Below are 68123 nucleotides of genomic sequence, written 5' to 3' on the forward strand. Positions count from 1 at the left end.
GGCAATCATGGTCATACTAGAATTCAATGTTTTTCAGATGCTGACTGGGCAGGATCCAAGGAAGATCGAAGGTCTACTTCAGGCTATTGTGTATTTGTTGGAGGGAATCTAGTTTCATGGAAAAGCAAGAAGCAGAATGTTGTCTCACGTTCGAGTGCAGAATCGGAATATAGAGCTATGGCCAAGTCTATGTGTGAAATAATGTGGATATATCAGCTTCTGACTGAAGTAGGTCTTAAAACTTCAGTACCAACCAAGTCGTGGTGTGATAACCAAGCTGCTCTTCATGAACGAACTAAGCATATCGAGATTGATTGTCATTTCGTTCGTGAAAAGATTCAACAAGGTTTGATTTCCACAGGTTATGTGAAAACAGGAGAACAACTGGGAGATATCTTCACGAAGGCTCTTAATGGGGTTAGGGTTGATTATCTTTGTAACAAGCTGGGCATGATTAATATCTATGCTCCAGCTTGAGGGGGAGTGTTACAGACTGTATAATTAAAATAGGAAGATGTTACAGACTGTATAATTAAAATAGGAAGTAAATACTAGGGAGATATGATGTTACAGACTGTATAATTAAAATAGGAAGTAAATACTAGGGAGATATGATTTACCTTGATTGTAGGACTGATTTGTAGGAATTTGATTAGTCCTCTTTCCTAACATAGAATTTGTAACTTGTATATATACATACGAGATTGATGAATAATACAACAAATTCTTCTTCTTCCTCTGTTTACTCTTATTTTACAACAGTATAGGACCATTATAAGCCCACTTTTATCTAAAGCTTTGCTCTAGTCAATGGTGATATGATAGTCTAACCAGACCACATAAAAATAAGTATTTCTCCCAGTAAGATCTAATCATAATTCAGAGGTATCAAATTCCAGACTTGACTCCAGTAATAACAACCTGTTAAAAAATCTTGATCCAATGCTTATATCAGCCTGAGCAACAACACTATGACTATAACAATTTCATCATAGAAGATTAATGGATGTCATAATGCTTAACAAATAAAAATTGCCACCCCTTCCATATCTATATATGAAAATTTTCTTACCTAGATGATAGGTCTTTGTTGCTGGCAGGACTGACGATGCATGCTCCACAAGAGCAAGGCCAGCTCTTAGTATGGGAACAATCTGAGTAAAAAAAGAATCATGTCTCACTCGGTAGTCCAATATAAGAACTCCATACAATCAAAAAAATAGAAAAAGCAAATGAAATAATCATAAAGTTCACTTTCATAAGCAAATCAAAGAAAGCTATAAAACCAAATCAAAATTATTCAATACATATAACAGAATACATACATGTAATGAATTTTACATATTCTGGAAAATCTAAACCATACTCTAGAAAATTAATAGAACACACATATGAACACAGAATCAATAGAACACATATTTTAACAATAGAAAAGAAAGGCTAGTAGACACCAACAACAAGAAAAAGAGAATACTATTGAACACTAACCGTCACAGGCTCCCTTGGATCAATAAATTCAACAGAAGCAACACCCATTGGCGACTGAATCTCTCCAGTGACAGTAGGCTGCCAGAAACCATACCAGATAATCGCAAGTGGAACTGTTAGTACATAAATGTGGAAGAGTGATGGGAATGAAAACATGTGTACAAGCTAAGCACATAAGTTTCTACTGCAATATGTATCAAATTTGATATACATTTTCAATGATCAAATCTTCATATAGAGTACATGTAACACTGTTAGAGTGAAAGCCAACACAGAACCATGTCTGCAATAGGCATTTACCACCAAAATTTGTCCATGTGCAGCTATACTTCAAATGGGGAATCAATTCAAGTAGCTCCAATTTTGCCACTATGTGCAATGTATCAAGAGGCACCTTGAGTAAATATTTCCATTTCTCTGAATTGTACTTTGGAGAAGGCACATAATAAGTGTAATGTGTACAGATTACAGAATTTGCAAAAGGGAAGATGTTGTTACTTTCTAGCATCCAGCGGCTCTATAGAGAACCTCTGTGTGTGTATGTGTGTGGCAGTCTTAAGGTTAAATTTCGGACTTTCTTCTGGAGATCTTTCTTCCTGTTCTGTCCCTGTTTTTCGGTTTTTCCTCTCCATATAAGCACTACAACCATAAATATTTTTCTACACACTAGAGTGACTAGACAATACTGTTTGGTTAAGCTTAGATAATATGGGTGTGAAATTAATGCATACATTTTGCATTATAACATGCATCTACACTATTGTGAACTACTATTTGATGCAAAAATTAACACAATACAGGAATTAACAGTACTCAATATGCAATAGTATGCACCAAATGCAAAAAAGACCTCACCAACCAATCTCTTGATGCTTCATATATAAGTAACCTCCCCAGCTCTCCCATAGCATTCTCTACAACAACAGAATCCACATTGAAACTAAGAACAACTCATGCTCATATGTTGAATCAAAATCTAAAAGAAGAACAGAGGGATCATAAAAAATAGGTAAGTTCTTAGCATCAGTGTCACTTGTATAGACAGGTCTTACAGTATTTATATTCTCTATTTTCTTTTTGGGTCCGTTTTACAGTTATAAGAAGTGAAGTATGTATGATAAACAATAGATCCCAGCGTGTTCTCCGCAACAGCATAAGCCATCAAATAAGCAGTCCACAATTAAATGTTCTTGAACAGCCAAGTTCATAAAAGACAAAAAATAAGAGGTAAGATTTCGACTTTCATCCTTGAAATTATTAGTTCTTCACTGGAAATATTAGGTCCTACACACTAAAACGCTAGATATAAAATTAAGTAATTAATTAGTTATACTATAAATATACAATTAAGAAGAAATTTATAGCCCGAACTCAAAAGTTACATACTGAAGATGGGGCAAGGAGTCTGTTCATTTCTGAGGACTGAAATCCAGTGCTTTATCAACGGGTGCGGCGGAACAAAGACCTGTACATCCGATTAAAAGATGTAAAGGAAATAGAAAGAGAAAGAAGATTGATTTTACGTATCAGAAACAAATGATGTTTATGATCAAACCAGCATTCTATCGTCAGAAACCGGTCTCTTTTCCGTCGCCGTCTGAGATTTCACGACAAGAAGGGCACCTCTCCTTCTGTTAGAGCAAGAAACCTGTGGCGATGGCAACAGAAAGTTTTGCAAAAGCCCATAGAGAGATGGAGAAAATTGGGGTCACTACATTTATAATTTATAAAGTAAAATAAAAAGGTATCGACAAGCACAGATATTTAGAACTTAATTAATAAGGAAAAAAAATGAGTTGCAGAGAAAGTTCTACTTCTACCTTTGGTGAATGGAAAGTGGAAGGAGAGTGAAGGAGAATGTTATTATTGTATACACATGCATTTTGGCGGGAATGCACCGCCGGAAAACATGGCGAATTAAGAGGAGTTCGTATCGGTGAGTTAATTCGGCACGCCATTCGACTGAGGAAAGATAGACTCTACATCGACATAGAGGAGGGAGAGAGAGAGAGAGAGTAATGGATTGTGCCGATCTCGTCTCAGGACTTTCTTTTTGGCTTGGATTTTGAGTTTCGGAGAGTATTCGCAATCGGTGTCGGATCAAGATCAAGCCGTTGGAAAGTTACCAAGAACCCTCTGATTGTTCATAAAATTACGAAAACGACCCTGAAGATATCTCGTTTGGTGTTAGACTCTAGGTCGACACGGCCCTGGATGGACCATTTTGTGGACCGGACCGGCAACAGAAATTACAAAATTGGACTACCGTGGTCGCGAGATTAGCCATAATACGCCTCCTTCGTGTCATCGGATGCAAACGGTGTACTTTTGTGTCCAGTGGTGTTTTGGAAGCCGAGTTCAGTTCAGGCTCACTGCTACAAGGTGAGATTGGGCTCATTCCGTCATTCGGGCTCGGTTGGATTGGGCTTGGCTCACTGCATCCAGTGTACGTACCAGAAGCTTAAATGTCAAAATAGAAAATACAAAAGGTACCGTCAATCAACATTCTTATCTATTTCTTCTTTTTTTTGTATTTAGATCTTATCTATTTCCAGATGCATATATATTATCTTTACAATATATTCAATATAGTTATCAAAAAAATCTATTCTAAAATCTATATAGAATATATACTACATAGAACTTACTATCATTCTATATATTACTATATTCTATATAGAATATATAATTTTTACCATTTCGAAATATATTTTTCTTCCCGCTTACTGGTTTAACCATTTGTTTCTAGTCGTATCTGATTTTGTCAAAACATCAAACTTTATTAATTTTTTTAGTAAAAATCCTTGCTATATACAGAACTAGCAGGGACCCATGCAAATGCACAAGGTTTATTAAGTGAAAGCTAAATAATAGAAAGTGTTATTTACTAAAATATTCCTTATAGTTTTATGGGTTTATTAAAATTTACACTATAGTTAAAATTTTACTAAAACACCACTTATAATTTGTAATGGATTTAATCAATCTTTTATTAGATGACAGCGGAAAATGATAGTATTGACCCTAATGTTCATTTAAATAAATTTAATCAAAAGAAAATAAAAATGAAAATACCATGTTTACCCTTTATAAGACACGGACAACCATTCTATTACCTATATTTGGTTTATTTTGTTTTATGTACACAAAAAAGTGTTATGTGTATTTTTAGAATAAAAAATCATGGGCCTAATGGCAAAACAAACACTCCTTAATGAAAGGTTGATGAGTTATAACAAAAACAGTATAATCTTGAATAATAGTTTAATCTCTAATAAATATTAATCAATAAGTTATAACAAAAATACAATAAGTACAATAAATTAAATTTAAAATTTTAAATAATAGTAGTTTAATCTCCAATAATTAGTGAAAGTTTTCTGTTAAATAACAAAATAAAATAAATTTATACATAATTATTGAAAATACATTTATCACAAAAACCAAAAAATAATTACTAAAATACAATAAATATTAATTTTAGTATATATAATTATATAATAAATATAAATTAAAAGTTTAAAATTTTTATTAATAAATATTTTTTTTGAATTTTATTTTCTTCAATTATTACTTGATATAAGTGAAATTAGTTATTTACAATGTTATGTAAAAATATTAAATTATTATTAATTTTATATTATGTTATAATTATTTTCTACTTTTCAGATTTTTTTTAAATTTATTACATAATTTCTCTATTTTATCTATTTAAAATCTAGTTATGTTAAATATTTTGTTATTTAAAATACCCATTTATTTAAATACTTAAATAATATGTAAAATATTAATTATTATTGAATTTATTTATCCATAAAATCATAATTTATACTATTATTACATAATTTCATTATTAATTTTGTAATATATTAAATTATTATTAATTTCGATATTATGTTATACTTATTTTCTACTTAAAAAAAATAAATTTATTAAATAATTTTGTTATTTTAAATATTTAAAATCTAGTTGTTTAAATATTAAAATAATCTATAAAACCTTTAAAATTTTTTGTTATTTGAATTTTATTTATTTAAAGCTATTACTTATTATTAAATATTTGAAAAACATTTAAATTGATGATCCAAAAAACATAATTTAAATTGTTAGTACATAATTTCACGATATATTTTGTAAGAATATAAAATTATTTTTTTGTGTTTTTAATAAATATTATAAAGTTATTATATAATTTTGTTAGAATATTTAAATAATTCTTAAATTTTTTAATCCAAACTTTATTTAGATAGATATAGATAAAAAGTAGGGGAGAGGATAAATAGGAATGTGAGGTAATTTAGGAGAGAAACTCTCTACTAAATTAGAGATAATTTTGGAGATAAATAGGAATTAGAAGTAATTTAGAAGATAAATAGGAATTAGAAATAATTCTAGAGAAAGTGGCGGAGGTAGTTTAGGAGAAGAGATTATTTAGGTTATTGGGAAAGTGCATCTCATTGATTGTTTCTAGAGAAAGTGGCAGAGGTAGTTTAGGATAAATTTTAGGAGAAGAAATTATTTAGGTTATTGGGAAAGTGCATCCCATTGATTGTTTCAAAAATGGCATGGTATAAAAAAATAAAAAATTCAAATAAAGGAGAAAATTTCTTGACCGCTTTGTTTTAATATATATGTGTGTGTGATAAATTAATAATCAAAATTTGTTGTTAATTAACTAAAAGTATTTAATGTTATTGTTAATATTTAAAATTTTAATAATTGTATTATTCATTTAATGTTGATTTATAGAAAATAATTATTGTTAATTTAATATGAACAAATATTTTTTAATAAATTTAATTTTATTAATAATTTGTAGTAATTTTAGTAACTAATATGATTTTCATTATTGTTAAATGAAATTTTGATTGGCTTTAAATAAGTAAAATAATTACAAAAGCTAATATTTTTATTAATTTCACTAATAATTAACAATTATATAGAAATGGCAATGGCGCGAGGCACCCCATCCCTGTCCCATTCTCAGTGTTAGGTAGGTTAGGGCAAAGCACCCACTCCTCGTCAAGGATGGAGAATCCTCATATTTTCTCCACCCCAACCCCAGTGTCGATAGGTTCAAGGCAAGGCACCTATTCTCTGTTAACCCAATATTTAATTTTATGACAAAAATGATCAAAAGGATATTTTGAGTATCACACACATGGTAATTTCTAAAAGTACACTAAATTGTCTTTAATTTTCAAAAATGTAATTTTATGAAAATTTATTACATTTGTGTAATTATAAATCTCATTCAAATTTATTTTTAAATTGGTATTAAATAATTTATTTTCCTTTTAAATGATTTACTTACAAAATTACACTAATTTATCTTATATTTTATAATATAAACTAATCAATAATTTCCTTTTCCAATATTATACTAATTTATCTTAATAATTTGTGTAAGTATTGGTTCAAATTACAGTTTTCCCTTTCCCATACTCATCTATCTTTAATAATTTACAATGAAAGTTACATAATTTTTTCAATAGTTTTCTAAAATATATCAAATGTATTAATTTTTTCTAAAATTTCCAAAATATTCCAATAATTTTCAATTTTTATTTAATAAATTTTAAATAAAATTTCAAAAATTTTATATCTTTTAATTTCCAAAATGTTATTTTTCGAAAATGTAGTTTTAAGAAAAAAATTGAAAATTTTATTACACTTATGTAATTATGGAGATCTATTGAAAATTATTTTAAATTGTTATTAAACATTTATTTTTATTCGGTAGTTTACTAAAAAATTACACTAAATTATCTTTTATTTTACAATATAAATTACTTAATAATTTCATTTTCCAACATTATAATATTTTATGCATTCGGTTATTAACTATAATAATAACAATAACTAAAATTTTATATTTTTTTATAATTGTTAAATATAATTATCAATTTTATAGAAATTAGTTAAAGAGTTTTCAATTTCTATAAAATGTTGTTAATTAATAACTATATTTATTATTTTTTGGTGATTTACTAACCATACTAATAAGAAGATTTAATTTTGATAATTTACTAACTGTGTTTATTAACTTTTGGTAAAAACACTATTTAATACTTATTGGATATGGGTGAAATTAAATGTTAACTGTATTTAACTATTTATTAATTAGTATGAATATTTTAAATGAGAGGGAGATGATAGATTGGGGAGAGAATTTAGGAATTGAGTGGGGAGTGGGGTAACATGATACATTACTTATGGATTAGAAGATATATCTTAGGAGAGAGATTCTAGGAATTAATCTGAACTCCACGAATTATTTTATTGGATTTATGCCTACATTATGAATAATTTTACAATTTAATATGCTTTTAAGCCATTTGTTATAGATTTAAGTGTGCATTTAGGAAACTAGCATGGATACTTACACAATATAAAATATTTAATAGAAATATGATAAAAGCTTACTTGTCATTTATTGTGCTGGAAGAGTAGCAAAAAAACTAAGGAACTCATGTGTGTTTGTGTATACTATCGAGGACCCATGCGATGCACGAGCTTTGTTAAAAGAATTTGAGGCAAAAGGAGCTAAGAGCACAACTTTGGTGGCCCCAACTCGAGTATGACCAGACTCAACTAAAGCTTTTTGTACTGATTGGGCTTCATTTTTGGAACTTCAAGTTTGGCTTGGACCAAAATACTCAAGCTTAACCTAAACTCAAGTTGGGCATGGGTTGAGACCTTGGGTAGCCTAAGCCCAATTTAACCTAATCTGAGTCCTACCAACATTTTTATGATATATATATCTACTTATTTATCAATTAACCTATTCTAAATTGGGCTACAAATCTCGACATGCCCAAGCCCAAGTCCAGGTTGAGATGTTGAGTTAAGCTTAGGTTGGGCCTAGGTTGGTAAACTTGGGCTCAACCTTGAGTTGGGTTGACACTGAGCTCGAGGTTTAAGACTTAAGGTTGGGCTTGGGTTAACCCTCAACCCAACCCAACCCACCCAAGTTGCACCCCAAGAAGAAGCATTGTGACATTCCTAATTAAATTTAAAACTAATAGTATTGTTAAGTTTTTAATTTTATCAACAAATTTGCTATATCATTCTATGTTTTTAAATAAAATATAAATGGACATCATATTATAAAATTTAATTATGAAACTAAAATTTTCTTACTTTTGGTTGAAATTTTTATTACATTTGTGTAGTTTTGAAAAATTATTGAAAATTATTTTTAAATTATTATTGAATAAATTATTTCCCTTTTAAATATTTTTTTACAAAATTACACTAATTTCTCTTTTTTTTCAACATAAGATAGTTAATAATTTACTTTTTCCAAAACTATACTAATTTATCTTTTGAAGAAATTTTCCAAAAGTACAATAAATTTTTTACTGAAAATGTAAAAAGAATAAATTGATATTTATTAAATTATTTTTCTAATGAAAAATTACTGAAAGTTTTTAATTATTATCTTATAATATCATTAAATTTTAACACATTGATAAAAAATACTTAAAATATCAATAACTAATTATTGCTCAAAAATTACTGAAAATGTAAAAAAAAATAAATTTATGTTTATTGAAATAAAATTTCCAATAAAAATTACTGGTATATTTTAATTATTATCGAATAGCATCATTACATATTATTGATATTTATTATTATTTTAATTAATTATTGATATCAATAATTAATTTTCAAAAATTTATGAAATTAAACTTCCAAAATCAGTAATTTCAGCAACTAAATTTTCACTAATTAAATTTCCCAATTTACCAAAACTAAGGAAAATATAAAAATATTTCACAAATTAATATAACTGATTAATAAATTAGAAAATTTTACTAATTTAATAATTACCAAAATTATTTTGCAGTAATAACCAAAAAAATTTAAGAACAATTAAATGTAGTGATGACTAATTACCAAATTTAAATATTTTAATAACTGCAAAAACTATTTTGAAAAAATTACCAAACAATTAGGGATATTTAAATGTAGTGATTATTAATAAGTAATAATATTTTAAAATAAATAATATATTTTTTCTGAATTAGCAATTAATAATTTCTAATAATTATAGTAATCTGTACCATAATTTTTGATAAATTACAATAATTATTTAGTATTTATATTGTAATAATTAGTAGTTAAGTACTGATAATTACTGATAATTTATATTTGCTGAAATAAATATTTCAATGACAAATTACTGATAATTTTTAATTATTAACTGATAATGCCATTAAATATTAATAAACTGATTTTTATTAATATTTTAATTAGTTTTTTGATTTCTGAAATTAAATTTCCAAAATCAATAACTTTTAGTAATTAAATTTTGTAATTTACTAAAATTACAAAAATATAAAAAAACATAATTAATTTAAGTAATTAAAAAATTAGCAAAATGAACTAATTTAATAATTAGCAAAATTATTTTTCAATAACAATAAAAATATTTAGGGATAATTAAATGTAGTGATTACTAATTAGTAAATTTAACTCATTAGTAATTAATTATTGGAAAAAATCCAGATTAGTCCCCTGTATTCTGGGTTTAGTGTCACTTTGGTCCCTGAACTTTAAAATGTGACAATTTAATACTTGAACTTTCAAAACGTGCCAATCTAGTACCTGCCATTAACCAGCCCGTTAACCAGTCGTTAAGTGCCATTTGAAAAGACATAAATATTAAAATGTGACAATTTAATACTTGAACTTTCAAAACGTGCCAATCTAGTACCTGCCATTAACCAGCCCGTTAACCAGTCGTTAAGTGCCATTTGAAAAGACATAAATATCCTTTGAGTGTCATCTAGCTCTCTTTATCAACCATCCAAATGTTGACAAAAAATGAACAGTCCCAAAGCCTTTTTTGTTCAAGAAAGTTGGGGTCACTAGAATGCCCATTGAGACGTAACCCCAACTTTTTTTAATAGAAGAGGCAAGGATTTGAGACTATTTATTTTTTATCAACATGTGGATAGTTGATAAAGAAAATTAGATAACACTTAAAGGACATTTGTATCTTTTCAAATGCCACTTAACAACTGGTTAACAAATTAGTTAATGACAGATTGATTGATACAATTTAAAATTTTGAGTACTAAATTATCGCGTTTTAAAATTCAGGAACTAAAATGATACTAAGCCCAAAATACAGGATATTTATAAAAAAAAAAATCCCTTAATTATTTGCATTTTGGGAATTGGGTGTTAGATGGGTTAAGTAGAATCTAGGTTGGAGCCGACCCGCCTGTCCTATCCATCTCAGTAATCAAAGTTATATATATGACTGAGTACAATCGTCTATTGCCAAATCATGGGATCCCAGTTGTTAATCACGCTCTAATCGCATGGTGGGACTTAGGTTATTGTCTAGTTAGAAGTTAGAACTCAAAGGATACAGAGGTACGAACTGGAAACCATTACAGTAGCCATTAACAATTAGATCTCTATAGTGGGACTGTGGGAGTGCATGAGAAAACTAACCCGAGTAAAACAATGATGAATACTATAAAATAGAACAGAAAAACCGACAACCAGTGATTAACAATTAGATCTCTATAGTGGGACTGTGGGAGAGAATGAGAAAACTAACCCGAGTAAAACAATGATGAATACTATAAAATAGAACAGAAAAACCGACAACCAGTGATGATTTTCTCGATTCCAGATCTAAAGCCAATATTCGATCTGCATCTACAACCAATAAAGACCATAATAAAAAGAACTTTGCTTATCAACTGAACATCGACAGAGAGAAAAAACAACAATATGAAAGAGGCCTTATTAATCTGAACATGCGGTAGTTTTTCTTTGTCCCTTAATGCTGCGTTTGGTAGAGGTGTAAAATCAAACCGGGGTAAACTTTGCCCTTCGGTTTGATTTTGCAAGTATTTGATAAACATGTAATTTTACATCGAAACATTTTACCATTTAATTACATCGATAATCAATGTAGTAAATACATTGAAATTTTTGATGTATTTATTATATCACTCGCGCTCTCTCTCTCTTTTCCTTTTCTCTTCTTCTTCTTCTTCTTCTTCTTCTTCTTCTCCTTCTCTCTTGCTCACTCGCTCGCTTGCTCTCTCTTCTCCTTCTCTCTTCCTCCGACGAGAACAGAGAGGTGGCGATCTCTAGCAGCTTCTCCATCGCTTGTTTTTGGGTTTGATACGCCGGTTGCAACACCTGGCAAGGACTACAACCTGGTCACCAGATGAGAACGATAATGAGAACAGAGAGGCTCATTGCAGCCCAGTTTGATACGCTGGTTGGAGATGCCAACAAGTAGCAGTTATTTGCGGGTATGGAGATGCCGACAAGGGTTGTGCTGTCGTCGTTAAGAAAGTCGGTGCCTGTGTAATCATTACTGAGATGGACTCCATTTCGCTCTTTAGGATCTCATGGAAGGCATCCCATTGCTGACCCTCGAGGACGTCGTAGCCGAGGCCGAACCATAACTCTGGTTCCTATGCACATGGTTGGAGGAGCAAGGAGCTCAGTAAAAGTAGTCTCATTATTAGCTTATAGCTTGAAAACCAGAATCACCATCCCCTAAAACTAAAATGAAGCATAGAAAAAGAAGAAGCAGAGAGAGAGAGAGAGAGAGAGAGAGAGAGAGAGGTGAAAAGGAGAAAGAAAGGAAAGTTGAATAAGGAAAACCCCTTTTCAGTTTTCACCATTGACATGAGATCTGGGCAGCTAGTCTTCTTGCATCATGACGCACTAACTATTGCTGAGCCATCAGAGATTTATAAATTTCAATAAGCACTTTTCTCGTCATACTCCTTCAATAGAGGCCTCTCAAACCCAAAGCCTGCCCCAACCGCACCACCACCATTGAACCCAACGCTAAACACCCTGGAATTGGCGAACCCAAGCATCATCTTAACATACATATCTCAAAGTCGGATGAGAAGTTTATTGGGGGAGAGGTGGTGGAAGAAGTGGAGTTTGGGGGTGACCCTAATGCGCCAAAAATGCCTCCTTCTGTTGGAACCTGCCCCAACAAGCTCCACCTGGGTTTTCTGCCGGCGTCCAGCCCCAACCAAATGCTCGTACTTCCTTCTCTTCCAATACCCTCTCAAGCCCTTTGTGTAAACTCACAGACACCTTTTTTCGTTTTCTACCATTATTGCTTGCTTCGTTTATTATGAGCATCGAAGAGAGAGTTTCAGAGTAAACTGAGCAGAAATTTTACACCGTAACACCCAAATGATATGAGAGAAAAATTCCAAAATACCTCGATTCCATTTTCCATCGATCACTAAACTAGGGCTATGTTTTTCATCGGTGTAAAACTGAATTTACACCTAAAACAAATACATCCTAAACGATACTAAAAGGGATGGGCATAAAATTGAACTGAATAAATCAAAATAAAAAAATAAAAACCGAATTACAAGAAAACCAAAGTAATCGAAATCAAAAATTTCAGTTTGATTTTAGGTTATTTTGGTTAAAAATGAATTTAATTAATATATATATATATATATTAAATATTATATATTATAATACATCATATATAATATATTAATATATAAATATATAGCATATTATATATTGTATATTGTATATTATATATTACATATTATATAATAAATTTCAGTTATTTCGGTTTTTTGATTAACCGAATTTCTAACTCTAAAAATCGAAACTAAAATTTTCGATTTTAACTGAACCATACTCACCCCTCTAAAACAAAAAAAATATTAAAACAGGAAGAGACAAAAATGATAGTGAACTGAAAACGGAAAGACAGAGAAGAAAAGAAGTTTTGTGTTTGGGAGAGGAAAAGAGGAGAATGGCGAGAAAGGAATTTTTTTTGGGAGAGGGAAGGAGAAGGAAACTATTTTGGGAAGTTTCCTTTTTCCTCTACGTAAGTTATTTTGCAAGTTTCTGCTGCTGTTATGGTGGTGAAATAGTTTAAGTTGGCAAATAGAGGCATTCCTTGAAAAGAAAAGTCTCTTGCCAAGTGGCCTTTTGGGAGGCTTGGGTTAGGTAGGGAGAGCTTGAATTCTGTGGAGGGTCACAGTAAGCGTGCACTTGCAAATGAAAATTGAGCACGTCACCTTATTAAGTTAACGGGAATTAACGGAATTGCTCTGTTAAGACTGGTCCAACCAGTCACTAAATGACAAAAAAGTGAAAAATGACAATCTCCTCTATTCGAATTCCTCTCTCACCGTCTTTCAGCATCAAACCACAACAACCAAGTTGGGAGACCGATGATCGGTGACCGGCAGTAAAATCATCATCTTCTCTTCCTGTCACAGATGGAATGGAAGTGCAGGATATGTAGGTAGAAAAAGAAAAATCGGAAAACAACGAAGAAGAAGGCCAAAATCAATCGGAGCATTCTCTCTTGCATTGTCCCTGACATATTAGCTGATTTTGCATCATGAGATCAATGTTTTATGCTCTAGTATTCTGACTTTCAGGTAATCTTTTGCTAGCAACTTCTGTGTGTCGGAATTAGACCGACTGTAATCCAAACTTCTTCATGTAGTTGTGCTACAGCCAATTGCTTCTTGGATTATTCAATCCATAATTTCAAGTGTTTAAATGCTCTTGGAAAATCTACATGCACTTAGCGAGGATTGGGGAATTCTTTAAAGCTACTAGAAATGAGGTTTAACTGTGTAGTTTTGATTGCCTTTTTTTTGCAATTCAGGGAATAGAATAAAGCAATAAATGAAGGTAATGACGAACAACACATTTTTTTTAACTATCCCTGGATTGATTTTCTCTCCTAATACCTCGAGTAGCAATTCGACTTTATTCATGTTTTCCTTTTCTCCCTCTCAAATGTCAGAGCTCAGCCTACTTTAATCATTTTAATTTTGAAGGTTAGGCTTACTTTACTCCAACATCACCTGGTAGGGGTCGATTCCTTGCCACCGGATCAGATAGAGGGTATTGGGGGCTGGAACACGGCCTTAAGATTTCAAAGGATTGTTGTCGGTAAAAAAGAGAAAAAGAATAAGAAAATGGGAGGAAGAAGAAGGTGGAGGAGAAAGAGAAGAAGAATTTATCATCAGTCTCAGATAGAGGGTTGATGTCTCACACTGAACGTCAATTGTTATGGTGGCCGGTGGTCTAGTTACAGTATATTGAGACTTGAGAGACAGTGGGAGGGGAGTTCGAATGAAAGAGAGAAGTATTATTGGGTTTTATTGCTTTTTGTCTTTTAATGGCTGGTTCAACCAATTAGACCATTATTAACCGAGTAGCCCCGTTAAACTCTTGTTAATTTACTAAGACGACGTGTTCATTTTTCATTGGTAGGTGTACGCTTCTTGTGAGAGCCGAAGGGTCCATAGGATTCGTGCTCAAGTAGATAAAGAGAATGAGAGAGAGAGAGAGATGGAAAGGGGTAAGGGAGAAAGGAAAGAAGAGAGAAGTGGGATCGAATAGGATAAAGCACTGTTTTGAAAACTGGACCGGATTGGACGGTTAGACCGGAAAAACCGGGAACCGGTCACCTTCATTTTCCTCTAAAACTGCTTTTTCCTTCAAAACCGTTGATTTTGGTTAACAAACCGCTGAACCGGCCGATTAACTGTTCGAATGGTTTTGACCGTTTTCTTTTTTTTTTTTTTGTCAGAACGGGCTGGCCGTTTAAGTCAAACGGTTGGATCATTCGAACTGATAACCGGACCCTGACTGATCCGATCACCAATTCGTTTTTAAAAACCATGGGATAAAAAGAGGGTGCTGACATAGACCCTATATATATGACTTCTGATACTACCGCCTTTAACTTAAAAGATTATTGATTAATTTTTGTATTAAATCCAATATATATATATATATATATATGACTTCCGATACTACCACCTTTTTAAAATGTTGACTTTTGCACGTCCTAACATCAATTTCCGTTTTGGTTTTAATTTCATAGCAGGTACTTTTTGAGTTGCATTATTTTCTAAACATTCTGAATTAATTATGAAAGATCATAGTAATGAAATATACCCATGAATCCTAATAGTATATGTCTAGCTTGTTACAACTTACAACCACCAATTTATTCATGGTGACTGATTCAGACAAAATGGGAAGTTGGAAATTGGCGTATGAACAATTAGAGCGTGTGAAAGGTGCCTTCATCTGGATTTATAATTTTGGCCACATTTCACATGCTTTCGAATTTTTATCCAATAAAATGTTAGTATCTTCGAACTTCACTAATAAGAGTTAATAAGTTTCATGGAAATTTGACCTGGCCTCTCCTTGGGGGTGTCAACAGTATCCAAAAATCTAAATTATTTAAGATTCACGTATAATCGTATAGAATTCAAATATGACTTGATATAAACGCTGTATATAATTATATATTAATTTATACAATTTATATAAATAATATAAAATATATGATAATAATTAATCGTCTAAATCAAATTGAATTGAATTTGACTTTCGAAATTCTATTCAAATTCAATACTGAAAATTACTTGATTCCATTAGAAGTCAATTCATTTACACCCCTACCTCCAACTTGATGCACCTACAATGAATACTATATGACAATTAAATAAAACTGCACGTAGTCGTATCATTCCTCTTCTTTGTGCCATTGACATGTACACTCCAATTAAATAAAACTGCACGTGGTTATAAACTCATAATGAAATTTTCTCATGAAGATTTTGAAGTGTTTCGGGCTCTCTGAGGCTTTCTGCAATCTAATTCTATGCTGTGTTTCTTTTTGGAGCTTCTCCATTCTTATTAATTGCTGCCCAAATAAGTCTTTTTCTCCTTCCCGGGGTCTTAGACAGGGATGTCCACTTTCTCCATATCTTTTTATTCTCGGTACCGAAGTCCTCTCAAGAATGTTAGAAGTCAAATGTGTGCAAAATCTTTCTCATGGTTTCAGATTCAGTAACTCTAGTGTGAAACTATCTCACTTGTTATTTGTTGATAACTTGGTAATTTTTGGAAAGTGTTGTTCATCTGATGCAACCCAAATCTTAGAGGTGCTTAACTCCTTTTGCAAATGGTCGGGCCAGGAAATAAAATTTCAGAAATCTGCTATTCCTTTCAGTGCTAACACTCATAGGAAAAGGAGATCTCTTGTTCTCTCAAAATTTGGTGTTTCCACAATGAAGGCAAACGACAAATATCTTGGCGGCCCTTTGCTTCTAGGAAGGTAAAAAATTCAGGAATGGAGATATTTAGTTGACAAACTTAAATCCAAATTGGTGGGCTGGAAAAAGCGCTCTCTGTCCCAGACTGGCAAATCTGTACTCATCAAATCTACTCTCCAAGCAATTCCCCGGTGCATCATGCAAACATACCTTCTTCCTAAGCAAACATGCATTGAACTCAATAACATATGTTGTAATTTCTGGTGGTTTAAATCTGAATTGAATGGTCTGCACCTAAGAAAGTGGTCCTTGCTCTGTCAATCTAAAGCTTGTGGTGGGCTGGGTTTTCGTGACATGGAGGTGACTAATAGAGCCCATATCATGAAGTTGGGTTGGAGGTTACTCAAGTTCCCTTCATCCCTGTGGGCTAAGGTTCTTCATGTAAAATATTTTAGAAATTCCAACTTCTGGAAGTCAAAACCAAAGTCGAGTGACTCATTTATTTGGTGAGGTATCCTTGCTTGTAAATCTCACCTTTGCAAAGGCTGCCGTTGGATTATTAGCAATGGGTGGAGCATTGATGCTATATCAGACCCTTGGCTGCCACATGACGTGGATTCTTCTCTTCAATTTCATAGAAACATCTCTTTGAAAGTGGCAGAACTCATCAACCATCACTCAATGACTTGGAACTAAGGATTGGTGAATCAATTTTTCTCACCCCAATCAACTCAAGAAATTCTATCCTTAGATCTCCTGTTGTTGCATAGTAATGTTATGGAGGACCATTTGATTTGGACCCTTACTCCTAACGGGCAATTCACCACCTCATCTGCCCATTGGCACCTGTTGTTAGATCTCCCTAGCTCTTCAAAGGTGACTTACTTGTTTGAGGACTGTGAATGCTCCAAGTTCTGGAAGCTCAAGTGGACTTGTCCCAAAATTATGATGTTTCTTTGGAGGGCTTTAAATGATGCTCTCTCCACATTGAAGAGACTCAAAGTGTGGAAGTACAATCTTGATGCTCATTGCCCATTTTGTATGAATGATGAGGAGTCGACTGATCATCTATTCCTCAAATGCCTTACTGCAAAATTAGTTTGGTTTGGCTCCGCGCTAGGTGTCCGAACTGAGCTCTTCCAGCATCTACTAGAACTATTATCCTTCTGGATCTCCCCGGGGGCTCCCTCTATTTCCTCCTCACATCCTCCTTACCTAATGGCTTTCTCCATCATTTGGCACCTTTGGATGGAATGTAATGCGATCATATTCTGAGGGGAAGTTTAGTCTCCTAATCTGATAATTGGTAAGGCCCGAGACTTTGTCGCTCGATCTTTGGTTGGTGTTCTTCATGATTTTCAAGTTCTGCCTGCTACTTCAGTTCCTTCTCCCCCTAGCAGATGGTGTAAACCTCCTGCTAGAATGGTTAAGATCAATTTTGATGGTGCCACTTCTCCAATTCGAGCAGTCGCTGGATGTATCATTAGGGACTATCATGGAACATTGATTTATGCTCGATCTATTCCTCTTTGCACGTGCTTTGCTTGAAAGTCTACAATTTGTAGTATCTTGTGGTATTTCTAAGGTAATTTTTGAAGGTGACTGTGCTACTTTGATTAATTTCTTGTTGGAAGATTCTGGTTATCCTCTATGGAGTGTTTTTACACTCTTTCATAACTACAAGAATATTCTGAATCACCACCCTGATTTCTCAATAGTGTTTTCATCGAGGTCGACAAACAAGGCGGCTCACACCTTAGCTCATTTTGGTTTGACTTGTTCCTCTTCTTGTACTTGGTCATCTGTTCTAGTATTCTTGAAGAAAATTGTAGAAGAAGAGTCTACTGAGTTATCTAATGAATTTTAGGCTATTTGGTCTTTTCATAAAAAAAAAATGTATATAACTAATATGGTAATTGTACATTAATTAGTTGCATACCACTATCCAATCTGAATTGGGATCTACTCCTCACGTAGCAAGCCTCACACATACCTCACAGCCACATCCCACCCTATAATGGGAACATCTCCCCATGAATAATAAATTTAAGGAAGAGAGGTGTTCCCAATGTGTGGCCAATACATGCTGTGAGGTCGGTGTGAGGCATGCATTGTGAGGAGCAGATCTGGACTCAACCAATTTATCTCTCTATATATAGCAAAACAGTCCATGTCACCATACCTCTCCTTGCTTCATTACCTTGACCGAGCCTTCTCCTCCATTCACTCTCTCTCCTGATTATTCCCTCCCATTAAGTCAAGTCATCAAGACTCTAAGCCTCTCCCATTAGGTCACATCATCACAATTTAAAAAACTCACAATCCTAACAGAAGTGGAAACTTGCCTAGCGATCAACAGGAAAAATGAACTTGCCAAAAGAGTTCCTTCTTCCTTTAGAGTTTTGGATAAATGGGAAGTTACATGGTTAGTTTAACAAGGAATGTGATTATGCATCACTCTCTATTAATGAATTGGGAATTGGTTTTATTCCACTTCGTCCCATGCTCCAAAATGTCTCAAATTCGATTTTCAAATTCTCCTTTTTGATAATGCACAATTCTAGAAACTGCTCTTTGTTATTTTTTTTCCTATCATTTGAGAACTAACAGCCCCACTGTGGTAAGACACGACCTTTTCTGTTCTTTTTATTTCAAGCTTTGAAAACTAATTGAAATTGGTTTGGAAACAATGGTAACTTCATTTATGTATTCAAATAAGTAAATCAGATTTTTGTTTGAAGATTCTCAAATTTGTGCTTGACTCATAGAGTTTTAGAGTTGAAAATGAAAGGATTTCATTAGGTTTTTCTCAAATTGCCAATTACATGCTAGAAATCGGATTCTAGGAGGTTACCAATGACTACAGAGCCCTTATCGGTGTCCACATTGCTAGAGGTTGAGGTCTTATTGTCTAGCACCAATATTGTGAGAAGAAGGGATTTTCAGGTCTAATGTGTAACGATGATGACTAAATAGCGGTTTCTCTTTGAAACTATTCAAAAAATTGAGTTAGGAGTGATTTATGATAAGGGTACATGAAGCAAAGTTGTGGTCTTTGAGGAAGCTAATTCCCCATGTGTCAAGCTTTGAGAAGAGTATGACCCACCATTATATATGAGTCTAGATCTCCTGCACACAAAAACTCTATCCACGTCTATCCACATAACATCGCAGTCACACATGGAGAACATCTCATCCTCCTACATAGTATTATGCAGGGGGAGATGTTCCCAATTCACGGAGGTAGTGTGTTGTGGGTAAACGTAAGCAGAGTTCTCATGGGCAGGAGATCCGGATTCATTATATACATCTCATCCTCCTACATAGTATTTCTCTCCTTTATTGGAAAGAATCAAACCCTTTAGTTTGACCTTTTCCTGAAGAATATCCTTAATTTCATTACTAAAGGGATTAACTTCATTTCATCATAAGATGCTCTATGATTTTGTGCTTTTTACTAACTTTGGACATTTAAATCAAAATTACCATTTTCTAATTAACCATGGTGTTATAAGGTATTTTCATGAGTTTCATAGATTGACTATAAAATCAATTTAATGGAAATGTTCAATCAAGCAAGGCTCCTTATTTTAATTTCAATACATATGCATTTGAAGTTTCGGTTGCAAGGTTTTGGAGGGATTGAGTAAAGTTTGCGTTTAGAGAGATCTCTGCATGCATGCTTTATTTTCCATTTATCGTGGTTCATTTTTTTTAATGAGATTGTTTCTACGACTTGGGTTGGTTTTACATGCTTTTTTGTTCAATAACTCAACTAGTCAACTGCATTCAAAATTGGGTTGTGTTTTCTTGCATGATTAAATCCATTCTCCATAGCCTGGTGTTGTTAACTACCAACTCTACATAAACTATCAAAGTAGAACACAAATGCTTAATTTGCACCAGATTACAAAGTTACTTCTCGAGATTAAGTGATCAAATCGAACATGTCAATGGTTGAATCGTCCGAGTTAGATGATTTCTAACCAAAGGTTGGTTTCAGTAAAACCTGACCTGGAAGCAAGGCTAGGTGACGATTCGAATGGTTCAACTGGTCGGGTCAACAACGAGTTTAAAACACTAGTATTGGTTTGGGTCGGTTTTCAGTTTGGTCAATTGGTTTAAAAGATTTCAAATTAAAAATTAAAATTAAATTTAAAAAATTACAATGATATTATTAAAAATTTAAGTTTACAATATAAAATATTTTAGTATAAGAAATATGGAAAATTTTCCACATTCCTAAAGGGTAGGTTTCAATAGAACCTAAACTGGAATCAAGGCTAGGTGGCAATTTGAATAGTTCAATCCGTTAGGTCAACAACGGGTTGAAAATATTGGTATAGGTTTGGGCCAGTTTTCGATTTGGTTAGTCTGTTCAAAATATTTAAACTAAAAAATTAGATTTAAATTTACGATGTTATATCATTAAAAAAATAAATTCAAAATTTAAACTTACATAAAATGTTTTAGACTAACAAATATGAGAAATTTCCACTTTTTAGTATTAAAAAATATTTTTTAAATATAAAATATTAATATATATCTAATCGGGTCGGGTCGATTTTGGTTGGTTTACAATTGGCCAAACCAAAACTAACCCAACTTGGTTGGGTTGGGAAATTGCTAAACCGAAGCCAACCGAAAGTTGGTCAGTTTGTTCGATTCATCAATTTGATGAACAATCCAAGCTGAAATTAGTTATCGTTATTTTTGTATTTCAAAAACTTATTTAAAATAGTATATAAAATATAAATAACTATTAATTATTTAAAAAGTTAAAATATAAAACAATTATCTACTCTTATATATTTTTATTGTTTAGCTTTAAATTAACAAAATCCATGCATTGCATGGGTCCCCTGCTAGTAGAGGCTATAACATTAACTTTGATGGTACTCATATTTGGTTTCTTGGAACCTAAGCGAGACTCTATGTCAAATAAATAAATAAGTAAAATGGGCAAATCTATACATCAATGTACCTATAATAAAAAAGGTAGTTTCATGCGCTCAGTTTTTAGGCCATTTGTTCATGATCATATTTTCCTTTTTTTTTTTTCAAAAATTGCCCTTGTAAACTCTTAGGCCCCGTTTTCGCTTTTCGATAAATTACTTACCTAGGTAAATGTGTTTACCCGGGTAAGTGTTTCCTAGGAAAGACTTATCTAGGTAAGTGCATTTACCCATGTTCTTTTATTTCCCATGTAAATAAGGCAATGCCCATTTTAACCATAAAAATCCATTATTAAAAGGAGCATTTTTGTCCCACTCAAGTGTTTGTAATTTTCCCCCAAGTGCGAAAGTTATTTATCCACCTAGGAGCGGGTAAGTGATACCTAGGAAAATAAACTTTCCCTAGTCCCCATATAAATCTGAAAAAAGAACATGGTATTCTTAGTCAATGGGAATCAAAATCCCATTGACCAACTTTCCCCCTTCTCAAAATCTACAAAAATAATGCCCCCTTAGTTTCTTCTTTGTTTTCCTTTTATATCAATGCAATGATGTTGATTTTCATGCAACTTTTGATTGATGATTGATTTCTTATTTTCAATACCTACCATTTTTTAAAGTTGTTAATATACTTTGTATCTCTTTCACTCATTTATTTATTGTATCTCAATATTCTTGGTGTTATACGTGTATCTACACTTTGCACAGAATAAATATGTGGCAACCAGGAGGATGTTTAGTTCTACTGGCATTTTTTCGAAAAAGGGAAAATCTATGATGCGGAAAGGATATGGTATGGAAGAGTTTTGAACAATCAAAACCCACCCATGAATTTTGATAAATAACATCTGATTGGCTACCATGTTTATGATTCCAGTTGACTGGTCAAAAGTTTTTCAGATATCATATCTTTTCCATATCACAGTCGAACCCTTCGAAAAAATGTCACAATGTCAATGCCACATAGGCATAGGCATTTATTTAGAGTGGAACAATTATTTGTTTTTTTGGGTACTTAAAACAACATAGGTGGTAATACCAGGATTCAAATCGTGTCTCTGTTGGGCCTACCTAACAATAATTTGGTTAGGTCTTTATCAATTAAACACCAAAAAATATAAATGCTTGGGTTTTAGTGCATTGAGCAAATTCTCGCTTCCCTCAACGACCCATTGTTTCTTGAAATGAAAAATTCATATGATGCTGATGTGGGGTCTTACGTGGAAACATTAAGAAGTGATCCGATGTGTTGTGGATTATGATGCATTGCTTTTATTTTGTTCTACTAATTATTATATTATCAAATAAAACATATATTATCATTTTCTATTTTAATGTAGGTTGTATGTCAAGTAAGAGGGGTTACCCTTTGTCAATGGCTTAACTGGTTCTAGATTTTATAGGATAGATGTGATCATCAAATGATATGAGCCATTATATTTGGTTTGCATGCAAAATGTACCGTTGGATCTCAATTTCAGCCCTTATAGATGTGCACAGGCATTATGGACCATAACTTGATGGCGCTCAAACATATAGCAAGAATGTCACACTGGATTGTTTATGGTGTTGTTTCTTAAAACACCCCACCAAACAATCTAAAAGGAAAAAACTTTTGTTGTGCTTAGGTGGTAGGTGCCTTTTATGGGGTGTTAGGAAACGCCCCACCAAACAACCAAAACTATTAAATATTTAAAGTAGCATTTTTCATATAAAGTGTTTATTTGAAAAAGCGTAATTAGAACCAAACACGTATCAGATGTCTTCTATTTTCTTACCACTTTAATGGAATTTTAAATCTTCAAGCGGATTGATAAAAAACCCAACCAAACTTGACAAGTAAACAAGATAAGCAAAACCTAATGAAGAAAACTAAGAATTGAAGCACTACTTTAAGTCATGATTGCTCTACACTACTTTAGGCCCTCATTGTTTATTTGTCTTTTTTTTATTTTAATGGTAGAGGTTGTATTTTGTGTTTATGGATGTATTTTAAAAACATAGGCAGACCTATATCACTCATTCATCTTGTGCCATGTGGACCATTTAGGCACGCCGCTCATTTAACGGTGGTATGAGAATCTCCCCCGTTTCTTGAAGAAACAGTGAACAGTCGACTTAGTAACCGTTTCCAAGTATCCCTATGATCTCGATGGTCGAGGCCATTACCTCCGATAATCTCTGAGACGTTCTGATTGCTCCCAAGAGACTATTAGCACTAGTACTCTTATTTTGCTCTCCCTGCTCTGGGCTCTCTTTAACTTGGCACTAATTTAACCGTTGGAACCTCATGCTTGGGTCCACAACCCGAACACTCTCACATCATCTCTTTGTATGCATAGGCTATACGACCTCACCTAACTCTCTCCTATCCAACAGGGACTGGGCAAATCGAGTGACATCAAGTTACACTTACTTTTTTAATAATGGAAAATCCTTTTGTTGTTGGATTTTAGGGTATTTTGAATTCATTTTTATTAGTTGCATTTTTATTAACTTAGTTCGTGATATGTTTTCTTATATATATATATTTTTTTTAATTTTTATTTTCTTTGTATAATCGTCAATATAATGACTCTAAGTATGAGACTTGTTTCTAATCCTTTCCACTGTTGTATAAACATTTTTCATTAAATTATTGTTTTGTTACTATATAGGTTTTGTTTCCAGTCATTTTCAACAAGGGATAATGATTTAACATCTTTGGCTTTCTCCCTTATTTATTAGATTAATTGATTCATTGGATTGTTTTATTTCTTGATTCGAGTGTCATTTTGAACAAAATGAGGAAACTCAATCAATCAGGCATAAGACTAAATTCAATCTAGACAATGTACTAATACATCATATTGTTGTTCTTATTTATTCGAGTGTACCATAATGTTTATCCAACTCATTATTACAATTTATTTTTAAGTTATTACGATATTATTTTTTTTAATATAACAGAATTAATTATCCAATGTATAAATTATGCTTTGTATGTTGTTGATAATTTTTTATTAGAATAATCATCCTATAATCAACTATTAATTGAAGTTGATAGAGTATTGAAACGTGTTTTGTTGGCAGATCCTAACCGTACAAGAAAAAGCTCATAATACCTACTGCATGTCCATCCATATTATATTAATATCATTATTGCAGATGAAGTTGCAGAGCAGTGAAACCCATTGTTTATGATGGAGGTTCTCTCCGTAAGTAAAAAGATGAAAGCCACAAACTGTGCTTCCACGAACTTGCTAGAGATTATGAACTTTGAGCAGAGAACTCAATCTTCAATCTTCTCACAGTAAGATGATGGTCGCCCTGCGATTACTTAATTATTTATGGATCGTCCCTTTGGTTCTTATTTAAATTGGAATTATCCAAAACCAGAGTCTATCATCTGGTTTGAAAGAGGAAAGTAAATGGAGGTGCTAGTCATTGAGAGCTCAAGGAGGAAGTCACCGAAGCTCCGACGAAAGGACAGAAAAAAGAGGGGAGAGCGCATAGGAGAGAAGGTGATAAGTTTAGGACATTTGTATTTGGGGATGGATTTAATAGAGGCAACTAGGCAAGTCTTTGCTGACCAGTTGGTCAGGGTTAATTTAGTCATTAAATAAATATTAATATAACAGCTTTTATCATGGTCTCTAACGATTCGCTGAAGGAAGGTAAGCATCTTACAAATTACAATTAGAATATTTGACAGGGGTCTCTCTGGATGGTAAGTTTAAGAGAATTCGACAAGTGAGGAGGAGTTTTTGGCTAATAATCCGAATTATTGCTGATATTTTGTGATGTTACTACGGTAAAATGATAGAAAGGACTGTTAGATGAAGCCCGACATTTTTCAACATAAAAGAATAGGACCCACCTGCCTGATAGACTGTTCGTATCATTCCGATCCAACGGTTAATAATTTTTACGTGAATGCCCGTGCACTACTCGTCTTCTTCTTTTATTTATAATTCCCGGTTTCCTTTTTATATTTCAAAAATGTCACGTCTGACCGACGTGGCCCAATTGAAAGGCCACAAAGAGAACATTTTAACTATAAACTCGAAAACCCCTCTGACGTTTTTCTCCTTCTTTTCGTTTTTCTGCCTTTTGTTTTCTATTTTTCTTTCTTCCCATTCCTTCAGCAGGACGAAAGGTGAAGTTACGGCACTTTTGAATCAGTGTTGCAGGGGGTCTGAAAGGGAGTTTATATTTTATTCTTCGTTTCATGTTTAAAGCCATCACTCTCCTTTTGAGCATCGGCCATGGATGAATCTTACACTAGTCTTCCTTCCAGTCATTTGCTCGGTTCAGTTCCTGTACGTATCTGCTCTCTTTTTCTCTTCGTTGTAATCTTTCATAGAGTTGCCTTAGGTCTAGGGTTACGGAAAACAAAAAACCAGCATGTGTTTTTTTTTCAATTCTTAACAGCGAAGATGATGGACGTCTCTTAGTTTCACTAGATGAGTTCTTCTCCATGCTTTATAAATATTTCTGGTTTGGCATGCATTCTGGGATATTTCGATGCATTGAGATGTTGCAGTGCTCCCGCAATGTAAAAACAAAATAGTAAATTCGGTTTCCATTTCATCTATTTATTTCTTAAATTCAGGGCAGATCGAACTGAAAGTAAGTTAAGTTGTTATTTCACATTTATTTCTTAAGTTCTGGCTATGTCGAACTGAACTTTGAATCAGGTGCAACTTAATTATTTTAATCACTTAATATAGGCATGCTCATGTGCAAACCAAAAAACCAAAGTGTCGTTGGAATTTATGGAGTCATGAATGTTAACATGGCTTATATGGTTAAATTAGGGTGAAGAGATCTTCGTGGTGAAAAAAAAAACTATTGGGTTAAAATTGTTTGGAAGAAATGTCCTTCTATGTCGAATTTGTTTTACACTGCACCACAAATGAGAATTTCCCTGAATTAGAAAGGTATTTTAGGAGCTCAGGCCTCATTGCCAAGGGCATTAGATGGGCGGTGAGGAATGGGAAGAACATTAGTTTCTGGACTGATTATTGGCTAGCTAGAGAACCTCCAGATAAAATCCAAAACTTAGATTATGAGAGTATTGATAAAAAAAGTTGATAAGTTTATGAGTTGCCAAAACAGGACCTGGAACATTGATAACATAGCACTACTCATCTCAAGTGAATTGTTGGACTAGATTAGTGCTATCCATATTCTTGGTGAAGATGTGGATGGCAATTTGGTTGAGAGAGGAAAGCTCAGGAAATTTCACTATCAAATTGGCCATGGGATGACAAACCAGTTGCCAAAACAGGACCTGGAACATTGATAACTTAGCACTTCTCATCTCAAGTGATTTATTGGACCAGATTAGTGCTATCCATATTCTTATTGAAGATGTGGATGTCAATTTGGTTGAGAGGAAAGCTCATTAGACTTCTTTATCAAATTGGCCATGAGGTGACAAACCAGTTACCAACTAATAACCCCATCCCATTGAATCTAAAGTTCTAAACATGTACATGGAAGATTAAAATCCAACTTAAAATAAAGATTTTCTTGTGATTACTTCTAAGAGAGAAATTGTCTTCAAGTCATAAATTATGCGCTCATGGAGTAAACATTGGTTCAGCTTGTAGAGCTTGTGAAGAACAACATGAAGATGAAACCATTTATTTGTATATTGCCATGTAGCAAGGGCATTGTGGAAAACAAGACAACTGCTCCAGGTTACCAAAAGTTTGCCGACATGATGGGAATGAATTAGGTAAGCAAATGACGATAAGATTCACATGCTTAGGCATCATATAGCAACTAGGCACCCTTGGTTGGGCACCTCGCCTTAATACAGTGACTTGTAGTGACAAGGTACCTGCCTAGATGTAAGGTGCCCACCTACACCTAGGTGACAAAAATTACCGGTTAGGTGCCTTATTATAATATATCCTCCTTAACCATTAAAGGGGATTCTGCTAATACTATAGTTTGGTTACAAGTAAGGGAGGGCCCTAGAGACTAGCCCACTTCCTAGCTGAAGCCAGGGATATCTTAGGCTCTATGAATGTGAAGTTGGTCTGGATTCCTAGGGAGCAAAATTCTGTTGCTGATTTCCTAGCAAAATCAGGGGTCTCTAGAGATTTCTTGTTTAGTGACAATTGTTTGCCTATGTAATCCTGCCAAGCCTCTCTTGGCTTCAATACATCCTCTCATGTACTTCTGTTTGTTTCTTCTTCAATAAAAAGTTACCTTTGCTTCCAAAAAAAAAAAAAAAAAAGAAAGAAAGAAAGAAGAGAGGGATAAAGAGGAGGTCCGTTTTTTTTTTGTTTTTTTTCCTATTCTCTTTCTTTCTCTCTCTCACATTAAGGCCTCATTCTTTTGCTAGGAACATGTTTACTTAAGCTCTTTGCACCAACCACTTTTCCTTTGTTACCACTTTTATCCTTGGGTTTTGTGTGTTGATAGGGGCATTTTAGTCCCACAACAGTTTGGGTGGTTTTCCCCCCTTCCATGGGAAAGTGTTTTTTTTTTTTGATAATTTCCATAGGAAAGTGATTTACCCACTTACCCAGGAAAGTGGCCCAAATTTTACCTGAGGGAAATGCACTTCCTTAGGCCCTACAATTCCTTGTAAAAGAACGTGGGGAAATTGGTCAACTTCCTTGTTGATCTACTTTCCTCCTCTTGTACATTGCAAAAGAGCGGGTCCTAAATAAAACGGCAGCTCTACCCTTGTTCCTTTTCTCTTTTACTTACTCTCTATCTTAAATTTTTATCATATAAAATTGTAGTCTTCTTAGTTGGTTGTGCTTTATTAAATACTTATTATATTGGTATATTTTTTTGAAGTACTGATTATTATATATAAATACTATCATGTTTTTAGATATGACTAGTGTAACGACATGTGTTATGCACACATGCAAGTAAAGGGTAAAGATATAAGTTGGTGTTATATAGTCAAATTTAAATTTTATGATTTACACCAAAACCAAGGCAAGTATCCGCTTTATAATAGTATGGATGATTTGCCATGTTTTGACTTTTGAAAGGAAATTTAATGTTCTTATAAGGAGAATTGTGTGAAAGAAATCTGGTGCAAGCCTATTCCCCCAAAAATCCAAGTTTTATGTTGGGAAGTATTCCTTGGTAAGATAAACACTTGTGATATGCTGCAGAAAAGAAGGCCATATATGTGCCTTTCTCCTCACGTGTGTTCACTATGTAAGGAAAGTGGTGAGACCCTTTCTCATTTAATGATATCTTGTTCTTTTGTGCATCAAATTTGGGATTTCTTTTATACTCTATTTGGCTATAGGTGGGCTCCCCTCAAGATGTGGTAGGACTCTTCAACTATGATTTCTTGAGACAGAGAAAGAAAAGAGGGATGATAATGTGGAAAGCAACAAAGGTAGCAATCTGTTGGGTAATATAGGAAGAGAGAAACAACAGAATCTTCCTAGAAAAAGGTAAAATAGTAGAGGAAGTGATTGATAATATCAAGGTGAGAGTAGCCCATTAGGTAAAACTCTTGGACTGCTTTCAAGTCTTCTCGATTGCAGATATTCTAAGAACATGGTCCGAAGTAGCACAATCTTCGAGAGTAAGAGATAAAATAAGGCCGGAGTGGAAACCACCTGAAGGCAATAAAGTAAAGCTGAATTTTGACGGGTGCTCATATGGAAATCCAGGCATCTCAGGAATAGGAGTACTAAGAAACCTTGACAGGGGGATATTGGGCATGTTCTCAGGGCCAATTGGCAACGAAAACTTGTTGAAGGCTGAGCTACTGGCATTATTACAAGGGTTAAAGCTAGCCAAACAACTAGGATGCAGACATGTTAAAGTGGAAGGGGATTCAAAAGTAGTAATTTCATGGGCAACAAATAGCAGCCACACCCCATGGACGTTTAAACATGTAATAGAAATCACTGGTTGCAGTTTTAGACAAATTCCTTGTGAAGAGAAAGAAGAAGAAGATGAAGAGTTTCAGTAGTAGAGAAGAAAAGAGGAGAAGAAAATGAATAGGATGTCAACCAGAATTGAATTAGTTCTGGCCACCAACCTCTCTTTGTATTATATATACTTAACTTAAAAGAATAAGAGATTACAAGAATGCCCTTAGTAGGGCGACTACTTAAGTAGCTAAACATTTACAACTTAAAAAACATAAACTAATGGACCTAAGTAATCAATGCCATACGTCTGTGTGTACCCTTTTGCAACAAGTTTGGCCTTATACCTTTCTATACTTTAATTTGCCTTATATTTGACTTTGTAAATCCATCTACATCCCACAGTTTCCTTGCCCTCAGGTAGATCCACAATCTCCTATGTTTGATTATTAATTAAGGCTTCTATCTTTTCCTGCATAGCAGTCTTCCACTAAGGTTTGGAGAGAGCCTCACTGACACCCTTGGGTATAGACACAGAGTCAAGAGAGGAAAGGAAAGCACGGTAGGAAGGAGAAAGTCCACTGTAAGATAAATACTGTGAAATACAATGAGCAATACACTTTTTCTTCCCTTTTCTGAGAGCAATAGGAAGGTCCAGGTTATTTGTAATGGGATTAGTAGAATCAATGGGAATTGAAATAGTAGAGGGATCAAGAGGAATATCTGAATCCGTGTCAGCTGAATCTGGAGTCTCCAAGGAATCGATAGGAAGTGATGTGAGTTCTGTTGCAGTAGAATCAACCTCCCTGTGAAGTCTCTATCGTGAGTAACGCTGAGAAGCAGGATGAAAGGGAGGTGGTAAGGTAGGTGACATAGGAGGATCAGACATAGGAGTGGACACAGGAACTGGAACCAAAAGAGAGATAGACTGCTCACTCATTTCCCCAAAACACTCCCCCTGAGAATGATTCTTTGAAAAGAAGGATGTGGACTCAAAAAATGTGACATCCATAGTAACATACCGAATCCCAGAGACTGGATCATAGCAGCAGTACCATTTATGATTTTCTGCATATCCAAAGAAGACACACTTCTTTGCCTTCGAATCAAGTTTCGAACGATGATGACCAAGAATATGTGCAAAGCAAACACACCCAAACACTGAGAGAAATATGGAACATCTCCCCCTCAGGAAAAAGGAGACTGAATGGGGTGCTAAATCCAAGTATACGGGAAGGCACCCTTGTTAATCAAAAAGGCTGCTATGAGAATTGCATCACCCCAAAAACGAATTAGAACTGTAGATGTGATTTTCATGCTTCTTGCAATCTCAACAATGTGCCTATTCTTTCTTTCTACAACACCATTCTGCTGTGGATTGTAGGAACATCTACTCTGATGGACAACACCATATTCTAACAGATACGAAGCAAGATGTTTTTCAAAATATTTCCTGGCATTATCTGATCTGAACACCTTTATTCGTATCCCAAACTGTGTTAGCACCATCTGATGAAATTGCCTTACCAAGGATGTTACCTTATTTCAGGATCTCATTAAGTAAATCCATGAATATCGAGAAAAATCATCCACAAATAAGAGAAAATATCGATAACCACCTATAGAAGGAACATGATAAGGTTCCCACACATCAGAATGAATAACATCAAAAGGAGATGAACATCTTTTATTACTAGCTTTAAAGGAATTCCAAGTTGACAACCTTCACACTCCAGACTTGACAAATTAACGGACTTAAAAAGCTTTGGAAACAAGAAACTCAAAGAAGAAAAAGACAAATGACCTAAACGATTATGCCAAAGCATAATCTGACTCACAGACCTTGATTCACTATCCCTACTGACATGATGACCCTGACGAGGAGGAATCACATCCAGGAGGTAGATTCCATTCACTTCACGACTACTCCCAATCGTCCTCTTTGAATCCAAATCCTGCAAAATACAATGACTAGGAGAAAAAAATATTGTACAATTTAGGTTCTTAGTCAAACTACTAACAGATAACAAGTTAGTACTCAATTTGGGAACATGAAGGATAGAGGGAAGGGAAATGGAATCATTGATCTTGATAGACTCCTTCCCAACAATGGGAACATGAGATCTATCAACTGTGGAGACTCTGTCTCTACCAGAGCAGAGCTGGTAAGAGGAAAAGATAGTTAAACTATGGGTCATGTGCTCTAAGGCTCCAGAATCTATAATCCAAGGAGGTCCCTTCTTACTTGTAGTAGAAACATAATTTGTAGTGGCATGTAAACTACCTATGTGAGCAAAGGAAGTAGAGTGTGCTCCACCAGAATCACCTAAACTTGGCTGTCCACCTGTTACTGAAATAGAACTAGTTGTATCTCACTGATTCAGGAACTGCTCATATCTCTCAAATTCGGCCCTCATTGCAACAACTGCAACAAACTCTAGAGTAGCTGTAGTGGGAGGGGCTGGTATGTCACCAGTGACTGCCATGTGAGCATTTTCCTTCTTGTTTTTGAGTCTATTTGGCACTAGATGAGAATGAAGCTTCCAACAAGTATCTCTTGTGTGTTTAGGCTTCTTACAGTAGTCACAAATCAAATCCTCTGTCTTCCTTCTTGATTTCACTACCACCCTGGTCTCCACTCTGTTTAGGTTCACAGTGCTAACCATGATCAAAACCAGAATTTTTCATTATCACATTTCTCCTGCTCTCTTCTCCTAACACAAAGGCATATGCCTAGGAGAGAATAACATTGTCCCTAGAAAGAATGTGCTGTCTTGCAATATCATACTCGGGATTAAGGCCAACAAGAAATTCAAAAACCCTATACTTCTCTAGGAGCTTTTGATAGGTAGTTGCATCCTTGGTGGTTTCCCAAACAACTGTCTCCAGATGGTCAATCTCCTGCCACAGGGTTTTAAGGGCTGAAAAGTAAACAACAACAGGTCTATCTCCTTGCCTTGTGGCAATAATCTGATTTCTCAACTGATAAGTTCTAGCAACATTCTCCCTCTATGAATAGGTTTCTGCAACCCCATCCCATATTTACTTAGCTATATTTGCCCACAAAAGAAATTTACTTATATGCGGCAACATCGAATTAAAAAGCCAAGTCATCACCATATAGTTTTCTTGTACCCATCGGGAGCTGTTAGTTTCGGCTTTCACTTCTTCACCAGTGATATACCCTAACTTCCCACGAGCACCAATGGCCATCTTTGCAGATTGTGACCATTCTAAGTAACTTGAACCATCCAACTTAATTGTAGTAATGGTTGTAGCCCTACAGAGGTCTCTGACACCTCCTCCCATTGGTCCCATTTCACTCCCGGGCTTGTTTTCAATTCCGTTACCCTCAATAATTATCAAAAAGGGGGGAGAAGGTTACTGTAATATGCAAGAATATCAAATAAATCACTTTTGGTACTAATGACACCCTTCTGGTGCCCTAGATGGTCCTCCCACAAAAGATTCACTTTTTGCGGGACGGGAGAAGAGAGAGAAGAGGCAGCCGCTCTCTCCAGAAACCTCCAAAACAGGCAGGACTTGAACTCCCCTCCTGAAAACTCCAAGGAACCCTAAAAAATTAGGGCACTACTTCCTAGGTCAAAATTGAAGAGTCCAACAGAAATAAGACTCTCCCCTTTTCTCCAGTTTTTCCTAATTTTGATGGGAAACCCTAGACCAACTATAGGGAAAAATAGATCCACCAAAAAAATCCAAAAATTGGGCATACCTGAGATCTTCGATCAACCTCTTAAGTCACCATGCAGTTGGCTGATCTAGGGCTGCATGATAGAATAACTCAAGGAACCTTTGCGCTTGCTCTAATACCAAGTAGAAATCACTGATTGCAGTTTTAGATAAATTCCTTGTGAAGAGAAAGAAGAAGAAGATGAAGAGTTTCAGTAGTAGAGAAGAAAAGAGGAGAAGAAAAGGAGTAGGATGTCAACCAAAATTGAATTAGTTCTAGCCGCCAACCTCTCTTTGTATTATATACTCAACTTAAAAGAATAAGAGATTACAAGAATGCCCTTAGTAGGGCGGCTACTTAAGTAGCTTAACAGTTACAACTTAGAAAACATAAACTAATGGGCCTAAAGCCCAACAACTTCCTAACTTAACAACTTAAAAATAAGAAATAAATAACTGGGCCCAATAACTAGAAATCGGCCCAACTCAACATTCCCCCTCAAGTTGGGAGTAAATGTCACACATTCCCAATTTGTGTAGGTCATGCTCCAGCTTGTTTCTTGCTACACCTTTTGTGAGAACATCAGCAAACTGCAGATCAGAAGCAATGTATGGGAGACAAACTTCCCCAGAAGTCACCCTTTCTCTGATGAAGTGTCTATCCACTTCAATGTGCTTTGTCTGGTCATGCTGAACAGGGTTATGGGCAATGTTAATTGCTGCCTGATTATCACAGTAAAGAATCATAGGTTCTTCTACCTTCACACCAATCTCTCCTAACAAGGAGCGGATCTAGAGAAGTTTTTGAAACTCCATGTGCCATGACCCTGTATTCTACTTCTGCACTTGATCTTGCCACCACTGTCTGTTTCTTACTTTTCTACGAGATTAGGTTATCCCCAACAAGGGTGCAGACTTCTGAAGTAGATCTCCTGTCATCAAGGTATCCTGCCCAATCAGCATCTGTATAAGCCTCTAGCTTCAACTGTCCATGATCAAAAAATAGTATGCCTTTGCCTAGGTGTCCCTTCAGATAAGCAAGAACCTTGTCAACAACCTCCCAATACTGGACTTGTGGGGCATGCATGTATTGACTCACCACACTCACTGCATAGGAGATGCCTGGTCTTGTCATACACAAATACAACAGCCGCCCCACAAGTCTTTGATATCTCCCAATGTCCTTTACCAACTCATCTTTTGATGTATTAATTTTGTGATTATGATCAATAGGAGTACTGGCTGCCTTTGTTCCAAGCTTCCATGTTTCTTGTAGAAGATCCATAACATACTTCATTTAAGAAATAAAGATTCCATCTTTTGATCTTGCAACTTCAATGCCCAAGAAATACCTAAGCTCTCCAAGATCCTTAGTTTCAAATTCCCTGTGTAGATTCTTCTTCAAACTGTCAATCTCCCTTAGGTCATTCCTTGTGACAACAATATCATCCACATAAACAATTAGGACTGGCACCAAGGATCCCCTCCGCTTCACAAACAAAGTATGGTCAGGTTGAGTCTGAGTGTAGCCAAAAGCAACCAAGGCCTTCCTGAACCTGTCAAACCATGCTCTAGGTGACTGCTTTAAACCATAAAGTGACTTCTTAAGTCTGCATACCTTTCCCTTTTCAGCTTCACTGTAGAAACCAGCAGAAAGATCCATATACACTTCCTCTTGCAGATCTCCATTTAGTATATGGCAGCAAGAGAAATAGGGGCCAAGAGTATGTGGCAGCAAGAGAAAGAAGTATCCGAACAGAAGTCATCTTTGCAACTGGCGCAAAGGTCTCTAAGTAATCAAGGAGGTTGAGGCTGAATTTAAATGGGTCCGTAGAAGTGCAAATGGGCTAGCTGATAGATTAGCAAAACAAGGGGCATCGAGACAGCAATTATTTTGGGCTACATTGTAATGTGGGATGAATAGAGTGAGGAAAAGGGATCAACAGTCCCATCGTCAAATTGTACAAAATGTTTTCAATCTGAATCTGAATCTTAATAAAACACATATTTATTGATAAAAATTTGCTTTTTTTCAATTTAATTGATATATAACAAAGGGAACTAACCGTTTCTTTTCTTATATAATTTTATAAAATTCTCATTATCTAGCCAGCACCTAGTCACCCTTTTTTTGATAAGTAACGCCTAGGTACCCCATTGCATGGGCTGCTTGACAACTATGAGATGAACTTGGAAAAAGTAACATGTTCTCTAGGAAATTTAAAAACAGAGAAACAACTAGATTTTTCAACAATATTAACCCAATGCCAGACAGCGTGATTGAGAATGATTCAATAGAGATGGTGGGTTATGTAGAAAATGGTGTGTCTACCCAAGAACATTCCCACACCAAAAGCGTATGATCTGTGTTTCACATATTCCACCACAACCCAGCCAAGTCAAGATCAATTTCGATGCATCAGTTAGCAGTGAGGGTGATACTTCTGTTGGATATCTTTCAAGGAGCCACCATGAAGAGCATGCTTGCAGCAAAACTCTTTGCTTAGGAAGGACCACATTAACATGACAGAGACTTGGGTGGAAAAGGTAGTGGTTTTATTGGATAAAGACTTGAACTTCAATGACAAACATGAGTTTCAGCAATTGTTGGAGGGAAGGTGATTCTAAACTTGTGATAGGCTGCATCAACAGAAAAGCGGACATTCACTGATTTCATCATTCGTACCCTATTCATTTCAAATTTATCCTCACTTTAAGAGAGGGAAACCAAGCTACTGATTGCATTGTCAACTTGGGACATGGGGTTCATGATATGATCTGGAGAGGCTGGCCATGGACTTAGGTCTCCCAAATCCTTTTTGAAGATGCCTGGAGGCATTCTTCCCGTAGGCTCGTCTTTTAAGCCTTCTACTTGTATACCAAATAAAAGTGTCTCTAAGCAGAGTTTATAAATCAATTTGATGGTTCATCAATGATGAATGACCTAGTATTTGAAAAGTTTATTCTCTGTAAAGAATTACTTGAAAAATGTTGAGATGGATGAGTGGAAAAACTAATTATTTGTGTAGCACTTTTCTAAAAAGTGAGCATAGCAGAAATGCGAATGTTGAGATGGATGAGTGGAAAGACTAGAAAGGACAGGATAAAAATCAATTTTGATGGGGTTGGTGAAGACATTTGAAGGTGTTTCAAATATGAAAGTCAATTTTGAAATGAGTTGCATTTTTGGGATTAATTTGGAAGAAAGAGAATTAGAAGCTATATCAAAGAGTCTTGAGTGTTCCATTTCCAGTTGTTCTTTGACCTATTTGGGGCTCTTTTTAGGTGTTAATCCCAAGGAGAGTAGATTTGGAATCCAATTCTAGAAAGGTGTGCAAAAAGATTAGCAGTGTGGAAGAATGAAGAAGAGTTACATCTCATTGGATGGTAGAATCACTTTGATTGGGTCAACCTTGGCAACATTTTCGCTATATTATTTGTCAGTATTAAGGATTCCACAAAAGGAGGCTAGGAAGATTGAAAAGGTAATGAGAGATTTCTTATGGGAACCAGGGAGGAGAAAAACGATCATTTAGTGAGATGGAAGATAGTGACTAAAGGCTGATAAGAGGGAGGTTTGAGTTTGGGTAATGTAGACAAGAAGAATTTAGCACTGTTAGGTAAATGGATTTGGAGGTGGCCTTTGGAGAGAGATAGTTTGTGGCATGAAGTGATGGCTAGCATTCATGCCTGGCTGAATTCTGGATGGGATGTAGGAGTGTCTTGACGGGTTACTCTTCCTTCACCTTGGGTCTTGGAAAGCTATTCATAGTATTCTTCATTAGTTTCTTATTTTCGTTAGGTATGATATGTGTTTTAGGGATGCTGTCAAATTTTGGGAAGATGTTTGGGTTGGTTCTTCTACTCCTAAGGATTTGTTCCCCTCTCTGTACTCTGTCTTTGTACAAAAACAAATGTCTTGGAATTTATTGCTTCTCATATTCATCCTTTGGCTCATAATTGGGATTTTGGGTTCCGAAGAGGGCTGAGGGATGCCGAACTTGTCGAGCTCAATGGGCTGTTGCAACTTCTTGATTCTGTTTGCTTGGATCCTTCCAAACCATGTAGATGTATTTGGATTCCTCACCCGAAGGATTGCTTTTCTTGTGCTTCTTTCTTTGAGTCTCTTTGTTTGTCTTCTCCTTCTCAGCCTTTCCTTGCTAAGGAAGTTTGGTGGGCCTATTCCAACCAAAGTAGGAGCTTTTTGTTGGGAAGTGTATCATGGGAAGATTAACACTCTAGACATGTTACAAAAAAAGAAGACATATCACTTACTAATATCCTGCCCTTTTGCTGCATATATATGGGATTTTTTTTTTCTTTGTTTGGGTGCAGGTGGACCTTACAAATGGAGGTAAACGAGCTTTTTGACCCTTCTACCTTTGTCTTGCCTAAAAGAAGGGGAAGGATTATGTAGAGACGTGTAAGAGCAACGGTAATATGGACTCTTTGGGAAGAATGAAACAATAGAATCTTCTCAAGAAAGGCGAGAAGTAAAGAAGCGATAAGAGATTGTATAATGGTAAGGATGATACACTAGATTAGGACCTTGGATTCTTTCTTGCATTGTCTTTTGATGATATTTGGAGAAACTGGGAAGTGGTGGCTAGAAGTTCTTCCATAAAAGGAGTAAATATAATGTGGAAGCCCCTGACTTGAAAATTTTGTTAAACTAAACTTTGATGGGAGCAGTCAAGGCAACCTTGGCCCTTAGGGCATAGGAGGGGAATTGAGAGACGAAGAAGGAAATATCATTGCATTATTCTCCAGTCAAGTGAGAGTGGGGGATTCTATTAGGGCAGAACTGCTTGCTGCTTTGAAAGGGGTATGGATCTCTAGTGATTTGGGCTCGATAAATGTGGAGATTGAAGGGGACTCAAAATTGGTGGTAGGATGGCTGAAGGATCTAGAGTCTATAACCTGGTGCTTTAGGGATGAGATAAAGAATTTTAAATGGCTAACCAGAAAAATGAATTTGAGAATACTTTGGGTCCGGAGAATGGTTAATGCTATGGCAGATGTGTTAGCTAAACCAGGGGTAAATAGGGATAATTTGTATTGGGCTCAGATATAATTGTCAATTGTAATTTGCTTGATATATGAGAGGCAGCACCTCGTGCCTCTCTGTGGGGATGCTTGTACTGCCTATTTTTATTGTTCTTTAATAAATTCTTACTTTTACTTACAAAAAAAAAGGAATGGATAGGATAAAAATGAACATATCCATAAGAAAGTAGACTAGGATGGTTTGGGCACATGGAGAAAAAACCATCTGCAGCACCAGTGAGAGAAGAAATTATCTTTTGCAAGTTCAAGGGTCTAGAAGAGCTACTAGGGGCAGGCCAAAAGGACATGGATTGGAGTAGTGAGATATGACTTGAGGGTCAATAATTTAACAATGGACATGACACTAAACAGTGTGGACCGTCTGAACAGGATTCATGTAGTTGATTCCATAAGTTTGGACAGGGCTTAGTTGAAGTATATGTGAAGCACTTCTCCTAGATTTCTGAAGTAGATCAATTATTGCTTGCAATGCAACAGGGAACTGTAGTGGGTGTATGGTGTAACTGTCATGTATTTGCATTGCATAAGAATGTGAATGAAAAATTATGAAGGTCTAACATCCTTCAAGCTGTTGACAATTTTCATTCAGTGCAGTTTAGTTAGCAGAGGTTTTGAGTTTTGACAAGTTATTTGGTGTTTGTTCTGCAGTATGTGATAAGTTATTTTGTCTATTGTCTAATTTGGGCTTCAATTGTGAAATTTATGAATTTTCATCCATAGAAAAAGCTCTAGGATACCTAATGCATTGGTTACATGAAAACGTGTACTTGACATATGGTAAAAGCTACCTCACCAAACTTTTTCTTTTTTTTTTCTACTTTATTTTTTTGCTAATTAAGTACAAGAAGATTGCATTTAGAGAAATGACAAAATAAAGGAAGTTTGCAATGTAGAAAGACTGTCAGTACATTTCTTATACTTGGAAATATGTTGTTATCATCATTGTCACTTCTATTAGCTTCTGGAATATTTTCTTTTTATTTACTGAAGGATATTAGTTTAGTTATGCTCAACTGTGAGCTTTCATATGTACATAATACATATTGCTTGTCTGTGCGTGTCTGTTGTTTTTTCCCATCTTTTTATTCGTTTTGAACCATTGTTACTGTCCCCAGGCTGTAGTAAGTGAGGAGAAGAAAACAACTAATTATGAAGGTATTATTCTAACTTATAATTGTTTTGGAACAGTTCCTTTCTTTTCTTCTTTCTTCTTTGCCCTCTTTATATTTACACTTTTTTTTGATAAATTATATTTACACTTGAATAATGCAATTTCTTTTACCTCTTCCTTTGTTTATTTTAACTTTTATGTAGTTCCTGAAGCAAACTTGCAAATATTTCCTCCTGCTATTGGAGCTGATAGAGGGCGTGGATATCAATCTCTAGGAAGCCTGAATGGTATGTTGCTCTTGTTATGATCAGTGCTCAGATTACATGTTATTGTATAAGAATTTCTATTATCTGGAGAATTTAATAAAAGATATCTCAGTCACAGTTCAATGGGAAAGAAGATCGGAAAATGGGCTGGCAAATTTCCTGGCCAAACAAGGAGTACATAGGAATCAGCTCTTTTGGGCTCACTTGTAAGCTTTATGATGTAGTTTGGAGGCTGCACCTCATGCCTCTTTGTGGGGAGTTGTATGATGTATACTGTGTTTTTATTGTAATTAATAAAATTACCATTATCTATCAAAAAAATCATGGATTAAACTAATATATCTTAGATGCAGGTTTATGATTGTTATGGATGAAAAACCAACCTTTGAAATAACTCTACTAATTTCTCTGTTATTGATAAAAAAAACTCTACTAATTTTAAAATTAATGCAGTAATTGTAAAGTTGAGTGGCAAGCTTGTTCTTCATCCACTGCTTAATCACTACTCTGTTAAACTAGCAAAAAATAAAAAAAAAACCTTTTTTTTTGCTTCACTTATCAATGAGCAAATTGAGAAGTGTTGAAGTTCCCAGTTGGTTGGGTGGTATTAGTCAACATGCATCTTATTGGACATGGATGAAATCCTTTTTTTTTTCTTTCATTTTTTAATCAGCGAGTGGGAGATTAAATTAGGAAAGTAACTACTTTCAGGTTTATAACTCTTTGGAAATTAAAACATGACAAGTGGATTAGGGTTTGAGGTTTTCTGTCATCTAAGAAAGGTGGTTGCAGTGAATGGCTTTTACAGGATGTTTGGAAGTGCTTAAAAATAAGCACTTATTTGGGCCGGGACCACATCATTAAGCACTTATAGGTATTTGGTAAATAAGCCTGAAATAAGTGCTTATTTTAAAAATAAGGGCTTATTTTTTAAGCCCAAATTTCCAGCTTTTTTTAAGTGATTAAACAATAAGCACTTATTCAATTTTTTCCTCCAGAATTGTTCCCGGTCAACTTTTAGAATACTGGTTATACCCTTTCAACATAAAAAACGTTGGGCACTGCCGGTGACTTCCTGGACCAGAATGGCGACATATCCACCAATAGGTTGTCCTAAACAGGTTGTTGGACAAATGCTGCAGGCTTTCTCTTACCTGAACATGATTTAGTGAAGTATATAGTGATAACTTGCATCTGTTACCTGAACAGGTTGCCGCTTCTCATCCATTTGTAAGCTTGGGTATAAGCGGCTGTAGGTGCTTGCAGCCAAGTGTGAGGGAGGGTTCATTCTCCCAAAGCCCACGTGAAAGCTGATGGACCTTCATGTTCAAACTTCCCATGGGGAGGGGAGGATGAGACTGAGTGGTGATTATATAGGAGTATTCAGATGAAAAAGAGGGAGAGAGTGTGCATGTGCGTTATTGTAGGGGGGTTAGAAAATGTGGAGTGAAGTGGTGCCTGAGAAAAAAGACCAAATGATGAGGTGAGGTTGACTTGAGGAGATGAAGAGAGAGAGAGAGAGAGAGAGAGAGAGAGAGAGAGAGAGAGAGAGAGATGGGCACTTGTTTTTAGGCATTTATTCAATAAGCACTTATTTTTAACAGAAGCACTCCCAAACATGGCCAGAATGTTGTTGGTACATTTTAGAGTGAGCCGAATAGGGGTAGTTTAGTAATCTCATGTCAGTTAAGTACTTTGCTTATGTGGCTGTTTTATTAGAGTACTCTGCCCCACACTTAAGTGAGGGCAGTTTAGTCTTTGTAAGTGTAATTAGAACCTAATAAACATTAGGGGGTCGACTGAATGGGAGACTAATCAATTTCGACTAAACCCTCCTGTTCTCTCTTTCTCTTGTCTTCTTCCTCATCTTCTTCTTCCTTCTTCACTGGTTCGGGTTACTGTAGCTGCTCCAAAACATGGTATCAGAGCGAGGTTTCTGACCTGCTTCTGCTTGTAAAGCATCTCAGCTGTGTTCGTGACACCTTCTTCTTCGTTTCTGGTTAGTTAATGGAGAGAGCTGGTTCGCCCTAGGTCTGAGACATCACAGGTCGTTGCTCTCTGCTGCGCACAGTTTTCTTCATCAAGGAAGGTGATTTCAGCAGTGAATGGTTGGCCGATACTCTCAAAGGAAGGTTGGTTATGTAGTCCTTTTGTGTTGCTGGTATTTCTGGATAGGAACCCTTCAAGAATCAGTTAGTACTGATTAGAACCTAGAGAACTAGGTTCATTGTTGCCCTAGGAAGGGCTGTGTGTGCAGTAGCCGAATGGTGTAGGGCTGCTGTGAGTTGTTGAGTGGTGTTGGGGCTGCTGTAGGTGGCCGAGTGGTGTAAGGTGGAATGCAGTGACCTTGCCAAGCTCCTTGTGGTTGTGTAATGCCATCTTAAGCGTGTTAAACAAGTCTGAATTGGGTGTAGCAGTTTGATTGTGTTGTGGTGCTTGTGATGCACAATTTTTTTTTATTGGGTGGTTGTAAGAGGGCCTACTGTTGTGTTGTGGTGCTTGTGATGCTTATGTGGGTCGTAGGTGTGTGAAGTTAGCAGTAGTGTGAAGAAGAACGAGTGTGTGCTCCCACTGTTGTGTTTAGGGGCTGCAATAGGTGCTGAAGTATCAAACTGTGAACAACATCAATCAGCTTGTAGCTGAGAAGTAAGGTTAGAGGCAATTGTGAAAGAGTACAATGGCAGCAATAGGAGATGGCTACAATGATCAGAAACCTAGTGTGGTAATTTCCTCCGACTACCTAGGGGTACAAATGACCTCAATTAAGCTGAATGGGGAGAACTATGTTCCATGGGCTAAATCAGTGGAAGTGTTTCTCAAGGCAAAGAAGAAAGTAAAGCATGTAAGAGATGAGAAGCCATCGGAGGACTCTCCAGGGTTTGATGATTGGGAACAAGAAGATTCTCAAATCATGACTTGGCTATGGAATAGTATGGAACCCAAAATTAGTGCCAACTTCATGTTCCTTGATACGACTAAGGATATATGGGAGCATGCTAAGAAGCTATATTCTGGACAAGATAACACAACAAGAGTGTATCAGCTTTATCAGGAGTATTTTGATTTACAACAAGGAACCAAAACACTAGAAGAATATAAGGAATGAACTCAATGTCTATCACCCCCTTACTCCAGATATTAAAGTTCAGCAACAACAAAGAGAGCAACTTGATGTTACAAGATTTTTAGTGGGGCTGAAGTCGGAATATGAACCAGTTAGAGCCCAAATATTGGGGGGATCTACTCTTCCTACACTTGAGGAAGTATTCACAAAGCTTCGTAGAATTTCTTTGGGACAGACAGAGAACACACAGTCTGATAGATCAACACTTGTGATAGGTAGAGGGGTTGGACATAGTACAAGAGGGGGAGGTCATGCTCCCCAAGGAGGCCGTGGCAGTTCCATGATTAGTCGGGGTGGTCGTGACTCAGGGGGAGGCCGTGGCAGAGGGAAGAATAACTTTACAAGGAAATGTACTCATTGTGGTAGAGAGGGACACACTGTGAATTTCTGTTATGATTTACATGGCCCTCCTTCTAAATGGGCTAATCATGCTATAGCAGGTGAGGTTGATATCAGTGACAGTAAACCGGTAGACCGAACTCCTCTAACATCTACATCTACATCTACCTTTGGGAGGGAGATGGTGAGCGTACTGCATGATGAGTATGAACGGTTCCTTCAAACTACTTCACAGTATACCACTGCCACACTTGCCCAATCAGGTATTGCTTGCATGCCTCACTTGCCCAAACTACTCTCCCTGGGTTATTGACTCTGGAGCCTCAGATCATATGACCGGGACTCCAGGTGTGTTCTCTTCTCTTTCTGAAACCTCCACATCACAGACTGTTACACTTGCCAATGGGTCCTCATCCCCCATATGCGGTGTTGGTAATGTTGACATGGCTTCTGTTTCCTTATCATCTGTTTTATATGTCCCTAAGTTTCCATTCAATCTTATGTCTGTTAGTAAAATAACCAAAGCTCTTAACTGTTTTGTTACCTTTTTTCCTTCCACTTGTGTTTTTCAGGATCTCAAGATGGGGAGGAAGATTGGTGGGGGGCATGAAGCTGGTGGATTGTATTATCTTGACAGTGGTGGATCTTCAATTGCTCTTTAGACTTCACTTACTCCTCTACAAGGGCATTGCCGACTGGGACATCCATCTCTCAAGGCTTTCAAGATTTTGGTCCCGTCATTGAGTCATTTGTCAGTTTTGCAATGTGAGTCATGTCAGTTTGGGAAACATCGTCGTGTGTCCTTCAGTTCAAGAGTTGAGAGTCGTATGTTGAGTCCTTTTTCTTTGGTGCATTCAGATGTTTGGGGTCCAATCAAAATAGAGTCTTATAATGGGTACAAGTATTTTGTTTCCTTTATTGATGATTGTTCAAGAATGACATGGATTTACTTAATGAAAGAAAGAAGTGAATTGTTTTCCATTTTTCAAAAATTCCATGCTGAAATACACACAATTTGGTGTTCCAATCAAAATTCTCCGTTCAGATAATGGTCGTGAATACTTTCTTACTTCATTTCAACAGTATTTAGAACAACATGGCATTATTCATCAGACATCATGTGCATTCACCTCTCAACAAAATGGGGTAGCTGAACGGAAGAACCGTCAGCTTCTTAAAACAGCTCGGTCTATTCTTCACCACATGAATGTTCCTAAACGGTTTTGGAGTGATGCTGTACTCGTTGCATGTTTTCTCAATAATCGAATGCCCTCCTTCATCCTTCATGGTCGGTCCCCCTTCTCTATCTTGTTTCCCACTTTATCTCCACTCCCATTAATTCCTCGTGTCTTTGGTTGTGTGTGCTTTGTCCACAATCTGAGCCCTGGAATAGACAAGCTAGATGCACGCTCAATTAAATGTGTCTTCCTTGGCTATTCATGGACTCAAAAAGGGTACAAGTGTTATAATCCCATTACCCAGAAGTGTTGTCTGCCCTGATGTCACATTTTTTGAGTTAGTCCCCTTCTTCTCAAGTCCTGAAGCACCTTCGTCTCCACCCGTCCTTCCTCTTTCTCTTCCTCTTCCTGTCAGTGATCCAGTTCCAGATGCTGTTGTTGGAGTAGACTCATCACTTCATCCCGTGCAGATCACCACAGAACGTCCACCAATCCGGCAAGTGTATACACGTCGAACAACACCGGCCCCTCCTCCAGCTTCTACCTCATATGCAGATCCTCTCATGGCTCCTATTGTTGAACCTTCAGACCTTGACCTACCCATTGCCTTACGGAAAGGTAAACGCAGTTCTACCCTTCATTCCATTTCCAATTTTCTTTCATTATCTCGTCTTTCTACCTCACATCGCCAGTTTGTTTCCCTTTTATCCTCTATTTCCATACCTAACAATGTTCAAGAAGCTCTCAGTTCACCTAATTGGCGGCGGGCAATGGAGGAGGAACTTTCTGCTCTTCAACATACTCAAATGTGGGAACTTACTACTCTCCCACCTGGTAAGCATGATGTGGGTTGTAAATGGGTGTATACTGTGAAATACTTGCCAGATGGTAGTGTGGAGCGTCTGAAGGCCAGACTTGTTGCTAAAAGTTACTCACAATTGTATGGAGTGGACTACATGGAGACATTCTCTCCGGTGGCTAAGATTGGTTCTGTTCGTGTACTAATTTCCCTGGCAGTTATGTATGATTGGCCTCTGTTTTAGCTTGATATAAAGAATGCCTTTCTCCATAGTGATCTTGTGGAGGAGGTATATATGGAGCAACCACTTGAGTTTGTTGCTTAGGGGGAGGATGGTAAGGTATGCAGATTGAAGAAGGCAATTTATGGGTTGAAACAATCGCCGCGTGCTTGGTTTGGAAAGTTCAGTGAAGTGGTGAAGAGTTTTGGAATGAAGCAGTGCAAGGTAGATCACTCAGTGTTCAGCTATGACTCAGAAGCTGGGAAGATTCTATTAGTGGTCTATGTGGATGATATTGTCATTACTGGCAGTGATAAATTGGGGATTGGCAAATTAAAGGTATTTCTGCAAAATCATTTCCAAACAAAAGATCTTGGAACATTGAAGTATTTCTTGGGAATAGAGGTTGCCAGGTCAAAACAAGGTGTAAATCTGTGCCAAAGAAAATATGTTATTGATCTATTGGAAGAAACATGACTGTTAGGCGCAAAACCAACTGAGACCCCTATGGAACCAAATGTTAAGTTGAGCAGTGGTACAGGAGAAGTATTTGAAGATCCTAGAAGGTATAGACGACTAGTGGGGAAGCTGAACTATCTGACTATCACGAGACCCGACATGTCCTTTGTAGTCAGTGTGGTGAGCCAATTCATGCAGAACCCTCGTATACCTCACTGGGATGCAATTCTTAGAATTGTGAGGTATCTGAAAGGAGCTCCAGGCCGTGGACTATTGTATAAAGCAGGAGGAAAACTTGAAGTAGTGGGGTATACAGATGCATATTGGGCAGGCTCAGTGAATGATAGGAGATCTACTACGGGCTATTGCACATTTCTTGGAGGAAATCTTGTGACGTGGAAGAGTAAAAAGTGGACGGTTGTGGCCAGAAGTAGTGCTGAAGCTGAGTATAGGGCCATGGCACATACTACCTGTGAGTTAGTGTGGTTGAGGAATCTTCTACAAGAAATTGGATTTCACATGGATAAACCAATGAGACTGTATTGTTACAACCAAGCTACACTCCATATCTCATCCAATCCTGTATGTCATGAGATAACAAAGCACATAGAGGTTGATTGCCACTTTGTGAGGGAGAAGGTCCTTGCTGGGGAGATAAACATAGAACATGTGGGCTCGAATGATCAATGGGCAGATTTGTTTACAAAAGCTCTAAACTCAGGGAAAGTGAACTATCTATGTAACAAGCTGGGATTATATGACATATATTCTCCAGCTTGAGGGGGAGTGTTAGAGTGAGCCGAATAGGGGTAGTTTAGTAATCTCATGTCAGTTAAGTACTTTGCTTATGTGGCTGTTTTATTAGAGTACTTTGCCCCACACTTAAGTGAGGGCAGTTTAGTCTTTGTAAGTGTAATTAGAACCTAATAAACTTAAGGGGGTCGATTGAATGGGAGACTAACCAGTTTCGACTAAACCCTCCTGTTCTCTCTTTCTCTTGTCTTCTTCCTCATCTTCTTCTTCCTTCTTCACTGGTTCGGGTTACTATAGCTGCTCCAAAACAGTACAGAAAGTAGAGATGGGTATAAAAGTGAGTTATCACCCCATCTTAGATACAAGTTGTTTTATGATAGAGGGAACACATCTTGGATGCAATCAACTATGGTCCATAGTCTCTGTCTTTGTTGAACATGAAGAAATGTTAGAGGTTTCTCTGTGGGTTTGGCAAGGATAAATATTTCACAATGTATCAATCCATAGTGGCCGATATGTATCGCATCAGTGAGTCACTGATACGCGAAATACAAAGAGTTTTGGGTTTAATCAGTTTCAGGGGGGCAGCCAGGCATTATACTAACTCCCCTGAACATAAAAAAATATAAGCTCTCTCTTCAAAAGTCTGATATGCCCCATCCAGCGTATTGAATTGTATCGATATTTGGAGTCTGCTTAAGGAAGTTTATCTTTTGTCCATAACATTGGGAACTACTGGAGATTGGGGTGAGCAAGAAAAACCAAAAAACCAAACCAAACCAAACCGAAAATTCCGGTTAATCAGTTAACCAATATAAAAAACCGGTGGTTAATTGAACCGACCGGTATATATATTATTCATATATTTATGTCTATTATATATCATTTATATTATTATTATTATATATATTTTTTACAATCTATATATTTTATTATTTATAATATATAATATATTATTTATTATTTATAATATAATGTTTTATATGTATTTCTTATTTTTTATTATATATATATTTAAAATATATTTTATAAAGTCAAAAAACCCTAAAAACGACAAACTAAATCAATAAGCTTCGGTTCAGTTTCGGTTACCAGTTTTCCAAAAATTGGTACTACCGGTTAATTGAACCACGAGCACCCCGAATTGGAGATGCCAGTAATTGGGCATTGGGATGATGTACAGAGCCAGGGATGAGATTCTGTTGTTGGAACCAATTGTAGGTAGCACCAATTAATGTTCTCTTTTTTGAGCCTAAGGTGTATACTAATACCCCCAAAGGCCATGCTTGGATTGAGGTGATGTTGTAGGATCAATTTTCATGGGTACTTCCTATCAAGGTTTCATAGATTGGAGGATTATTTTTAAATTTCAAGGTTTCTAGGTGCTTGGATAGAGTAATTTGTTTGATTATAATATGGAGGTAATTGGAGTAAAAAAGTTGCTTTGTTTATTTAGAGAAGACTGTCATGCTGGGAGATCAGTCTTTCCCATTCTCTTGATACGGAGAGATTAGTACTAGAAGGTTACCCCGGTATTGTCTTTGGATATATCCATATATGGTGGTCCTCCTCTGGCAGGGTGCAGTGAGGTGCCTCATGTTTTTGATGGGACTGGGGTTGGCACTCTGTTGAGGTTATTGGGCAGCCTTGTGGCCACACCAAACCTTCTCACTGGGTTGACATGAAAAAGAACCAGCCAAAACTATATCTGAAGGCCCAACAAGAAGGCTTGGCACATGAACAGGGGTACAAGTATTCAGTGGCTCTCTCAAACCTTCCTAATGAGTCATTGGCAGCTGTAACTTGGCCATCTTTTAACTCCAGGTAAGCCTTCCAGAAAGAGAATAGGCTGGTGGCCAGTAGCATTGCGGTCATCATTGGCACATGGTGTTCTCCTTTTTTCACTCATTCTAGGAAATGAAAATCCAAGTCATTTTGGACAGTTTAAGCCTATTAGCTTATGCAACATCTTGTACCAAATTCTTTCTAAGACCATTTCTAGAAGGTTCAGCATGAATGCATGATATTGCCCAAATGGATTGAGAAACATGCATTTGAAGTTTATTGCAGTCACTGCTTATATTATTCATTAGTTCTTCCTTTTCTTTATTGTGACCTATTTGTCTACACAGGGGGAGATGAACAACAAGCGACAAACAATTGGAAGGGACTTTTTAGCATCTCCTCGTATACACAGTATTTCAATGTGGATGCGGATATTGTTGTTAACAGGATTATCGGTTCAATGAATCCTACCAGTGGAAATTTTTTTGACAAGATTGAGGCTAATCCTGATCTGTGAGTTTCACATTTCTTTAGCTAATATTTGGAAGAAACACATCATTATTATTATTATTATTATTTTATTTGGTTAAACTTTCTAATTTGATTTTTACATGTATTGTGAAAATTTCCTTGAAGAGCTTAAGCCTTCATCTATATTCTATTTGGTTTATTTTTCTATGCCAATTTGAAACCCTAATAAACGAATCTATTTCCATTTTGGTTTAACTGATCAAGTGCAAATAGGGTGGGCATCGTAAGAGATTTGACACCAGAAGTTGCCAGTCAAGGGGATAGAAAAGATTTTCCGCTAGCTTGATTGATGGAAGTCATATTAAGCTAGTTTAAGTTAATGGAAAGACAGATATTTCTATGAAAAATCATGAATGTTAAATGATTAAACAAAAAGACAAGTTGCTAAGAAAGTGTGCTACATATATCTTAAAAGTCAGGAAATTTGGAAATGGTGGACAGAATTCCAGTTTGTAAAATAGAAAGGGCTTTAGGCCTATGATGCCTTCATACCTGTACAAGGGTGCCATATTGTTTTGGATATTCCAATTTTTAGTGTAATTTTGTATATGATACCATATCCAGCTGTATCCAGCTAACATAGCTTTAGGTAGGGGTGTCAATCGACTGGTTTTGGTTTGGATCCAATCCGATCCAAACCTTATCAAATCGGATTTGGATGGTCCATTATAATTATTGGATTGGACCAATCCAAAATAAATTGGTCCATATTCTTATTGGCTTGAATTAGACCTAAACCAAATTTCCAATAATACAATCATGAGGCCAAACCCTTGTCCAATTTGAAATCAATCAAAACTGAAAACATAATAAAATCACTTTTATGAAAGTACTTTTACGAAAGCACTTTTACAAAAACATTTTTATAAAAGCACTTATAAAAGTAATTTTATGAAAAGTATTTTTACGAAAGCACTTTTATAAAAATAATTTTACAAAAGCATTTTTACAAAAGTACTATTATGAAAGACTTACAGAAGTAGTTTTATAAAAGCACTTTTATAAAATCACTTTAATAAAAGCACTTTTACAAAAGTACTTTTACACGAAAGTACTTTTATGAAATCACTTTTACAAAAAAACTTTTATGGAAGTACTTTTACGAGAGCACTTTTATAGAAGTACTTTTATGAAGGCACTTAGAAAATCACTTTTATGAACTTTTACGAAAGCATTTTTACAAAAGTACTTTTGTGAAAGCACTTTTACATAAACACTTCTACAAAAGTACTTTTATAAAGGCACTTTTACAAAGCACTTCTACAAAAGCACTTTTCCGAAGTACTTTCAATAAAGTGCTTTTGTAAAAGCACTTTTTTGAAAATATTTTTATCAAAGTACTTTTACAAAAGTGTTTTTTCAATGCTAAAAGTGCTTTTATATAATTTTTGATATTTCATTCGGTTTGGATTGGATTTGGTTTGTATTGGATTTGGACTGGATTGGGTCCAGTCCATTTATAAGTGGACTCACATTGGACTGGATCAGGTTGGACCAAATCCGTCCAATTGACACCTCTAGCTTTAGGCAAACCCATACCTTCCCTGGATGGGTACACCCAGTTTGTAGGAATATGGAACCCACCTACCCACCCTGGTGCTATAATTTTGTACAGCAAAGGAAAACCTTCATAGTTACAAGTTGAAGGGGATAGAAGAACTAGGGACAGAGTTGGAAGATTGAAAAGGACTTGGGTGGAAGTAATATGAAATGATTTAAGTGCCCATAATTTAACAATTGATATGGAATTGAACAAAATGGATTGACAAAACAGGATCATATCGCCGACCCACATACTACCTCTCAGTGTTTAGGGTTTCCTCAATGGTGGTAAAAAGAGAGAAAATGATGAGTTTTTTTTTTTTTTTTTGGTGGGAGCCTAGGGAAACTAAGAACATCTAAACTGCCTTTGGTTCCATCTACTGATGTGCCTGAAGATATCCTTGATGTGAAGCTGATTTTTACAGAAAGTGGGGGTTGTCAAAAGTTTCTTGTGAAGTAGACTTCTTTCTGAATGCACATGGATTACAGCTGATGACTTGTATTTTTTTTTACCAACAAGAAATTTAAGATTTTATTAAATGATGTTAACTCTGGTTATTACAAATGAAGCAGTTCCACTCCCAACTGATTACAACTGTTACACCAGCGCCCAAAACAACTGTTGTCTATATACCCCTTGTTTTGCTAGAGTATTGGCTATCCCATTTGCAATCTTTCTTACTCAATTGAAAATGATGTTCAGTTTTTGTGTGATGCTTTCTATTTCCCTAAACTCATGATTATAGATCCAAGGCACAAGCTGTTTATTTCTGGCTCAAGACATGATCAGCCTTGAATCTCCCTCTACTTCCAAGTGCAGAAAATTTGATTGTTTAGCAAGCTTTAAACCTTGCAACAGCGCCATCAGCTCAGCTTTCAAGGAATCTCCCAACCCCAGGGGTCCTGAGAACATAGCCAGCACTTTCCCCATCAAAATTTACTTTCACTTTATTAGTTACTGGGAGCTACCACTTCAGTTGAATCAGTCCAAGCTCCTATAATGTCATTCGCTGAGAAGTCTTTGAATATGTCAAGAGTCTATCCATTATGTTGCTCTAACTTTTATATTTTCACATATTTCCCCTTTAGATCTACTTTTCTCATTGAAGATCCTCCTATTTCTTTCCTCCCAGACAGTCCACACTACTGCACCCGATTTGCTTTCCACGTAATTCTTCCTCTCTTTCTTGGTTGTCTTAGGAAACTTGGGCTGAATAGGCTCGCTACATCCTGTGGAGAGACCCACCTGCAACCAAAAAGAGAACAACAGAATTCTCAAATACCAAGTACAAAAGAACAAGAAAGCAACAAAAGAGATAGGGATTCACCACTTGCTAGGCAAAGGAAGCAAATGTGAGGTGACAAGGATTCACCACTTGTATTGTCTTAATATAGATCTTTATTAATAGTATAATGCCTTTAACTTGATAGGGTTGTGTTCTTTTAAGCTTGGGAAAGATGATGGGGATCAGTCCAGACGTTTTTTTTTATATCTTCTGAAGGGCTACACAATGCCCGGGGGGCGCAGGGGGGGTAGCCCATCCCCCAGCCCATAACACCCCTAACCCGGGTGCAGGTGGGATTCGATCCTAAGTCTCCACTATGACCAGGTGCAGGTGGATTTCCATTGCAATAAATAACTTTGCTAATTCCTTAGGAAGTTTTGGGGTCTCAAGGGAATTAATTTCTTTTGTGGGGATCACCTGGGTTGTGGTGAGACTTGTAAAGTATAATTAAAAAAACTAGGACTTGTCAGCAAAATTCTGTTCTTGCAACTTTCTGCTCTGCTTTCGAACAGCAAGAAATGATTGTTTTTTATTAACAAAATTTCTATTTACAGTTTCTTATAAAGAAATTTATGCAAAAATGTTGATCTTATGCTTCCTATGTCTCATCATTGTCTCCAATTGATTTTGGTTATAATGGAATTTCTTCTATATTTCATCAAAGCTTAGAATGTTTGCGCACAATAAATTGCAAATTTTGCTATATTGGAATTTTTGAAATATCAGGAAAATATTGAGAAATATTTGATTCTTTTACTCTAGGGGTTTTTTATTTTGCCCCTTGGAAAAGTGAAAGTTTTAGGGAAATTTTGAACCATGGTTTGAGGAACTTTTTTCCCTCTATTGGTTATGGAAACTTGTTTTCTGGTTCAAAGATTAGAGCCTTTGCAAATAATTTCTTCCCCATAGCATTCCTAATTCTAATACATGTTTTGCAATGATGGTACATTTTGGTGACTCCAGTTATGGGCTGATTTGGATCTCCGCCACTTTGGTCTTTTTGCTTGCTTCACTTGGTAATTGTGCAACCTACCTGATACACAAACAGACTAATCATAGCACGTCATGGAGCTTTGATGTCAGTTATGTAAGTGTGGCAGCATGCACAGTGTATGGTTATGTGCTTGTGGTGCCAACAGCATTTTACTTCTTGCTTCAGTATCTTGGAATAAGTGCAAGCCTTGTGCGCTTTTGGTGCATGTGGGGATATTCCCTCTTCATCTTTATTCCCACCTCTGTAAGCCATTCCTACCTTTTGACTGTGACATCCATATCATTCGCATTTACTTTACTGAATCATGAAAGTTCAATCAACATGTATACTGTCTTGAAACTTCAAAGACTTCAAAACTTGAAGTCAAAAATTTATAAGCATGGAAAAACTCAAAATTTTATCCAATCATCATCATCATCATCATCATACTAGTTTCTTTCTTTCACCCGTTCTTTTCTTTTCTTTTCTTTGCCTTTTCCTAGGATAAAAATTGAGGTTCAACCCCTCTATTTTCTGAAATTTCTTTTCTTCCATTATTTTCATGAATATGTTGATTTTCTATGTTTCAAATGAAGCTCATACATTTTTTGTGAAGATTGTAAACAACTAATAGCGAAAGATGGTTGTTGCTTATTATAGAACCTAAGGAATTACCCCAAGATTCATGGATTTTATTCCGTAAAATCCATCACCTAGGTGACTAGACAACAATTAATAGTAAAAGATGAGTTTTATTAAAAATAAACCATCACCTAACCTCGCCTTGAAAACTATGCCCCATTCCCTTTGGCAATCAAGAAATACAAAGATAGCTTAACATCTGGAGCAATGAGTTCACATGGTTGCAACACTTTATTTTGACCCTCCAATAAAACATGACATGCTATCAACCAAATGAAAAACCAAAATCACCCAGTAAGTGCATTGTGCTGTTGCTACCCTAAATAACATACTAGCAACCTGCTAACATATAGAAAAATAGAAATTGCCTCTAGGGTCTACTGCCTTTGACAATTTAGAAATGTCAAGGTAGCCTAACATGTTGAATGATGAGTTCACACTACCACAACACTTTCATGCAACCCTCCAGTAAAACATGTGCATGTTATCAATCAAATGAAAAACCAAACCACTAAACGAGTAAATGCCTAGGTGATTTGGTTCCAATGAGCTCACATGATCACAACACTTTCTTGTAACCCTACAATTAAAAGCAAACATGCTAATTGTAAAGCTATGTGCGTGAAGGTGGTCTGTACCATGAAATCTGAGGAATTTGTTGATGGTTTCGACAGAGGAAGGGGAGGAAAATGGAGGAAAAGAGCAGTGGCCAGACCCCCAGAGGGGCTATCTACATACCCTCTGGCGAGGGATTAGGCCAACGTAGTTCACTAGAGATGGAATTCTGGCAAGGGAAGATGAATAAGGCTGCTGGTTGCAGAGGAGAAGAATGAAGAGAGAGGAAAGGGTCTAGCATGGGTGCAATGGATCAAGAAGGTCCAAAAGGGTCTCTCCAAAATGGGTACAGAGACCCCTATTTATAGAGTTTGGGTGGGCTGGAATCTAGAAGTTTCTTCATCTAGATTATTCTTATTTTCTCTAGAAGTCTCTTTGCATAAGTACATAGACCTGGGTTATTTGGTTTTCATGAGTTCACACCAAATGATACAAGAAAAACCCACTATCATGTAGAATAGAGACTACCTCTAGGGTACTACCTAACAATGATAATCAGGTAATACCGAGGCAGAACATGTACAGTGACACCTAGGCGATAAGGTGCATGAAGGGCTGCCTCTCTTAATTGTCAATATATTTTTTATGTGGTGCTCTTGGATACTTTTATATTCTCAACTTTTTGAGATTATAATAATAAAACAAACATTGATAAACTAAATTTTTTCAGTTTGAGTTAAAATACTAGTTTCTTTTTATTATTTTTCTTATTTGTTTGGGTTCAATCAAGATGTATACTATCTTAAACCCTTGAAGACTTCAAAACCTAAACTAATATGCACGGAAGAACCCAAAATTTTGTCCAATCAACACATTGATTTTTTTCATTTTCTTTTTTCATCATTTCTTCTTTTCTTCCATTTTTTCATGAATATTTTGATTGTTTTAAATAAAGTTTATACTTTTTTTTTGTGAAGATTATAGACAATTAATAGTAAAAGATGGTTATCGCTTGCTTTGGAACCTAGGGAATTACCCTAGGATTCATGGTTTTTATTCAAAAAAAAATCTCATTGCCTAGGTGACTGGGCAACAAGGTGCCCCCTATCACCTAGCCTCGTCTTGGCACCTTGAAAACTATAGTCACATTGCCTTAATTTCTGAATTGCCTATATCTATTTCTTTTCTTTTTCTGAATTACAGAAGAACAACTTTCGTAGCTTCTCCCTGATTTATTTTTGTATTTTATTTTGATTTCTAATGCATTAAGCTTTTTATGATTTTCAGTTTCTTCTGATTATTCCGGTCGAGCTAATTCGATGGATCATCATTATTCTTGTCTCTGTAGCATCAGCTTGTTTTGTCACCCTAAACCTGAAGTCTTACATACAGGGAAATGATCTTATGTTGATTTTGGTGTCATCATTTGTTTTGCAAGTTGCTCTAGCACTTTTCATCAAGATATGGTTCTTCCCATAAGCCTGAGTTGCTCATCTTCTTGTAAGGGCTAAAGGACAAACTTCAAACATATATTTTATGTTCTTTCTGGATATGATACTTTCATGGATGTGGTCATACATCTTTATTATTTTTGCCTCTGGAAGTACTTCGAAAGCAAGCTCTGTAACAGGATGCATGACTATTTGGAGATGGTTGTTCTGTGCATCTAGGAACCCTCTTGCTTGTTTGCATTTAAGTGCAGACATGTATTTGACACTGTAAGAGAAGAAAGTTGCACTTTGAAAAAGATGGGTTATTAAGAGGAGATTTCGATAGAGAAGGAATTGCACTTCAGTAGAGGATAGGTGTGTTTGATAAAGAATGGTGTTCTAGTGATGTCTTTCAGGGGGTGTATTAATCTGAGTGGATTAAGCTTTGACAACTTCTAACCTCTAAACTTTTTAATACTGGGGAAAGATAAACGAAGTTTGGGGATATTGAGGTTGTTTTCGTTTTAATTTTCCCATCTATGTATATTAGTTTATGAGGGTGAATTCTATCATGCTTCATTTTGTTTCTCACTGATTTTTGGTGTGCATTGGATGTTTTTGAACAATGGAATTTATGTAGACACTAATTTCCTTGTACTGTGTTGTGTCATGGTAGAGCATTTGAAGAGGGGATAAGTTTATAAACTGATGTTTGGTCTTGTACGTAAATTGGAGAAAAAAACCAATGATTTCGTTGGAAATTGATGTTCAATAGAAAATGAATTACATTCCCAATTTTCCTAGTGTTTTGCTTAATTTGGAAAACAATCCTAAATGATTGAAAATATGAGTTTTGTAAGCCAAAATCCAGATTCCAGAGAACTAATCTCTGGAAAGACGACTTGTGGAAAAGTGGAAAATTGAAAGAATGTTATTGCAATTTATATTCGATTTTTGAGAAATGTTAGTTTTCTACTATGTGAATATGATGTGCAGTAGGTATTATTAAGGTTCACTTTGGGCAAGTTACTTACATGGGTAAATGCACTTACGTGGGTAAGAAAATACTTACGCAAGAAAGTGCATTTATTCATGTTCTTTTATTTTTCAGATAAATAAAATAATAACCATTGTGGCCATAAAAATTCCATTCTCAAAGGGTTATTTTTGTCCCATCCAAGTGTTAACAACTTTTTTCCATGTGAGAAATGTTATTTATCCACCTGGGAGATGGGTATCACTTGGCTGGGTAAGTGATACCTAGGAAAATAAACTTTTCCTGATCATTACAAATTTGAAAAAAGAACATGAGCTTCTTGGTTAATGGGATTGTAAATCTCATTGACCAATTTTCCTCCTCTCAAAATTCCGAAAATGAATGACCCCTAATTAGTATTATTGCCAAAAAGAGGATTCCATATTCCCATCAAGATAACAAGTTCATGGAGTTTGTCTTAATCTTTATTAAAAGGGGATTTTACCAATTTGATAGTTGAAGGGTGACCCCATTATTCAAGGGATCCCACCTGAGACATTGCAAATTCCCAATTCGGATCTAACCTTGTCAAATTTTGCTACAGAGCATCTTTTTGGTAGGGTTCCTCAAATGGTGGATTCCTGATTGTTCCCAAACCATCATACAGCAATACATTGAATTCGAGGTAAGTGTGATCCAGATATAAAAAGGGCAGTCCGAGAGAGCCCTCAAATGTGGGGTCTGGGAAGGAACAGATGTACGCAACCTTATCCCTGCATATACACAGGGAGACTGTTTCTGACCCCACAACCTTGGTCACAGAGGTGATCCAAGACCGTTACGGAACTGCTCCAAGATCAAACCCCAATGCTCTCTGCACCCTATCAAAAAAAAAATAAATAAATAAATAGATTCATCATAATCGTCTCAAAAACATAAACCGATCAAGAACTTCAGTCCTTATTTCCTACACGTAACATTAGACCGTATGCTTACACATTTGCTTTAGTCACTGCTCCGAAAATGACTGTTTGACCATTTGTCCTTTTATCGGCTTGTCTTGTAACAGTTAGGCTTATTCTCTGGAGATGAACTGCATTAAGAAGAAAAAGAATTCAGTTTTGTTTTCAAGAGTGGCATAGTACTGCTCAAATATAAAATGATCCATGTATTAAGTCATCTAAGGCCTGTTCATGTCAAACCTAGTACGTATTTTCTTGGCAGTTGCTAACTGTGCCGACTTCTTACTGCTCTAGAAACAGATTCTCTGTCGTTTGGTCTCTTTGATCGTTTACCAGCAGTAACATCGAACCCAAAAAGGGTGCAAGGGAAAAGTCAAAAAGAAAAAGGAGATTTGGCTTTCAGTTAAGATATGATTCCCTAACAGTCTTAAGTACGCAAATTTTCAATCCAAAGAGAACGACACATATGTGCTTCAAGCCTTCAACTTCTCCAGATGAAAAAAAAAATCACGTTTTTAGACTGTAAAATATTAGAGAAGGCTAAATTAATTGCATTGCATTAAATGAGAATTGCATGACAATTTATAGAATGAGGTGAACAAATCCACACTGATTCAAACTCTTCTATCTTAATTTACTTCAAACACAAATATTATCAACTAATCTCAAATTTATCTTTTATCCCATAATATTCTCTAATATGAGGGCGGATTCTGTCCTCACAAAATTGTGTTCATGCTATTCTCACAGTATTTTCAACCTGTTCATTGAAAATATCTCTATGTTTATATTTTTTTATTCATGAAAAGATGTTCTCAATGCACGGTTGAAGGCTGTGAAAACGGTGTAAACACAATTTTATAAGCGCCAAATCCGATTTCCCCTAATATAATCAAGTTTTACTGATGAGGTGTATCGATGAGGGATCGGGATCAGTAACCTCTAATGAATCAGAAATAAAAACAAAAGCTTGAATAAAGTGGTGCTCTCTCTTTCAATTGTCCTTTTCTCAACGGTGCAATGCAATCAATTTGATATGGTCGGATTTTGTAAGTAGTTGGTTCATTAATTCACCCGTTATCTAAACTAAAGTGGCGTTTGATATCTGAAAATTTAGATTTTTTGGAGGTTGGATCTCGTTTAATGTTAACACAAACGTCTGAACAATGTCTCTGAAAAATGTCAATAGGTCTGATTTAGTGAAAGGCAGCCATGCACGGAATGTATTCAAACGTGTTTCAGCCGCATGTTTACTACGAAGATTATGATTTCAGCCGCACGAAATCGTTGAGCGATTTTTTAAGCGAGTCATGGTTTAGATGCTAGTATGCATATGATTTTTTGGCCAGGAACAAGGATCCATGTTGAGTGTCGTCATGCTCCACACTAAAACTAAAGAGGTAATAATTGATCTGTCTCAAAATAATCTTTTTTATCAATAAGGGCAACTTTTGGTCAGGATTAAGTAGCCCGTAAACGGTATTCGAAAATTCAAATTCGAATCCAAGATTGGCACAATCCAATTGAATTTGGATAATTCGAATTGGATATTTGATTGAATTTGAATATTAATTTTGTATCGATTAAATTATCGTTTGAATTCGGATATGCATTGATCCGATTTGATAAATATTCCAATCACATATATATAAATTTAAAAAGGAGGTTAAAAATGTAAATAAAAAAATGAAGCAAATATGAAACATTTGAACCTTTTTGAATCTCTGATTTCTCTCTCTCTCCTGTCTCCATCTCCTTGCAAACCCTAACCCTAATCCTCCATTCACTCCTACCACCGTTGTCGCCCGAGCAACCACACCAGCTACACCAGCGACTCAACAGTCAAGTACCGGTCACCGGCCACCGGCCACAACCCCTCATCCTTTGCCTCTCTTTGGTTCTCTCCCGTATCTCATCTAATCATCTTCTCCTCTATCTCCTCTTTCAAATCTCGATTCATTATTGCAGTCGCTCGAGCAACAACCATCACCAACAGCAACATCAGTGACAGCAGTCTTGACGGCAACCACCATCGCCGACAGCAACCATCATCTTCTCCTCTATCTCTCCTTCACTACATTGCCATCGTCAATGACAGTAGTCTCGACAACAACCATCATCTTCTCTATCTCTCCTTCACCGTCGCCGCACTACCATCACCGCTCACTGGCCACCACTACCATCGGTCGAATTCGAATCAAATCGAATATTCAATTTGATAATCGAAATCGATTTCGAACTCAAATATTCGATATTCGTTAGATATCAAATTGAATTCGAATATTAGTGTTAATAATCAATTTCAAATTTGAATCTCTGATTCGATTCAAATTCGATCCACTTACAGGCCTAAAAATAAGGGAAAGTTTTGAGTCTTATTATCAATAAAAATAATCTTTTTAACATAAGTTTTAGAATATTTTTTTTAAATACTAAAAAAAGGCTAAAAATACTGTTCATCTCCTTTTAACCACGGAACAAATCTTCTCACGTCCCGTCTCTATCTTTCTCTTTCCTCCTCCTCCTCCTCGTTTAGACGACCGAACTCATGAAATACCATACCAAGTACAAGAATTGGCAGTTTAGTTGATTTAAAAGTTTTTTCAGAACCCGTAATTTGGGAGAGCCTGGTATCCAAAGAGAGAATGATCACCATCGCTGAAAGCAGCACTTGAAAACAAGCAATGATACCCGACTAACCACCATGGGACGAAGAAATCGAACCCACGAGAAAGAGAGAACGAGAGATAGGGAGACACTTTGTCAAATCCGCGAGAAAGAGAACGAGAATGAAAGAGATGTTATCAAATCCGCGCTGCAAGTTGCAGCCGTGGTGGCGGAACAGGGGAAGTGAAAGAGGAGAAGAGAGAGAGAGAGTGGGAAAGAGAACTGTCGCCGTCTGAAGGAGCGCAGATCAGACCGTCGCTGACACTTTGTCAAATCCGCGAGAAAGAGAACGAGAATGAAAGAGAGGTTATCAAATCCGCGCTGCAAGTTGCAGCGGTGGTGGCGGAACAGGGGAAGTGAAAGAGGAGAAGAGAGAGAGAGAGAGAGTGGGTAAGAGAACTGTCGCCGTCTGAAGGAGCGCAGATCAGACCGTCGCTGCTGGTTTTCCATTGTGTCGGATCAGTTCACGATTCTCACTGTTCACTCTCACCTGCTCTCTCTCTCCTTTCTTGCCACAGAAGGTCGGTTGCTGCGAAGGCCCGATTTTCTCTTCCAATTGTTTTTGTTGTTTTCCACAAGTGGTTATTTAGACTGTGTTTGGTTGGAAGGAAAAGGTAAGGAAATTTATATGAATTTCTTTACCTTTCTCTTCCTTTCCCTACCTTTTCCTTCAAATCAAACACAGCCTAATTAAGGATCAACTTAAAAATTCGGAAGTTCTCCTCCGTTATTCCTCTACCCTTGGTCAAGGTTCAACAAATGTATTTTTGGATTGAAATCTTAACAAATACAAGGCGTTTCTTGTCTTTGTTTCATTTGTCTTATTGAGGAGGTTGCATTGGTACTAGAACACTTAAATAAAATAGCCATACAGACCCAAAGAAACTTGTATCTTATGCTTTCCACATTCATATTCTTTTACATTTTAGTTGACAAGCTAGGAGTTTTGTTAAAGCAATTTCCTGTTTTTTCCGAGGAATGCCTTTTTTGTTGACAATCCTACAAACATTTTTGATATTGACTTAAACTGATCAGGAGCTTCAAAATTACTGCTTCATTACCTCTTCATGGAGCGCAATCCGGTCGGTCTTAGCTATCAATGATTTCGCCTCTGAGTTGGAGCGACAGGGAGCCTGAAACGGGAAAGATGAGGGAACTCCGGGGGGAACCCGGTGAGATAACTCCGAAGCTCAAGTTAGTATTCTCTCAAAGGCAAAGTATAGACCAGATGGCGCAAAGTTCACATACCTTGTTGCTGGGGGTAGGGGGCCTTTTATAACCACTTCGCGCACTCACTTCGAAGCCCCTGTCAGGTTGGGTATGATTACCCTTGCTTATGTCAGTTCGGGTGTTGTCCTTTCTGTTGGGACGGAACCGCCACTGCTCTTTGTCGAAGCCGCCTCTACAACTGGAGATGGCGGTGTCAGGAGGCGGTGGCAGGTGACCGTTTGGAGTGCGGCCATCAAGCGTTAGATCCCAAGTCAGTCAGGTGCGCCGCCCTTGGGTACGGACTTCCTCGGTGTCAAGCATGGTACGGTTTGTTTGGTTTTGGCATCCTGGGGACGATGTGGTGGAGTGGTGAGCGAGGCGAAGTCTTGAGTTCGGAGGTATGTCCTGTATTGCTAAGGTAGGCCAATTTGGCGAGGTGGGTCCTGAACTGCTACAAGGCAGGCCAGTTCGGCAAGGTGTGCCCCGAACTGCTATAAGGCAGGCCAATTCGGCGAGGTGTGCCCCCAAACTGCTATAAGGCGGGCCAGTTCAGTGAGGTGTGTCCCGAACTGCTATAAGGCAGGCCAGTTCGGCGAGGTGTGCCCCCAAACTGCTATAAGGCGGGCCAGTTCAGTGAGGTGTGTCCCGAACTGCTACATGCAAGCCAGTTCGGGTGACTGTCTGGCTTGGGGCCAAAGGGAGAGTTCGGGCTCCTAGCAGGGAGTTCGGTCCGTTGGTTTCTCCCCTTGGTGCTCACGCCTTAGGCGTGCTTTTGTGCCGAGCTGTTGCCTTTGCCACGTGTTGCGTAACTATGAGGTCGGACCAAATCTTCCTTCATCAATTGCCCCCCACTCCTCGCGCCAAGGGTCTTGCCCTAGCGCGGTGAGTTTGCGAGGTGTGGATTGGTCCCGTTCTTCGAATCATGACAGCACGAGGTGCTTTGCCAGGGTTCTTCGGTTTTCTAGGGCGTCCGAAAAGGTGGGAGATGTGCCTACTACTCATAAATGTTGACGGACGTGGCACTGCGCATTTATTTTAAATTTCAAAAAATCGCGCCGCTGGGACGTGACAACGGGTCTTTTAATTTTTGAAAAAAGCGCGCCACTACCGTTCCGAAGAGATGTGTGCTGGCAGTTGTCAGTCGCAGAGAGACATGTGCGGCGCGTTGTCAGTTTCAGAAAACGTGCGACGTCGTGTCATCGGTTTCAGAAAGACGTGCGCTGACGTTTCGTTCATTTCGGAGAGACGTGCGCCAATCACGTCTCATTCTCAGGGGACGTGCAGTCAGCGCGAATGCGGGCCGTCGGATTGGTTTTGATCGGCCTTGTTGGTCCTTGGTTACTGTAGCTATAAATAGTAGGGGACCCCAGTCGATTTGTCACTTCTGTGGTTTGCTTCTTGAGCTCGCGTCCAACTTTTCCTCTCGCGTCCAGGCCTTTCAGTTCGCGTCTAGGCTTGTTACTTCGCCTTCAAGGTTTTTGGCTTCTTCCAGTCTCCGGAGCCTTCAAAACTTTCTTCCGGTGAGTACCTTCCTGAATCCACCTCTTTTCCTCGATGTCTAGCTTTGATAGCTCAGGCGATTCTTCAAGTAGGACTGATGTAGGTTCTACAAACCGAGTCGTATCCCCCAACTGCCTTAGTGATCCCGAGGTGGAACTTGAGGATGACTATGAACCCGTAGGTCGAGCCGCTTCGGGCAGATTGGCGTCTACCTCTAGCCGAGGTCGGATGCTAGACAGGTTTGGTCCTTCGACCATGACGCCCGATGGGGCTCCAATCTATACTTATGCCTTACAATTTGCCTGGGGGGTATACCTATTTCATTCCTTCGGGTAGCTTTCCTTGGGAACACGGTCCTGATGGGATCGTGATTTTTCGAGAGCAGCTCGCTGCGGGGATGCGACTGCCATTCCACCCCCTTCTCGTCGAGGTCATAAACCACTTTGGCGTTACCATTGGTCAGCTTCATCCGAACTCTATTCGGAACCTGGTAGGGACAGTCTTCCTTTTTTGCGAACAGAGTTTCCCTTTAGACTTGGAGATATTCTCCTCTATCTTAATGCTCAATAAACAAGTGGGTTCTCTTCCTGGGGGAAGACGGGCGTATTACTTGTCTCCTTGCCCGGGCTTTAAGCTTCTGCACGAACTTCCAAACAAGGTCTCGGCGTGGAAGCGGGACTACTTCGGGGTGCGAAGTACACAAGGGTGGCCTTTTCAGATCGGGTGGGGTGAGGCTGCTCCCGATTCTGGTGTCACTCTCGATAAAGAAACGGTGAAGGGCCTCCGACAATGGCCAGGATAAGGTTTAAAGTGCCATCAGTACTTAACGGAGGCCAAGCTTATTGTGGTCGGCCTGAGGTGTCACTCTTGTTCTTTTCTGATGCCGAACTCTTTCCTGCAGGTGTGATGAATGCAGAGATGACTCATGGGGGGCGCCTGTTTCAAGGCATGAAGAGGAGGAAGCGGGTCGCCAAGCGAACTCGCACCGAGCTGCCCTCGGATGAGGAGCCTCAAGTTCCAGGCCACTCACTGGAGGATCTGCCCGAGGTGGCTCCTGCGATGCATGAAGCAGCCGGGGCGCCTTACGCTGAGACCACTCACACGGGTGCTCCCGCCTACTCCAGTGCTCCTACTCACTCTGGGTCCGCTCATACGCGGCCTGGGCCCTCGGGTTCGGGTTCTCAAGGGGAGTTCAGGAGCGTGTTGTCGCCGAACTACGCTCTTCAAAAGAGTAGGGAGGCTACTTTCCCCGAGGAGATCGCGGCGTGGACTGATCTTCCCTTAAATCATGTCGCCTGTCGTGCCGTAACTCATGCTATGGTGGTAAGTCAAATTTCTTCTGCCTTCGTTTTCTATCTTTCTTGTTGTTGTCGCTTACTTGTTTCTTTTTTGTAGGTGAACTCTTCTATTCACGCCTTAGCGGCCCAGGTGGAGAGGAGCTCGCAACAAGCACGAGCTGCTGAGGCGGCTTCTCATGCTGCCGAAGAGGCTTTTCGTGCCGCCGAGGTGAATACCCGAGCTGCTAAGGCGGCTGCTATGCTACCGAAGAGGCTGCTCGCGTTGCTATGGCCAGGCAGGCGATGTCTCAGCGAGATGCCGAGGCATTACTTCTGTCTGACCGTTTGCTTGCGGGTGCGCGACTGATGTGAAGTTCTACCGAATCCCCATGTTCTGGCACCACTCTTGGAACTTGATATCATTGAACTACTTGCCATTGTTGGAGATTAGTACCCGAGGTAACCCAAAACGACATACTATGTTCTTCCAAAAGAAGTTCTGTATGTTTCGGGCCATAACTGTTGCCAGAGGTTCGGCTTCTATCCACTTCGTGAAGTAATCTACTACTACCACTAGGAATTTTCTCCCACCTGTTGCTGGCGGGAATGGCCCCAGGAGGTCGATGCCCCATTGTGCAAAGGGCCACGGGCTGGTGAGGTATTTGAGGTCGGAAGCAGGCTGATGGTGGATATTGCCGTGCTTCTGACACTTGTCACATTTTCTGACGAGCTCGACGGCTTCTTCCTTCATCGTTGGCCAATAGTATCCTTGTCGAAGTGCTTTTTGGGCGAGTGCCCTGCCCCCAGGTGTCCGCCGCACAGACCTTCATGAGTGTCGCGGAGTATGAACTCGACTTCGGCAGGTCGCAAGCAACGCCAGTAGGGGAGCGTGTAGGACCATCGGTACAACCGTTCGTCAATTATGACGTATTTGGCTGCCTGGTGCTGCACCCTCTTGGCCGCACTGCAGTCTGCAAGGAGGGTTCCGTCTAGCAAGAAGCTCGCGAGTGGGTCAATCCAGCTTAGCTCTGCTTCGAGGACGGGAGCGACCTCATCCGCCCCACCGAGAATACTAGGCCTAGGTAAGTCCTCTATGTACACGGTTCTCATGTTGTTGTGACTTGTGCTGGCTAACCGGGACAGAGCGTCGGCCTTAGTGTTCTCTGACCTCGGGATTTGCCTGATGAAGTGTGACTGGAAGTTGAGTAGGGCCTCTTTTACTTTCGCCAAGTATGCGATCATGGAGAGCCCACGTGCTTCGTACTCGCCCGTAACCTGGTTGACCACGAGCTGGGAATCGCTGCAGATGACCAAGTGCTTTGCTCTTACCTTTTGCGCTAGGTTCAACCCAGCTATCAGTGCTTCGTATTCTGCCTCGTTGTTAGATGTCGCGAACTCAAAGCATAGTGCGTATTCCAATTTTGTGCCACCCAGGCCGCATAAGACTATTCCAGCCCCGCTTCCTTGCTGGTTCGAGGAACTATCTACGTGAAGGATCCAGGGCTCCTCATCCCAGTTCGCGCTTGGCCTGACCAGGAGAGAAGCCACACTGGCTGCTACTTCATGGGGTTCAGACTCTATTGGCTTGGGAGCTCCGGGTTCGCCCGAAATGGGGACCTCGGGCTCAACCTGTTGAGGGGCTTCAAAGCTAAAAATCCACTCGGCGATAAAATCTGCCAAGGCTTGAGCCTTAATTGCGGTCCGTGGTTTGCACTGGAGATCGTACTCACTGAGTTCGATGGCCCACTTCGTCAGCCGACCAGAGACCTCGGGCTTCAGCAAGACTTGTCTTAGGGGTTTGTCGGCTAAGACGACGACGGTATTGAGCTTGGAAGTACGGGCGGAGTTTTCGAGCTGAAATCACCAGTGCATACGCTATTTTTTCTATATGCGGGTATCTCGTCTCTGCTCCCTGCAGAATTTTACTAACGTAATAGACAGGCCGCTAGACCCGATCTACTTCCATTACCGGTACCGAACTGACCGCCTCGTCGCTCGCCGAAAGGTACAGTTCTAAGACCTCGCCGTCCTCGAGTCTGGCTAAGGTTGGCACAGTGGCGAGGTAGGTTTTTAGCTCGTCGAATGCGAGCTGGCAATCTCGGGTCCATTCGAACCCTTTGCCTTTGATTGCCTTAAAGAAAGGTAGGCAGCGGTCTGCTGATTTGGACATGAAGCGGCTCAGAGCGGCTATCCGGCCGTTTAGCCTTTGAACTTCTTTTACTTTCCGGGGTGGTCTCATATCAAGGATGGCTTTTATTTTATCTGGGTTGGCCTCAATACCACGCCGGTTGACAATGTACCCTAGAAATTTACCCGAGGTGACTCCGAAGACACACTTGTTTGGGTTTAGTCTCATTCTATATTGACGCATAATTTGGAAGACATAATCCAAGTCTTTTATTAATTCCTGTGAGAACTGTGTTTTGACGACCATGTCATCTACATAACATTCAATTTTCATGTCGATTAAGGGTCGAAAAAGCTTATTTACAAGTCTTTGGAAGGTCGCCCCAGCATTCTTTAGTCTGAAGGGCATGACTTTGTAACAGTACAGGCCGAACTCGGTTATGAAGCTGTTTTTTTCTTCGTCGAACGGGTCCATCTTGATCTGGTTGTAGCCTGAATAGGCGTCCAAGAAGCTTCGCAGTTCGTGTCCCGAGGTCGCGTCTACTAGGCAGTCAATTCGGGGCAGGGGGAAGCAGTCCTTTGGGCAAGCTCGGTTCAGGTCGATGTAGTCGACGCACATGCGCCATTTTCCGTTAGCTTTTTTTCACCAGCACTGGGTTGGCTACCCAACTCGGGTAATGAACTTCCCTTATGAAGTCCGCTGCGAGGAGCTTTTCGACTTCTTCGTCAACCGCCCTCCAGCGCTCCGGGGCTAAGTTGCGTTTCTTCTATCTAATGGGTCTGACTACAAGGTCAGTGTTAAGTTTGTGAGTTATAAGTTCAGGGTCAATACCGGGCATATCTCCCGCGGACCATGCAAAGATATCTAAATTTTGAAGTAAGAAACTCACCAGTTCGATTTGTAGAGGCTCCTTAACGGAAGCACCGATCTGTAGCGTTCACATCGGATCTGTAGCAAAGGTCGGGACTGCGACTGTTTCCTCAGTAAGTGAAGCTCGATCCTCGCTCTGCTCCATAGGCCGCTTCAGTTCGAGGTCGTCTGCTGCCTTGGTTTTTCCCTTTAGGGCGGCAACATAGCATTTGCAGGACTCAAGTTGGTCGCCCCACGCTACCCCCACACCGAAGTCCATGGGGAACTTCATTGCTAGATAATAGGTGGAGACCACTGCACACAGAATACGCGTAATTGGGTGCCCTATTATGGCATTGTATGGGGAGGAGGTCGCGACCACCAGGAAATCGTGGTTGAGTCTTACTGTGCACGGCCATGTGCCGACTTCCACAGGTACTATTATCTTCCCCAGGGGCCTGACTTCCTCTCCACTGAAGCCCACCAGAGGAGTGTGCGCGGGTTTCAACTCGCTTTTCTGCAATTGTAATTGGTCGAACGCTGATTTGAATAGGATGTCTGCCGAATTGCCTGAGTCCACAAGTACGCGCCGGACTTCGAAGTCGCTGATCCTTAGCTTTATGACAAGCACGTCGTCATGGGGATAGTGAACACCTCGCACGTCGTCTTCTATAAAAAAGATCGGATCCTCTGTCTTCGGCCTCTTGGGAGGGCTCTGCTCCTCTCGGGCTGCCTCACGAACTGACGTCCGTGCTGCTGCCGAAGTGCAACCTGCCACCACCGAACCATCCACTATCACGTGGATGGTTCCCCGAACTGGCCTCTCTTCTGGGGGAGGTCGCTGCAAAGCTTCGGCTGGTCTGCTACTCGACTCGGAGACATCCTTCCCGTGTTCCCCTTGCCGACCTGCTTTATTACTATTGTCACTATGTACAAAATTTCTCAAGTACCCGCGACGGATGAGTCTCTCTATCTCGTTGCGGAGATTATTACATTGCTCGGTACTATGACCGTGATCTTTATGAAAACTACAGTATAGATTTTTGTTCCTTTCGTTTGGGTTGCTCTTCAGGCGAGGTGGCCACTTTATGTAGGGGGCATCCTTGATCGTCATCAAGATCTCGGTCCGCCTAGTGTTCAATGGCGTGTAATCTGTCCGAGCTGCTAAGGAAGCTCGGGATGGCTGGCTAGGCTTCGCCTCTCGGGCCTGGCTTCTTCTGTCTCCTGGGTTGGAGGGCTCGCCTTATCTTTTTCTTTTTTCAACCCCGCCTTCGGTTCTTTGGTTGATCTCTTCCTCTATTCTCATGAACTTGTCTGCAAACTTGAGGAAGTCAGCCACGGTTGCTGGCTGGCTGGCCACCATGTGCCATTTGAATTCTTTGTGCGTTACCCCTCTTTTGGCCGCTGCGAGCTGTACCACGGGGTCTAACCGTGGGAT

General features: G+C 37.8%; 2 protein-coding genes across 3 annotated transcripts in view; one reads left to right on the top strand and one right to left on the bottom strand.

The window, feature by feature from the left end:
- UPP (uracil phosphoribosyltransferase) overlaps positions 1-3590 on the bottom strand; it is an 11675-nt gene extending 8085 nt beyond the window's left edge. Inside the window, exons 1-6 of the mRNA XM_088970210.1 lie at positions 3309-3590; positions 3044-3136; positions 2875-2953; positions 2344-2402; positions 1489-1566; positions 1073-1154 (exon numbers count right to left, since the gene is read on the bottom strand). Coding sequence (XP_088826336.1) covers positions 1073-1154; positions 1489-1566; positions 2344-2402; positions 2875-2953; positions 3044-3136; positions 3309-3446 — 529 coding nt within the window. The 5' untranslated portion in view covers positions 3447-3590. The remainder of the gene's footprint in view (positions 1-1072; positions 1155-1488; positions 1567-2343; positions 2403-2874; positions 2954-3043; positions 3137-3308) is intronic.
- A 21985-nt stretch (positions 3591-25575) lies between these two features.
- LOC148870662 (uncharacterized) lies at positions 25576-55774 on the top strand. 2 transcript variants are annotated; one of them, XM_088971276.1, is made up of 6 exons: positions 25576-25818; positions 39240-39279; positions 39439-39522; positions 48506-48671; positions 52481-52754; positions 54975-55774. In XM_088971276.1, exons 1-6 carry the CDS (start codon positions 25765-25767, stop codon positions 55164-55166), a joined length of 810 nt encoding a protein of 269 aa, XP_088827402.1. In that variant the 5' UTR covers positions 25576-25764; the 3' UTR covers positions 55167-55774. The 2 variants fall into 2 exon arrangements, with proteins under 2 accessions (XP_088827402.1, XP_088827403.1); XM_088971277.1 differs by having other exon boundaries at positions 55080-55774.
- Positions 55775-68123: the final 12349 nt, after the last annotated feature.

This window comes from Nelumbo lutea, chromosome 2, assembly GCF_056320005.1.
Source record: "Nelumbo lutea isolate HS-2025 chromosome 2, American lotus-T2T, whole genome shotgun sequence".
NCBI lineage: Eukaryota > Viridiplantae > Streptophyta > Magnoliopsida > Proteales > Nelumbonaceae > Nelumbo > Nelumbo lutea.

Coding starts and splice junctions, on each gene's coding strand:
- LOC148870662 (XM_088971276.1), top strand. CDS start 25,765: ATGGATGAATCTTACACTAGTCTTCCTTCCAGTCATTTGCTCGGTTCA. Junction 39,523..48,505: donor ATCTCTAGGAAGCCTGAATG/GTATGTTGCTCT, acceptor TTGTCTACACAG/GGGGAGATGAACAACAAGCG. Junction 52,755..54,974: donor TCATCTTTATTCCCACCTCT/GTAAGCCATTCC, acceptor TATGATTTTCAG/TTTCTTCTGATTATTCCGGT.